Source organism: Hordeum vulgare, chromosome 6H (assembly GCF_904849725.1).
Source record: "Hordeum vulgare subsp. vulgare chromosome 6H, MorexV3_pseudomolecules_assembly, whole genome shotgun sequence".
NCBI classification, from domain to species: Eukaryota; Viridiplantae; Streptophyta; class Magnoliopsida; order Poales; family Poaceae; genus Hordeum; species Hordeum vulgare.
The window spans coordinates 378,066,576-378,138,664 of record NC_058523.1 but is presented as its reverse complement, the minus strand read 5'-3'; the positions used below and the strand labels follow the sequence as shown (position 1 = coordinate 378,138,664).

The 72,089-nt window shown below is 42.9% G+C and overlaps 1 protein-coding gene across 1 annotated transcript; it reads left to right on the top strand.

Moving 5' to 3' along the window:
* The first annotated feature begins 43,937 nt into the window (after nucleotides 1-43,937).
* LOC123401735 (phenylalanine ammonia-lyase) lies at nucleotides 43,938-47,463 on the top strand. The gene is made up of 2 exons (XM_045095591.1): nucleotides 43,938-44,392; nucleotides 45,452-47,463. Exons 1-2 carry the CDS (start codon nucleotides 44,028-44,030, stop codon nucleotides 47,199-47,201), a joined length of 2,115 nt encoding a protein of 704 aa, XP_044951526.1. The 5' UTR covers nucleotides 43,938-44,027; the 3' UTR covers nucleotides 47,202-47,463.
* The last annotated feature ends 24,626 nt before the right edge of the window (nucleotides 47,464-72,089 follow it).

The window sequence follows — 72,089 nt, the reverse complement described above, 5'->3', positions numbered from 1 at the left end:
AGAGAGAAAGCTAAATCTTGGTTTTCATCTTTACCACGTAATAGTATTGGAACTTGAGATAAGTGTAAAGATTTTCAACACTATGGTAGTAGAAAAATTAAGTAATTCATTAATTCTCAAAAGGTTTTCAACACTATGGTAGTAGAAAAGTTGCATGTTGTTGATACTTTGGCTAAAAACATGGATACAATTGCTCTTGATGTAGAAACTCTTAAAGAAGCTTTGCCTACTAAGCATAATTTTAATGATACTATTAAATCTATCCAAGTTTCTATTAATGAAAGTAAGGAGAGGACAACTAAGTTGAAAGCTAAGCGGGAATTCCTAGAAAAATCTCTTCCTCCCGGTTTTTATCGGAATCATGATGAAGATGTTAAAATGATTGGTACTTCTCCTATTGATTGTTTGTTTACTTCTCTGAATATTAATGATAAAGGGACTGGAGATGACTCAAATCTAGTAAAGGAGCATCCCGTTTGCTTGGAGGGCGATGATTTTAATGGTAAAACTGAAAACGTGGGTTTGTAGAGCTCAAAACTTTAACTAGTGATGTGCCCACTATTCTGGATTACAATGAATTTTATTTTGTTAATTGCTCTTTAGTAGAACGTATTTCTTGTCTGCAATCCCTTATTAGCTCATCCAATTCTTATGAACAAAACAAAGCTTTTAATCAACATATAGTGGAAGCTATGGTGAAAGCTTATGATGAGAAACTTGAGCTTGAGGTTTCTATTCCTAGAAAGATACATGATGAGTGGGAACCTACTATCAAAATTAATTTAAATAAAAATGAATTCAATTCTTTGTGTGACCTTGGTGCTAGTGTTTCAACTATACCTAATTTTTTATGTGATGTGCTTGGTCTCACTAATATTTAAGAATATTCCCTAAACTTGCATCTTGCGGATTCTAGCATCAAGAAACCCTTGGGTAGAATAAATGATGTGCTAATAATTGTAAAAAAAATTATGTGCCTATAGATTTCATTGTGCTTGATATTTATTGCAACCCTACTTGTCCAATTATACTTGGAAGACCCTTCCTATGAACTGACATGAAAGAGGGAAACATAAGGTTCCAATTTCCGGTAAAGAAAGGAATGGAATACTTATCTAGAAAGAGAATTAGGACACCTTATGAATCAATCATGATAGCCACTTATGGGTGGAGTTCAAAGATAATAACACTTGAAACTATGCAATATGCCTAGCTAGGGGGGTGAAACAATAGCGCTTGTTGGGAGGCAACCCAATAGTTATCTTTATTTATTTATTTTGCTTTTTTACTTTCTATTTGTTTGTGATAACATGATTATTACCTCTGTAAATATTGTATTTTTATGTTTTAATTCGTGCTTGTGCTAAGTAAATCCTTTGGGTGATTTGCATGATGGGTAGAATTGATACGGTGCAAAAATAGAAACTTTGATGTCCAGTGCAAAATTTCTCTGATTTTACTAGAACATTTTTTGAAGCTGAATTTTTTACAAACTATTTCTATACAAGTTCCTCTAGTATCCCTAATTTTTCAGAATTGTTGGAGTTACAGAAGTATAGGTTCATTACAGATTACTACAGACTGTTCCGTTTCGATCAGATTCTCTTTGTGCTTGCGTAGTTTGCTTGTTTTGAAAATACTATAAATTGTATCGGGGGGGCATAATCCATGGATAAGTTAGAATATGGTACCCTATGTTTAAATAAAATAAGAATCAACTTATAACAGCAACTGAAAGTAATTGATATGTTGCTTATACTAACGGGTGTCACGAAATTTTGTTGAGTTTTATGTGATTGACGTTTTCAAGTTTTGGGTATTATCCCGATGTATAAAGGATTGAGGAGCAGAAAAAACCTAATCTTGGGGATTCCCAAGGCACCCCAAGGTAATATTCTAGTAAGACTCAAGCGTCTAAGCTTGCGGATGCCCCGGAAGACGTCCCCTCTTTTCGTCTCAATCCATCAGTATGTCACTTGGAGCTATATTTTTATTCAACACGTGATATGAGTTTTCTTGGAGTGTCGTTTGATTTTGTTTGCTTTTACTTTCAGTATGCCAGAATCATCATTTGCAGGATACACCTATTTGAGAGAGATGCCACATTGACTCCTCAATGACTGCATTGGTTTCCATATGTCCTTACTTTTCATGTTTATTTTTCTGTTTTCGAGTGTTGACATGAAGGCAATAGAAACAAGCAAGCAAGAAAAAGGAAAAAGGAAAGAAGGTAAATAAAAAGTCAAATATTTTTGTATTTTTCTGAAAATATTTTTGAAGTGGGGGAGAGGAAAAGAAGAGGCAAATGGCAAATAATGTACTTGCAAGGACATGAGACTTTATGTGTGGGAACCTGATAGATCTTGACTTGATATTCCCCAACAACGGCGCTAGAAATCTTGACACCCCGCCGATTGCGTTGGTTTCCCTTCAAGCTTAAAGGGTGATGTAGCACAACGAAGACAACTATTTCCCTTAGTTATGAAACCAGGCTATCAATCCAGTAGGAAGATCCACAAGACTATGTAAGTAGTACCTGCACACAAATAACAAATCCTCGCAACCCAACGCGTGTAGGGGGTATCAATCCGACGTGGGTAAAATAAAACGGTAAAATGATAGATTGATAGATGCAAATAAAGTAATGGTAAATAAAATGTAGGAAGGTATTTTGGGGGTTTTGATAATATGAATCTGAAAACAAAAGGAGAAACTAAATTGGAAACGCGAATAGCAAAATAGTTCTTGCAAATAGATGATGTAAAATAGACCTGAGGGCCGTAGGTTTCCCGAGTGGCTTCTCTCTAAAAAATAGCAAATGGTGGGTAGACAAATTACTGTTGGGCAACTAATAGAAGAGCGAATAATTATGACGATATCTGAGACAATGATCATGTATATATGCATCACGTCCAAGACAAGTAGACCGACTCCTTCCAGCATCTACTACTATTACTCCACACATCGACCGCTATCCCGCATGCATCTAGTGTATTAAGTTCATGGAGAAATAGAGTAATGCTCTAAGAACGATGAAATGATTTAGACAAGAACTATTCATGTAGGAATAGACCCCATCGTTTTATCCTTAATAGCAACAATACATGCATGTCATGTCTCTTTCTATCACTGAGTTTGGGCACTGCAAGATCGAACCCATCACAAAGCATCTCTTCCCATTGCAAGATAGAAAGATCAAATTAACCAAACAAAATCGAAATATCGGAGAATAAATACGAGGCTAGAATAATCAAGCATGGATATAATTTCATAGATGTGATCATAAACTCATAGTTCATCGGAGCCCAACAAACACACCGCAAAAGAAAGAGCCACATCAAATAGATATCCAAGAGACCATTGTATTGAGAAGAAAAATGAGAGAGAAAGCCATCTAACTACTACCTATGGACCCGTAGGTATAATATGAACTACTCACGCATCATTGGAGGAGCACCAATGAGGATGATGAACCCCCCCCCATGACCGTGTTCCCCTCCGACAGGTTGCCGGAATGGGCTCTATATTGGATCTCGTGGCTTCTCAAACTTGCGGCGGCTGAAAAAAATCGCTGGCTCCTTTAGGTTTTTTGGAATAGTTGGGCATTTATAGAGCTGAGAGGCGGTGGAGGAGGTGCTCGAGGCCTCAACTACGCACCAGGGCATGCCAGGGGCACACGACGTGCTCTAGTGCCTAGTGGGCTGCCTGGGCCTCCCCTGGTTGGCTTCCTTCGTCCAAAAGTTTCCTTTTGGTCCAAAACAATCTCCAAAAAGTTGCGCGGCATTTGGACTCCATCTAGTATTGATTTTCTACGAAGGAAAAAACAAGCAAAAAACAACAACTAGCACTCGGAACTATGTCAATAGGTTAGCCACAAAAAATGATATGAAGTTGCTATAAAATGATTGTAAAACATCCAAGAATGATGATATAACAGCATGGAACAAACAAAAATTATAGATACGTTGGAGACGTATCACACATCATCACAATTTTGTAGAATACTCTATGTGCTTCACTTATATCTTTTAAGCTTAGAAGTTGCTATAGTACTTCACTTATATCTTTTTGAGCATGGTGGCGTGTAGATTTTATAGAAACATTATGCTCTCGTTCTTCACATATATTTGTTTGAGAGTTAAATAAATAGTGATGGTAATGTGCATGGGTCATAAGACTAGATAAAAAATAATGGGTATTCAGTGAGTGATAATTAAAACCATCATGTAGCACATATAGATAAATTGTGGGTTAATGATATTGATGTGGTGATATGAGAAAGTGTGAGTGCATTATTATTAATTTAGAGAGGTGTCGATATTAAGAGATGTTAAACTTCTTGTTCATCTAAAAAATTAAAAGGGCATGGTGATGATGTGTAACCATTTATATTCCTCGTTGAAATCCTAGTGTTGTTTTGAGTCGGAGTTGCGCGATGGTTAATGCCTACCAACCTTCTCCCTTGGGGCATGCGAGTAGTAGTTTGATTTGTGATAAAAACTAATAAAACTTTGCAATAAGTACATGAGTTCTTCATGACTAATGTGGCACAATGGACATACGCAATCTCACCTCCTGAAATTTGCTAGCCTCTTTGGTACCGTGCATCGCTTGTTCCCACCTTGAGGATCGGTGCAACTTTCGTCAGTGCATGCAAACCCCGTGACATGACACGTTCTATTGCACATAAACCTTTTTATATCCTCCTCAAAACAGCCACGATACCTACCTATCATGGCATGTTCAGCCATTCCGAGATATATTACCATGCAAAGGCCATATTCACTTCATATGACTAGTTCCTTCATCATCATAATGATTTGCATGATCATATAAAGCTGACATAGTATTTGTGGCAAAGCCAGCGTTCACCGTATTGTTTATACATGTCATGCTATATATTTGCACTGCCAGAGGCATTCATACATAGTCATATCATCCTATCAGTTTTCATCATATTCAGTTGTAAGTAAATAAAAGTGTGATGATCATCACTATTAAAGCATTGTCCCAGTGAGGAAATAAAAATTGGGGAGGCCAAATGAGCCCACCATAATAAAAAAAGAATGAGAGGAAAAGAGAGAAGGGACTTTGCTACTATCCTTTACCACACTTGTGCCTCAAAGTGGCACCTTGTTCATCATACAGAGAGTCTCATGTTATATCATTCATATGCTAGTGGGAATCACCTTTTCATAAACTTGGCTTGTATATTACAATGACGGGCTTCCTTAAATGCCCGAGGTCTTCGTGAGAAAGCAAATTGGATGCACACCCCACTTAACTTCATTGGAGCTTTCATACACTTATAGCTCCAGTGCTTCATTTGCATGGAAATCCCTACTCCTTGCATGGATATCTATGGATTGCATGAAGAATAAATATTTTATGCATATTGAAAAAGTACGATCCAATTGCTTGACTTGGACACCGTGGTGCTTGACATTTGTATTAATGTGGTGACGATGAAGCCATGCCTTGCTAGTATAATAAGATGACTGCGCTAAAAAAATCTTTGAGGATCGTATAGTTTGAAAGATTAATGATTTATCTGCTTATAACTATAAGTATTGATGTGTTAATATTTGTTAATTCTTTGTTTCTCAATGAACATACATACATAAGTTTACATCATGGATAGCATGTCACATCAAAAATTCTGTTTTTATCATTTACCTACTCGAGGACGAGCATGAATTAAGCTTGGGATGCTTGATACGTTTCCAATGTGACTATAATTGTTAATTGTTCCATGGTGATATATTATCATTTCAGAATACTTTTGGGGTATTTATTTACCAAATTATATTATTTTTAGCACTAACCTATTGACCCAGTGCCTAGTGCCAGTTGTCGTTTTCTGCATGTTTTTCACCTTTCAGGTTTTCCATAATAAACGAAGCCCAATTGACTAGAAACGTTTTGGCGATTTTTTTCTGGACCAAAAGAAGACCGAGGAGTATAAGAAGAAGGCTAAAGCCCGCATGAGGGGCCCACAAGCCAACACGGTGCGACCTAGGGGCGCCGTGATGGCTTGTGCCTCCCTTGTAGCCCTCCCGACTCCGTTCTTTGGCTTATAAATTCTCTTATACCCGAAAAACATCAGCGGGACTCCCGAAACACTTTTTACGCCGCCTCAAGTCTTTGTTCCAATGGGAGGCCATCTGTAGCTCCATTCTGGCACCCTGTCAGAGGTAGGATGGATCACGGAGGGCCTCTTCATCGACCTTGCTTCCCTCACAATGATGTGTGAGTAGTTCACCACAGACCTATGGGTCCATGGCCAGTACCTACATGACAATCTCTCTCTCTTTGATCTTCAATACAATGATCATCTCATCTTCGCTTTGATCCATATGATGTAATTCCTTTTGTGCGGTGCGTTTGTTGGGATTCGGTGAATTGTAGGTTTATGTTCAGATTATTCATGATAAATATTTGAGTCTCCTCTGAATACTTATATGATTCTTATGTGCATGATTATGATAGCTTCATAATTCTCTCTGATCTATTGAAATAGTTTGTCCAACTAGATTGATAGTTCTTCGGTGAGAGAGGTGTGTTGTAGTAGGTTAAACCTGGCAAATTTCTATGTCCCAGTGATAGAAGGGGATAAGATGTGTGTATGTATTGCTGCTACTAAGGATAAAGCAATGGGGTTTATTCATATTGCTTGAGTTTACTTTATCTACATCATGTCATTGTTCTCAATGCGTTACTCTGTTTTACGTAATACTCTAGATGCATGTTGGATAACGACCAATGAGTGTATTAATAGTAATAGGTGCAGGCAGGAGTTGACTTATGTGTTTATGGACGTGATGCCTACATGCACATGATCATTATCGTGAATACCGCATAACTAAACGCTTTTCTGTCAATTGCCTAACCGTAATTTATTTACCCACCGTATGCTATTTTACATGAGAGATGCCATTAGGGGAAAACTATGTCCCCCAGATCTATTCAAACCATATTGATAAAACCTTCAATACCTTGCTGCCATTTACTTGTTTTTATTTTTATCTTGCTATCTACAATTATCTACACACCTCACTCGCTTGCAAATAACAAGAGGAAGAGGATTGACAACCCTCTTGCCTGGGTTGGGTGCAAGTTGTTTGTTCTTTTGTGTCAGCCGCTAAAGATGGTTGTGGTTGATATTCCTATTGGTTCAATAAACCTTGGTTTCATAAATGAGAGAAATATTACCCACATTGTGTTGCGATAACCCGTTCCTCTTCACGGCAAACCCAACATAGATCACAAGTATCAACCACCTAAGATGAGAGGTTTTCAAGGGAGACTCGAGAGACTGAAAGACAACCCGTGCTAAATAGTGATCAATTTTTAATCTTTAAATTATGAACACACCAAATGGATGACGATGGTAGGATCTCTGAGTGTGATGATTGTACCGACGATGGGGGTATGTGCGACAACCACACTTGGACAACGATAGGATCTTCCCCGTCACCCTAAAGGAGGAGTTCAAATGTTTTATGGTATATAACTTCAGTGGCGCATATTTCTTCTTAATTAAGCGGTACGTTCTAGATTTTTTTTGCTTTAACGTGTAATCTTCATTTTTCTATAGTTCCACTAGTGCATATGTCGTGACCTTGATCCTAAGCCATACGATTCTAGCTTGTAACACATCATATCACTTTGTGGACTCACACACGGTAATCACCACGGCTGCCACGTTACCTTGGTCGGGACCGTTTGCGCCTTTTGGCTCGAGTATAGGATTATGTCGCTAGAAATCATGTGTTAGAGAACCCGGGTAGACATGATTAGTTATAGGCCCAAGTGGCACAACCATACATGAATGGGCATACATAACCCAGCAATGCAGGTGTCGGTCATCAACGTGTGTACACGAGTCATACCAAGTTACATGGACTCCATTACACCGCGTGACATTTCCCCATAGGTACAGACACAACATCAAACAAGGATACATGTCGGTCAATCAATGTATCCAGAGCAGTAGCAACCTACAAAGGCTCAGTGGAAGCACAAAGAGGCATTTGCCTGTAGAACAGGCTACCATAGACACACAACTAGGTGTGGAATCCCACACATACCAATGCATTTCAAACAGACACACAATATGCACGATATTTGGAGGTACAACATGGCATAACTACATAACTCTAAAAGACATCATTTATTTAGTAGGCTTCAAGGATCCAACATAGTATAATGTTACAAACAGGGGGTCACATGTCCCAACATTTAGAGCATACAAACATCAAGAAGAAGTTACACGTCTGGGTACAAACATCTACTAAAAGCGGTTGGAAGAGCCTCAAATGCTACAATAACCCTACCATAGGAGCCAGACCACTATCTGGGTTCCCAAACTAATCCATCAATGTCAACGTGAAGAGCAAACGTAAAATGAACAACGTCTACCTCTGCAAAATGTAAATAAGCAATAGTGAGTACGACGGTACTCAGCAAGACTTACATCAGAACTAACTACTTATGCATCATGTATCAATGAACGGGATTGCGTAGTTTACTGCAGAAATGCCAAATTTGACCTTTGGCTAACCTAGACTACAACAATGTATCATACCTCTCTCGTCTCCTTAGAAGAGACTGCACACGAGTCCAAGTATCCACCACATCAGTACACCACCATGGATCCTCTCCCGTCATCCTACAAGAAGACCATCCATAAAACTCACACTTATCTAGACCATTTTAGAGTATTTGTTAAAGTTGTCTATGAACCATGCAAGTATCCAACTAGTCCATATCCGAGGACACGGCTATTCGAATAGATAATTACCCTGCAGGGGTGTACTTCGTCACACATGCTCCCGCCACTTATCGCCATGTGCACATCATGCACCTCGGCAACCTTCAAGAGGAAGCCCAGCGAGGGAGTCGGCCAGAGATGTTAACTTACAATGACTCACGTCCATGGCAATCGCCTATCTGAGTTCGAACCGATAATGGAAGTCCGACCGAGGTTTCCAACATGGCCTCAAACGATGTGAGAAGGGCCCTAGCCGGTCCCGATTGGGCCGTTCATCCACTTCACAACCCCGGCCACACCCTATGAACGTTTTGAACTACTCTGACTCTTGGACTGAGAACATAGAAATTAATAGGTCAAGAGAGCTCGAATTACCGGAGCCCAATGTGCGGTAGTAGCTAGTCTTGGAACACCAACAAAATATCTCGGGTCCTAAGTGTGGCGTCAATGAGACAACCCACCACGTACTCCTACATGGCCTCTCATCGCCACCTTTACCAAAACAAGTTCACACGCTTAACTCTCATCAATAGGACATGTTCATTACAACTCCTCATCCAGATGGTCAGATCAACTCAACTCTAAGCATAGAAAGCATAACAGGGTAATGGCACAACATGACTCAAGCATCTACCAGGTATGCTAGGTTGCTTGTTTTAGCTATTTACTCTGACAATGACATGTCATGCAAAGGAATGGGTTCATCTACCATAACACAAGTAATAGTTGAATCATCTTTTTCTAATGCATTGAAATGAGAGCAAGAGTGAGAGAGTGGGATTGTAGCAGAATGCTCAAGGGGTATGCTTGCCTGTTGATCAAAAGAACTCGACTGTTCTTCGATGTCGTCGATAACTATGCCTCGCAAATCTATCGACATGATCCAACGAAGAACAGTTTAAGCACAACAAATGCTTCACAATGATGCATGAGAATGGCATGTTAACATGTTGCTGAAGGTACTTAATTCAACTAGTCACAAGTTAAATGGAAGTCATTTGATCCGTATAGATCAATTTGAACTCCATTCATAAGAATTTAAATGCCTTTAATGAATTTGACCTAAACAATGTTTAGAAGTTGTTCAAACATGCATGAAAATGGTTCCATCGTATTCCTTGATTTTTTTCTGATAATTTTTCATATATAATTTATTTGATTTGGAGCTATGGTTGAATTTCTATGAATTTTTGAAGTTTTTGGATATGTTTTGGAATTTACAGAATTGTTTCAGTCCAGAAATTATTTACTGCATCAGCATCACGTCACGCTTGTCTGAGCGGTCAAACACGCCCAGTCCAAGTGAAACCTGACCAATGGGGGCCACTTGACAGTCACCCGGGGCTAAACACGCGCTCACCCGCGCTAACTTGGGGTTTGATCCACCTTTGGGGCCCGCTGATAGTGACTAAGGGGCTTAATTAACACGCAATTAGCCCTAATGGCGATGCCACGTTGGTGCCCATCGGAGTCTGGACGGCGGCGACCCGCGGCGGGCTCACCGGAATCGGTCGGAATCGCACTAGGAACGGTTTCACATGTGGAGGACACTACGATGTAGCTCGTGCTCGGCCTCATCGACTAGGGCTCGTCAGGGGGCTCGAGGTCACTGAAGCAAGCGCCGACAACAAGCTTTGCGGCGGCCGGCGTCAGTTTCTATGAAAACGGGGTTGTGGTGCACCTTTTTGTGTGTAGTCTGCGGCTGCGATGAGACAGAGGTGTGGTGCATCTAGGAGGGGCAGAATAGGGAGCTCGGGTGGCCTGAGCTCACCGGAGGCGAGCTCGTGTCGGCAGCGCAGTCTCGGGTCCGGCAGGAGGAGCTAGACAAAGGACGGGGGGACCATGGGAGGAGGGGGAAACGACTCTGCGGCTCACCATGGTGCGAATGGACGTGACGGAGAGGTTAGAGGAGCTCCCTAGCCGGCAAATCAACGACCGCAAGCTTCGATTACCGACGGCGGAATCAGCGAAGGTGACATTGATGAGGAGCTTCCGGCTTCAATTCCCTCGACATGGAGGAGCAGCTCGATGAGGCGGATACTTTGTGCAGCTCGAGGGGGCTAGCAGTGGCCGCGGCTACGGCGAGCGGCGCTCACAATGGCGCTCGGGGTCGGGTGAGAGAGAGAGAGAGAGAGCGAGAGCAGCAAAGGGATAGAGACGACGGGGAGAGGGGGAATGGGATCAGCATGTTAGGGCAATCATGCTGGCGCGGTTTGGAGGGATCGCGAACCCCAGGTGGAAGCAGGAGGTGGCGAGGCAGGGTCAGCGCTTGCCACGCACGTGCGTGTTCTCCTCGCACAAGGAGGAAGAAGACCCCCCCCCTGCCCGTGGTGGTCTGGGTTGGCTTCTCTCCTAGGCTAGGTAAGCCAGGTAGGGTTTCTTCTGCCCTTTTCTTTTTTCTATTTCCTTTTCTTTTCTTTTTCTGACATTTGTTTTGGTCCAAAATAATATGAAACCATATCTAAAAATCCTAAAAATTATTATGTGATATAAATGAAATTATCCAGTGCCAGATATTAAGTTTTGGAATATTTGGATCAATATTTTATATATAGCTAATATAACCCAAAGCAAATAATTGTTTGATTAATTCAAAAGCCCAATATAAAATGTTTCTATCATTCCATATTTATTGGTTTGAATTTTACCTCATTACAATATTTATTAGAATACGAATGACATTCTGTTGGTTCACTTTGAAGAAGTTTTCATATTGCTTATGACAAAAATTTGAATGATCAGGCTTTATCACTCCTCATTTCATATTCAAAAGAAAATAAAAATGCATGCATGAATGCAATCACAACCAAGATTAAAACTAGGGCTGTGACAACTCACCCCCACTAAACAAGAATGTCTCCCCGAGATTCAAGTGTAGTCGGGAAGAGAGCGGGGTACTCTAGCCAAAGATGATCTTCACGCTCCTAGGGTGCTTCATCCTCGGAATGATTAGACCGTTGAACATTGATAAACTTGATGTTGCGGCGTCGAGTGATGCGCTCGCCTTCATCGAGAATACAAATAGGATATTCTCGATATGAAAGGTCATCTTAGAGATCAAGCGTTTCATGGTCCACTTCGCAGATAGGATCCTTAAACCAACACGTGAGTTGAGAAACGTGGAACACATCATGAACTTTGGAAAGTTGCGGGGGTAGTTCCAATAGGTAGGAAACCTCTCCTCGTTTAGCGAGAATGTGAAAAGGACCAATGTAATGAGGAGCAAATTGCCCATTGATACCGAAGCGATGGGTACCCTTTAGAGGTGAAAACTGAAGATAAGCCTTCTCGTAAACTTCATAGCTTACTTCCTTATGACGGCAGTCATATTGGCTCTTTTGTCAAGATTGGTCAATTTCCAAATTTTCACGAATGATGTGAACTTGCTCTTCTGCCTCCTCGATCATATCCGGTCCAAAGAATTGACTTTCACCAGTTTCTGACTAGTTTAATGGCATTTGGCATAGTCGTCCATACAGAACTTTGAAATGAGCTTTTCCCAGACTAGACTGGAAGCTGTTGTTATAAGAGAATTCGACGAATGAAAGGCGTTTCTCCCAATTCATTCAGAATGAGATAACACAGACTCTCAGCATATGTTCGAGAATTTTCTTATCTCTTTCTACTTGACCACTTGACTGAGGGTGATAAGCAGTGCTAAAAGAGAGATGGTTTCCCATAGCATTCTATAAACTTTCCCAAAATCGAGAGGTGAAAAGACTTCCATGATATGAATTGATTTCTAGAGGAACACCATGAAGAGAAACTATTCGAGAAATATATAGGTCTGCTAACTAACTAGCAGTTATACTCTCTCGAAATGGAAGTAAATGAGCAACTTTAGAAAGGAGATCGTTGACCAAGAAGATGGCATCATTCCCTTTCTTAGTCTTTGGAAATCTGGTGATGAAATCCATACCAACCTTATCCTATTTCTACTCAGGAATAGCCAAGGGCTGAAGAGTGCCAGCAGGCCTTTGATGCTCTGCCTTAACTCGATGACAACCATCACAGTTAGCAATGAATTGAGCGATTTCTCTATTCATTGGGGTCCACCAGAACCTCTTACGTGGGTCCTCATACATCTTAGTACTACCGGGATGAATCGTGAGAGAAGATTCATGATCTTCTTTAAGGATTAGTTCTTGAAGTTGTTGCTTCCTGGGAACTACAAAATGGTTCTCAAAGAATACAACTCATTGACCATCTACCGAGAAACGACCAACAACTCCTTTGGCAATGTTGCTCTTGATCCGGAAAATTCATGTATCCTCCTTCTGGGAAGCTATGATATGATCCTCTAGAGTCACTTTCACCACCAAGGTAGAAAGGAATCCTTGAGGAACAATGTGAAGATTAATCTTATGAAATTCCTCATGGAGAAGTGGTTGACTTTGTAGCAACATGAGGTTGTTACAATAGGATTTATGACTTAGTGCATCAGCCATGACATTGGCTTTGCCTGTGGTGTAAGATATTCCTAAATCATAATCCGTGATCAACTCGAGCCAACGTCTTTGCCTAAGATTCAAATCTGGTTGGGTGAATATATACTTGAGACGCTGGTGTTCAGTGTATAATTCGCAACGATTGCCTAGAAGGTAATGTCGCCAGGTTAACAGTGCATGAACTACAGCGGCAAGTTCCAGATCGTGTGTTGGATAATTCTCCTCATGTGGATGCAACTGTCAAGAAGCATAAGCAATCACATGACGATCTTCCATAAGAATGCATCCAACTCCTTGACGCGAGGCATCATAGTAGATAATAAAGTCCTTTGTGAAGTCCAGAGGCACAAGTAGCCGGGCAGTAGTCAGTCCTCTTTTTAACTCCTGGAAACTTTCCTCACACTATGGGGTCCACTCGAACTTCTTATCTTTCTTGAGGATTTTAGTTAGAGGTTTGGCAACTTTGGAGAAGTTCTCAACGAAGCGGCTGCAGTAGCTCGCTAAGCCAAGGAAACTCCTAACTTGCTTCACCGATTCAGGTGGAGTCCAATTAAGAACAGCCAGAACTCTCTTGGAATTGATAGTAATACCTTTCGCAGAGATTACATCACCTAGATAGGTCACTTCTAGCAACCAAAATTGACACATGGAGGATTTGGCGTAAAGGCGGTGCTCTTGAAGTTTCATCAATACCAGCCTAAGATGCTCAACATTTTCTTCTTCATTCTTCGAGTAGATCAGGATATCATCGAGGTAAACCACGACGAATTTATCCAAATACTCCATGAATATCAAGTTCATTAAGTGGGAGAAGGTGGCTGGGGCATTGGTTAAACCAAAGGACATGATGGTGTACTCATATTGGCCATAACGAGTGATGAAGGCCGTCTTAGGAATGTCCCCGTTCCTGATTTTGATTTGATGGTAACCTAATCTCAAATCCATCTTCGAAAAGACTGCAGATCCAATGAGTTGATCATATAGATCATTGATCCTGGGGAGCGGATATTTGTTCTTTACCATGACCAGATTAACCGATCGACAATCTACAACCATCCGATCCATACCACCCTTCTTCTTGACAAAGAGAACAAGACAAGCCCAAGGAGAAGAACTAGGACAGATGAAACCTTTCTTCAAAGACTCATCGAGTTAGATTTTAAGCTCAGCTAGCTCTTAAGGGGACATCTTATAGGGTCTTCTAGCAATTGGAGCAATTCTTGGAATAAGTTCTATGACAAACTCTACTTCTCTGTCAGGTGGAACACCTAGCAGTTCTTCTCGGAAGACATCTGGAAAGTCACGGACTACCGGTATGTTTTCAAGGTCTAGAAGAGGATTGGCATTGAGAGCATATATCTCGTGTTTTGAAATACCAGTTGAGACATTGACTATCTAGACACAAGGATGGGTCAATGGAACTGACCTAGAGAAAAACTCAATTTTGGCATGATGAGCTGTCATCCAGTCCATCCCCAAAATGATATTGATGTCTGAAGTCTTGAGGATATCAGGGAAGCAAGGAATACTAAACCATCGACAAGAATTTGGGTCCCTTGGCTTACTGCATTAGTCTGCCATCAAGATCCAGGAGTTAGAATTTCTAACAGGGTGGGCATATCTTCGAAAGCAATGTTATGTAAGGAGGCATAACGTTCAGAGATGAAGGAGCGGGATGATCTAGAGTCAAATAGAACTGAAGTTGGATGAGAATAGACAAGAAGCGTCTTAAGCACGACGTCAGCATCATCTTGAGCTTCTTCTGCAGATACATGGTGCACGCATCCATGAGTTAGAGCAACTAACCTTTCATTTAACTTCTTGGATGGTGGCTTGCAATGAACAACACACATTCCTGAAGGGGTGGAACATAACCACGCAGAGGACAATCCCTTGAGTAGTGTCCTGGCTGGCTACACTGGAAGAATGCTCCATAAATGGGATGTGGGTCTGGGTTGAACACTTGGTTGATGAGGTTCTTCTAGGGACCAGTTGGCACCGGCAGACGAGGTGCCACATAGGATGGCCTTGGCACATATCTTGGAGGAAGAGAAGCATTCAGAATCCATATCCTATGCTTCTGAGATATAGAAATTGAAGATGATCCAACATCACAGTTGTGCTTGCGAGATTCCTCGTAGGTCATTCTGCTTGTTTTTGCTTGGATGGCTTTGTTCACAAGAACCTCGAAACTGATGAACTCATGCAGACTGAGATCATGACGAAGCTTTGGATTAAGACCTTTCTTGAACCTAGCTTGCTTCTTGGCATCTGTGGATACTTTTTCTGGTGCATAACGCGCAAGGTATCCAAACCCACGACTATAAGCATCCACTTCCATCTTCCCTTGAGTCAGATTGCAAAACACCTCTTGCTTCTGATCTATTAGGGCATGCGCAATATGATGCTCACGAAAAACATCACAAAACTTCTCCCATGAAGTAACTTGGCATGCAGGACGCATGGCCTCGAAGTTCCCCCACCATAGGCTAGTAGAACTTTCAAGGTGATATGTGGCATATGTAACCTTGTCTCCTTCAGCCACGTTTGCATGACATAGCTTGATTATGATACTTCGGAGCCAATCATCAGCATCAAGTGGCTCAATAGAGTGGTGGAAGGTGGGCAGATTCAATTTGATGAACTCTCTGATGGATACTAGCTCATTGCACTGATGTGCTATATCTTGCTTGATAACTCCAATACACGGTTGGTGGCATGCTTGTTCCTCTCAATTTCTAGCATAACATCCACCAACAAAAGAGGTTTAGAAGGATCTTCTTCATCTATACCATCTCCATGGTTTTGACCACGACCATCAGAATTCCGGGTTACTAATGACATCCTGAAGGAAACAACCAGGGTTCAGAATTAAGGAAGAACACTGAAACTTATCAAAACCTAGGATAAGTTGAACAACATAACGGTTGTGCCAACATGAAATAAGAGGCAACCTGCAAGAGATTTGAGCAACACAACAACTCAACATCATGGGAACAAGGCTCAAACGGGAACATGGCTCACACAGAAGAACCGTCATATAAGTCTATGGATCCAGTAACTCGTGATCCTAGCAGATAGGTAAGAAGCCTAGTCCTTAATCCCCGTAGAACAGAAGAGGGTGACTCGGAATAGAGTGACTTGAGGAAAGGAGTAAAAAGAGCCTTACTTTCCCTTCCACTATCACTTCCCTCATATAACTAAAGCATTACTAGACTCAACATCGACCAATTTGGCTTGGTAATCCTACATACAGTCAAGCTCTAATACCAACGTTGTCAGGACCCCGATCCTAAGCCATACGATTCTAGCTTGTAACACATCATATCACATTGTGGGCTCACGCATGGTAATCACCATGACTGCCACCTTACCTTGGTCGAGACCGTTTGCGCCTTTTGGCTCACGTGTATGATTATGTCGCTAGCAATCATGTGTCACAGAACCCGGGTTGACATGACTAGTTATAGAACCAAGTGGCACAATCATACATGAATAGGTATATATAACCCAACAATGCAAGTGTCGGTCATCAGCGTATGTAGACGATTCGTAGCAAGCTACATGGACTCCACTACACCACGTGACATTTCCCCGTAGGGACAGACAGAGCAGCAAACAAGGATACATGGCGGTCAATCAATGTGTACGAAGCAGTAGCAAGCTACCAAGGCTAAGTGGAAGCACAAAGAGGCATTTTCTTGTACATCAGGCTACCATAGGAACACAACTATGTGTCGAATCCCACACATACAAATGCATTTGAAACATACACACAATATGCACAATATGTGTAGATAGAACATGGCATCACAACATACCTCTACAACACACCATTTATTTAGTAGGCTCCAAGGATCCAACATAGTATAATGTTACAAATAGGGGGTCACATGACCCAACATTCAGAGCATACGAACATCAAGCGGAAGTTACATGTCTGGGTACATACATCTACTAAAAGCGGCTGGAAGAGCCAGAAATGCTACGACGACCCTACCATAGGAGCCAGACCACTATCTGGGTTCCCAAGCTATTCCATCGATGTCAACGTCAAGAGGAAAATGTAAAATGAACAATGTCTACCTCTGCAAAGCAACAGTGAGTACGAAGGTACTCAGCAAGACTTACATCCGAACTAACCACTTATGCATCATGTATCAATGAACGGAAATGCGGGGCTTATTCTAGAAATGGCCGCTTTGATCTTTGGCTAACTTAGACTACAACAATGTACCATACCTCTCGCTTCTCCCTGCGAGAGAGTCCACACGAGTCCAAGTATCCACCACATCAATACACAACCATGGATCCTTGCTACTTCTTGAGCTTGTGTTAGTTTTTCCCTTGAAGAGGAAAGGGTGATGCAGCAAAGTAGAGATAAGTTTTTCCCTCAGTTTGAGAACCAAGGTATCAATCCAGTAGGAGTATCAAGATGAGGCACCAAGGCACCTGCGCAAAGACAAACAAACTTGCACCCAATGCGATAAAGGGGTTGTCAATCCCTTTACGATTACTTGCAAAGTGAGATCTAATAGTGATAATAGGTAAATATAAATAAATAAATAAAAGTGCAGCAAGGTAGTTTTGGTATTTTTGTATGTAGATCTGAATATATAATGTGTAAAATAAACCCGGGGCCCATAGTGTTCACTAGAGGCTTCTCTCATGATAGCAAGTATTACGGTGGGTGAACGAATTACTGTCGAGCAATTGATAGAATCACGCAAAGTCATGACGATATCTAAGGCAATGATCATACATATAGGCATCACGTCCGAGACAAGTAGACCAATACTTTCTACATCTACTACTATTACTCCACACATCGACCGCTATCCAGCATGCATCTACTGTATTAAGTTCATAACAAACAGAGTAACGCCTTAAACAAGATGACATGATGTAGAGGGATAAATACATGCAATATGATATAAACCCCGTATTTTTACCCTTGATCGCAACAACACGATGTGTGCCTCTCTACCCCTTCTGTCACTAGGTGAGGACACCGCTTGATATGAACCCAAAACCAAGCACTTCTCCCATTGCAAGAATTATAGATCAAGTTGGCCAAACGAAACCCATAACTCGAAGAGAATTACAAGGATACGAAATCATGCATATAAGAAATCAGAGGAGACTCAAATAATATTCATAGATAATCTGATCATAAATCCACAATTCATCGGCTCTCGACAAACAAACCGCAAAAGAAAGTTACATCGGATAGATCTCCAAGAAGATCATGGAGAACTTTGTATTGAAGATCCAAGAGAGAGAAGAAGCCATCTAGCTACTAGCTATGGACCCAAAGGTGTGTGGTGAAATACTCACGCATCATCGGAGAGGCAATGTTGTTGATGAAGAAGCCCTCCGTGTCCGAATCCCCCTCCGGCAGGGCACCAGAACGGTCCCCAGAAGGGATCTCGCGGAAATAGAAGCTTGCGGCAGCGGAAAAGTATTTTCGTGGCTCTCTCTGTTGGTTTGGGGATTTTAGGGAATTTATAGGCGAAAGAGGTAGGGCAAAGGAGGCACGTGGGGCCCATGAGCCTGCTAGGCGCCCCCATGGGGCGTGCCTTGGGGCTCGTGGCCTCCTCCGTGGCCCTCTGCCTTGGTTCTCAAGTCTTCTGGATCCCTTCTGTTATGGAAAAAATCATCCCAAAGGTTTTATTCCGTTTGGACTCCGTTTAATATTATTATCTGAAAAAGCTCAAGAACACGGAAAAAATAGAAACTCGCACTGGGCACTGAGTTAATAGGTTAGTCCCAAAAATGATATAACATAGCATATAAATGCATATAAAACATCCCAAGTTGATAATATAGTAGCATGGAACAATAAAAAATTATAGATCCCCAAGCTTAACTCCTTCTCGTCCTCGAGTAGGGAAGTGATAAATACCGAATTTTTGATGTGGAATTCTACCTAACATATTTGTTCTTTGTAACTTCTTTATTGTGGCATGAATGTTCAGATCCATAAGATTCAAAACAATAGTTTAATATTGACATGAAAACAATAATACTTCAAGCATACTAGCAAAGTAATCATGAACTTTTAAATAACAAGGCCATAGAAAGTTATCCCTACAAAATCATATAATCTGGCTATGCTCCATCATCCACACAAAACGAATTTAAATCATGCACAACCCCGGTATTGGCCAAGTAATTGTTTTCGCACTCTTACTTTTTCAAACCTTTTCAACTCTCACGCAATACATGAGCTTGAGCCATGGATATAGCACTATAGGTGGAATAGAGTGTGGTGGAGGTTGTGAGGTAAAAAGGAGGAGATGGTCACATCGACTCGGTGTATCAATGGGTCATGGAGATGCCCATCAATAGATATCAATGTGAATGAGTAGGGATTGCCATGCAACGGATGCACTAAAGCTATAAGTGTATGAAAGCTCAAAAATAGAAACTAGTGGGTGTGCACCCAACTTGCTTGCTCACGAAGACCTAGGGAAATTTTGAGGAAGCCCATCATTGGAATATACAAGCCAAGTTATATAATGAAAATTCCCACTAGTATATGAAAGTGACAAAACAAGAGACTCTCTATCATGAAGAACATGGTGCTATTTTGAAGCACAAGTGTGGAAAAATATAGTAGCATTGTCCCTTCTCTCTTTTTCTCTCATTTTTTTTGATTGGGCTCTTTGGCCTCCTTTTTTTCATTTCATTTTCCCGCTTTTTTTGGTGGGCATCTTTGGCCTCTTTTTTTATTTGGGCTTCGCTGGCCTCTTTTATTATTTCCTCACATGGGACAATACTCTAATAATGATGATCATCACACTTTTATTTACTTACAACTCGATACTTAGAACAATAATGACTCTATATGAAATGACTTCGGCAGTGTACCGGGATGTGCAATGATCTAGCTTAGCATATGATGTTGAAACATCTCGCTAGCTATCTTACGATCATGTAACGGCAATATGAAAGTGATGGCACATGTCATGAGACGGAACGGTGGAAGTTGCATGGCAATATATCTCGGAATGGCAATGAAAATGCCATAATAGGTAGGTATGGTGGCTGTTTTGAGGAAGGTATATGGTGGTTTTGTGCACCGGCGAAAGTTGCGCGACATTATAGAGGCTAGCAATGGTGGAAGGGTGAGAGTGCATCTATACCATGGACTCACATTAGTCATGAAGAACTCATATACTTATTGCGAAAGTTTTATTAGTAATCGAAGCAAAGTGCTAAACGCTTACTCCTAGGGGAAGGGTTGGTAGGAGTAAACCATCGCGCGATCCCGATCGCCACACAAAGGATGACAATCAATAAATCAATTATGCTCCAACTTCATAACATAGCGCTTCACCATACGTGCATGCTACGGGAATCACTAACCTCAACACAAGTATTTCTAGATTCACAACACCCTACTATCATAACTCTAATATTACCATATCCATATCTCAAAACTAATTGTGAGGAATCAAACTTCTCTTACTAATCAATGCACTTGAATATGAAAGTTTTTATTATGTCCTCTTCGGATGCCTATCATATTTAGGACTAATTTCATAACACACGCCAATTACCAAGTTACTTAGAGAGAGCGCTCTCAAAATGATATAAGTGAAGATCGAGAGTTTTTATTTCTACAAAATATGACACCGCCGTGCTCTACAAAGGTTTAAGTGAAGCACTAGAGAAAAATTATCTAGGTCAAAAGATATAAGTGAAGCACATGGGAGCAAAATTATCTAGCTCAAAAGATATAAGTGAAGCACATGCGAGCTAAATTGCCTAACTCAAAAGATATAAGTGAAGCTCATTGAGTATTCTAACAAATTCACGATGAGAGCACATGGGAGCAAAATTATCTAGCTCAAAAGATATAAGTGAAGCACATGCGAGCTAAATTGCCTAACTCAAAAGATATAAGTGAAGCTCATTGAGTATTCTAACAAATTCACGATGAGTGCATGTCCCTCTCAAAAGGTGTGCAGCAAGGATGATTGTGATAAAACAAAAAGCAAAGACTCCTATAATACACGATGCTCCAAGAAAAACACATATCATGTGGTAAATAAAAATATAGCTCCAAGTAACGTTACCGATGGATTGAAGACGAAAGAGGGGATGCCTTCCCGGGGCATCCCCAAGCTTAGGCTTTTTGGTATCCTTGAATTTGTCTTGGGTTACTTGGGCATCCCCAAGCTTAGGCTCTTTCCATTGTTTATTCCATTGTCCATAAGAACATCACCCAAAACATGAAAACTTCACAACACAAAACTTAAACAGAAACTCGTGATATCATTAGCATAAGAAAACAAACCACCAACTTTTTAGGTACTGTAGTAAACTTAATTTCCATTTATATTGATGTTATATTACTGTATTCTCACTTCTCCATGGCTTGTACCCCTGATACTAACCATAGTTTCATCAAAATAAGCAATCAACACAACAAAAACAGAATCTGTCAAAAACAGAACGGACTGTCGAAATCTGTATATTTCGTATACCTATGCTATCCCAAAAATTCTGAAACACTTATGACAATTAGGAAAATTTGCATATCAATCAGCATAAAAAAGAATCAACTCAAAAACTCTTTCTGGATAGGAATTAAAAATAATTTCGTGAGCACAAAGTTTCTTTCTTTTTTCAACATGATTAAACAACTCTCACCAAAACTAATCATAAAGGTTCTACTTGGCACAAACACTAACTAAAACATAAAAAACACAATCATAATGGTGTGGACAGAAAGTAAAAACCAAAAATAAATTTATTCATTGGGTTGCCTCGCAACAAGCGCTATTGTTTAACGCCCTTAGCTAGGCGTAAGGCAATAGAATCAAGTATTATCATCTTTAGTGCTCAAACCACTCATACATCATCATTACTAGGGAGTTATTTAATTTTATCAATAATTATATTCCTAGATAGGCAACAAAGATAATCATTAGTGATGATAGGTTTTTTTAAGATATCAAGATAGGTAGGGTGAACACTCAACATTTTAAGATCTTCATCTCTCTTACTAGATGGTTCACCATTGTTTTTAGGAACATAAACAAGCTTAGTGACCTTATTGTGGGAAAAATTTGGAGTGTTCTGAACAGCAGCAAAAACGGAACCCAAGTTGGTTATAACATCCTCTAGTCTGCCAATTCTAGCGGAATCATGATCTAGTTGCTTAAAATTCATGATATCATTACGGGGAGAGATAATCTTAGCAGGTGGAAAATACTTGGAAATAACGGCATCTTTACACTTGTTCCATGAATCAATACTATTTTTGGGCAAAGATGAAAACCAAGTTTTTTTCTCGATATCGTAATGAGAACGGAAATAGCTTCAATTTAATCATATCATTATCCACAACTTTCTTCTTTTGCATATCGCATAACTCAATAAAGGTAATAAGATGGGATGCGCCATCTTCACTATGAAGGCCGGAAAATTCCTCTTTCATAACAAGATTCAACAAGGCAGCATTAATTTCATATGAATCCACACTAGTGGCGGGAGCAATTGGAGTACTAATAAAATCATTCTTATTACTATTAGAGAAGTCACACAATTTAGTGTTTTCAGACATGGTGACTTAGCAAGCACACAAGCACACAAGCAAACACAAAGCAAGCAAAAGAAAGGGCAAATGAAAAAGGCAAATAAAGAAAGGCAAATATTTTTGTAAATTTTGTTTTAGAAGTGGGGGAGAGGAAAACGAGAGGCAAATGGCAAATAATGTTTTAGGAGTATCAAGATGAGGCACCAAGGCACCTGCGTAAAGACAAACAAACTTGCACCCAACGCGATAAAGGGGTTGTCAATCCCTTTACGATTACTTGAAAAGTGAGATCTGATAGTGATAATAGGTAAATATAAATAAATAAATAAAAGTGCAGCAAGGTATTTTTGGTATTTTTGTATGTAGATCTTAATATATAATGTGTAAAATAGACCCGGGGCCATAGTGTTCACTAGAGGCTTCTCTCATGATAGCAAGTATTATGGTGGGTGAACGATTTACTGTCGAGCAATTGACAGAATCGCGCAAAGTCATGACGATATCTAAGGTAATGATCATACATATAGGCATCACGTCCGAGACAAGTAGACCAATACTTTCTGCATCTACTACTATTACTCCACACATCGACCGCTATCCAGCATGCATCTAGTGTATTAAGTTCATAACAAATAGAGTAACGCCTTAAGCAAGATGACATGATGTAGAGGGATAAATTCATGCAATATGATATAAACCCCATCTTTTTGCCCTTGATGGCAAAAACACGATGCGTGCCTCGCGACCCCTTCTGTCACTAGGTGAGGACACTGCACTGTATGAACCCAAAACAAAGCACTTCTCCCATTGCAAGAATTATAGATCAAGTTGGTCAAACGAAACCCATAACTCGAAGAGAATTACAAGGATACGAAATCATGCATATAAGAAATCAGAGGAGACTCAAATAACATTCATAGATAATCTGATCATAAATCCACAATTCATCGGATCTCGAGAAACACACCACAAAAGAAAGTTACATCGGATTGATCTCCATGAAGATCATGGAAAACTTTGTATTGAAGATCCAAGAGAGAGAAGAAGCCATCTAGCTACTAGCTATGGACCCAAAGGTGTGTGGTGAACTACTCACGCATCATCGGAGAGGCAATGGCGTTGATGAAGAAGCCCTCTGTGTACGAATCCCCCTCCGGCAGGGCACCAGAACTATCCCCAGATGGGATCTCGTGGAAACAGAAGCTTGCAGTAGTGGAAAAGTATTTTCGTGGCTCTCTCTATTGGTTTGGGGATTTTAGGGAATTTATAGGCGAAAGGGGTAGGGCAAAGCAGGCACAGGGGGCCCACGAGCCTGCTAGCCCCCCCCCTGGGGCGCGCCTTGGGGCTCGTGGCCTCCTCCGTGGCCCTCTGCCTTGGTTCTCAAGTCTTCTGGATCCCTTCTGTTATGGAAAAAATCATCCCGAAGGTTTTAGTCCGTTTGGACTCTGAAAAAGATCAAAAACACGGAAAAAACAAAAACTCGCACTGGGCACTGAGTTAATAGGTTAGTACCAAAAATGATATAACATAGCATATAAAACATCCCAAGTTGATAATATAGTAGCATGGAACAATCAAAAATTATAGATACGTTGGAGACGTATCAATCCTCTCTCGTCATCCTACAAGAAGGCCATCCATAGCACTCACACTTATCTAGACCATTTTGTAGTATTCGTTAAAGTTTTCTATGAACCATGCAAATATCCAAGTAGTCCATATCCGAGGACGCGGCTATTCGAATAGATAATTACCCTGCAGGAGTGTACTTCATCACACATGTTCCCGCCACTTATCGCCATGTGCACATCATGCACCTTGGCAACCTTCAAGTGGAAACCCAGCAAGGGATTCAGCCACGGATGTTAACTTACAATGACTCACGTCCAAGGCAGTCGCCTATCTGAGTTGGAACCCATAAGGGAACTCCAGCCGAGGTTTCCAACATGGCCTCAAACGATGTGAGCACGGCCCCAAGTCAGTCCTGATTGGGTCCTTCATCCACTTCACAGGCCCGGCCATGACCTGTGGACATTTTTAACAACTCTGACTCCTAGACTCAGAACAGAGTAGTTAATAGGCTGAGTAAGATCGAATTACCGGAGCCCAATGTGTAGTAGTAGCTAGTCTTGGAACACCAACACAAGATCTCAGGTCCTAAGTGCGGTGTCCATGAGACAACCCACCATGTACTCCTGCATGGCCTCTCATTGCTACCTTTACCAAAACAGGTTCACACGCTTAACTCTCATCAATAGGACATGTTCATTCCAACTCATCATCCAGATGGTGAGACTAACTCAACTCGAAGCATAGCAAGCATAACAGAGTAATGGCACAACATGGCTCAAGCATCTACCAGGTATGTTAGGTTGCTTGTTCTCGCCATGTATTGTGACAATAACAGGTCATGCAAAGGAATAGGTTCATCAACAGTAACACAAGTAATAGTTGAATCATCTTGTCCTAATGCATTGAAATGAGAGCAAGAGCGAGAGAGTGGGATTGTATTGGAATGTTCAAGGCGGTTTGCTTGCATGTTGATAAAAAAACTCAGTTGTTCTTCGATGTTGTCGATAACTATGTCTTGCAAATCTATCAACAAGATCAAACAAGGAAAAATTTAAGCACGACAAATGCTTCACAATGATGCATGATCATGGCATGTTAACATGTTGCTGAAAGTACTTAATGCAACTAGTCACAAGTTAAATGGAAGTCATTTGATCCATATAGATCAATTTTAACTCCATTCATAAGCATTTAAATACCTTTAATGAATTTGACCTAAATAGTGTGTATAAGTTGTTCAAACATGCATGAAAATGGTTCCGTTAGATTCCTTGGATTTTTCTGATAACTTTTGATATATAATTCATTTCATTTGGAGCTATGGTTAAATTTCTATGAATTTTTGAAGTTTTGGATATTTTTGGAATTTTCTGAATTGTTTTAATCCAGAAATTATTTACTGCATCAGCATCGCGTCGGGCTAGCAACAGCGGTCAAACCCGTCCGGTCCAGGTCAAACCTGACCAGCAGGGCCACTAGTCGGTGACCTAGGGCTAAACCCGCGCTGACTAGGGGTTTGACCACCTCTGGGGCCCGCTTATAGTGACTATGGGCTTAACTAACATGGAACTAGCCCTAATGGCTATGCCACGTTGGTGCCCACCGAAGTGTGGCCGGCGGCGACCAAACCCGTGGCGGTGCTCGCCGGAGTTGGTCGAAATCGCTCCATAGGGCACGGTTTCGCGTGCGGAGGACACTGGGACGTAGCCCGTGCTTGAACTCGTCGCGTGAGGCTGGTCAGGGGGGGTCAGGGTCACCGGAGCAAGAGCCAGCGACGAGCTTTGCGGTGGCTGGAACTCGGTTTCAATGAAAACAGGGTTGTGGTGCACCTTTTCTTGTGCGATGTGCGGCTACGACGAGATAGAGGTGCGGTGCATCTAGCATGGACAGAAGAGGGATCTGGGGTGGCCTGAGCTCACCGAAGGCGAGCTCGTGGCGGCGGTGCAGTCTCTGGTCCGGCGGGAGGAGCTAGACAGAGGACGGGAGGACCATGGGAGGAGGGGAAACAACTCTGCGGCTCACCAAGGTGTGAATGGACACGACGGCGAGGTCGGAGGAGCTGCCTAGCTAGCCAATCGAAGACGGTGAGCTTTTGTTACCAGCGGCAGAATCGGCAACGGTGACGGCGATGAGGAGCTTCCGACTTCAATTCCCTCGGCATGGAGGAGCATCTCAATGAGGCAGAGACTTTGGGCAGCTCGGGGGGCTAGAAGTGGCCGGTGGCCACATCTACGACGAGTAGTGCTCGCGGTGGTGCTCGGGGACGGGCAAAAGAGAGCGAGCAACATAGGGGGAGAGACGACGGGGAGAGGGGGAATGGGATCAGCACGTCAAGGCCGTCGTGCTCGAGCGCTTTGGAGGGCTCATGACCCCCAGGTGGAAGCAGGAGGTGGCCACGCAGCGTTGGCTCTCGCTACGCACGTGCGTGCCCTCCTAGCACAAGGAGGAAGAAGACACCCCCTACAAGTCGTGTGTTAGCATGGTTTCTCTCCTGGGCCAGGTAAGGTAGGTAGGGTTTCTTTTGCCCTTCGCTTTTTCCTATTTTCTTTTCTTTTTCTGACATTTGTTTTGGTCCAAAATAATATGAAACCATTTCTAAAAATCCTAAAAATTATTATGTGATATAAATGGAATTATCGAGCGTAACATATTAATTTCTAGAATATTTGGATCAATATTTTATATATAGCAAATATAACCCAATGCAAATAGTTGTTTGATTTATTAAAAAGCCCAATATAAAATGTTTCCGTTATTCCATAATTATTGGTTGAATTTACCTCATTCCAATATTTATTAGAATACCACGGAAATTTTGTTGGTTCACTCTGAAGCAATTTTTATATTGCTTATTTGACAAAACTTTGAATGGTGAGGCTTGATCACTCCTAATTTCATATTCAAATGAAAATAAAAATGCATGCATGCATGCAATCACAACCAAGATTAAAACTAGGGCTATGACAACTCACCCCCACTAAACAAGAATCTCGCCCCGAGATTCAGGTGTAGTCGGGATGAGAGTGGGGTACTCTAGCCAAAGATTATCTTCGCGCTCCCAGGTTGCTTCATCCTCGAAATGATGAGACCACTGAACCTTGGGAAACTTGATGTTGCAACGTCGAGTGTTGCACTCACCTTCATTGAGAATACGAACATGATATTCTCGATATGAAAGGTCATCTTGGATATCAAGCGTTTCATGGTCTACTCTGCGGATAACATCCTTGAAGCAAAAGCGTGAGTTGAGAAACATTGAACACATCATGAACTTTGGAATGTTTTGGGGGTAGTTCCAATTGGTAGGCATCCTCTCATCGTTTAGCGAGAATGCGAAAAGTACCAATGTAACAAGAAGCCAATTTGCCTTTGATACCGAAGCGATGGGTACCCTTCAGAGGTGAAACCCAAAGATAAGCCTTCTCATCAACTTCATAACTTACTTCCTTATGACGACGGTCACATTGGCTCTTTTGACGAGATTCGGCAGTTTTCAAATTTTCACGAATGATGTGAACTTGCTCTTCTGCCTCCTAAATCATATACGACCCAAAAAATTGTGTTTCACCGGTTTCTGACCAGTTTAATGGCATTTAACATCTTCATCCATACAGAACTTCGAAAGGAGCTTCCGGCTTCAATTCCCTCGGCGTGGAGGAGTAGCTCGATGAGGCGGAGACTTTGGGTAGCTCGAGGGGGCTAGCAGTGGCCGGTGGCCACGGCTACGGTGAGGGACGCTCGCGATGGCGCTCGGGGCCGGGCGAGAGAGAGAGAGAAGCAGAGGGTGAGAGACGACGCAGAGAGGGGGATGGGATCAATACGTCAGGGTCGTCGTGCTAGAATGGTTTGGAGGGTTCGCGACCCCGAGCTGGAAGCAGGAGGTGGCCAGGCAGCGTTGGCTCTCGCCACGCACCTATGTGCCTTCCTCCCACGAGGAGGAAGAAGACCCCCCTGCCCGTGGTAGGCTGGGCTGGCTTCTATCTTGGGCCAGGTAAGCCAGGTAGGGTTTCTTCCGCCCTTTTATTTTTTTTATTTTGTTTTCTTTTCTTTTTCTGACATTTTTTTTGGTCCAAAATAATATGAAACCATTTCTAAAATCCTAAAAATTATTATGTGATATACATGGAATTATCCAGTGCCACATATTAAGTTTGAGAATATTCGGATCAATATTTTATATATATGAAATATAACCCAATGCAAATAATTATTTGATTAATTCAAAATCCCAATATAAAATGTTTGTGTGATTCCATAATTATTGGTTTGAATTTTACCTCATTCCAATATTTATTAGAATACGAGGGACATTTTGTTGGTTCACTTTGAAGCAATTTTTATATTGCTTATTTGACAAAATTTTGAATGATGAGGCTTGATCACTCCTCATTTCATATTCAAAAGAAAATAAAAATGCATGCATGATGCAATCACAACCAAGATTAAAACTAGGGTTGTGGCAGCGTCCCATGCTATGCAAGCCGGTATGTCCCAGATAAACTCTCTTTCGTTGACGGGAAAAGGTGGAGATGAAGAAATTTCACCTAAAGACGAATCATGGTTTTACTATTGAGGCTGAACTCTATAATGGACTAGGTCGCACGTATTTCGGTTGTTCAAAATTGAGAGCGTTATGCAAGGCTTATGGATTCGAGGAGCCTATGAAAATTACCTTTGATATTGCCATTCATCAATATGATCCAGTCATCGGTCTTCAGTATGATAAAGGCATTTGGGTGGATCTTGACATGCTCCCTATTCTACCTCCATGTGATCTTTTCAATCAAATTTGTTAAATAGTACAAATTGCTCATTTAAAAATAGTTGTTATTCACCCATGCTTACCTTGTTCATATGTAATTGATAATTTATTTCCTTTCTTCGAGACATACACACAAGATAGTAGACGAGACATACTACACTTATGGATCACATCTAACTTGGGAGGAGAATAATTTTCTTGTCTCCTTTGTTAATGATGTTCTGCCTACTAAGGACATGCATTACGGAGTTGGCCGAAATTATACATGATACATGCCACAACATTCGTGCAAACATCTTGGTAAGAGTTGCTAACTACTATTATGTAAATTACTTTGCTAATAATGCTACTATTATGTAAATTACATTGCTAACTATACTACTTATATGTTGTTCAACAGAAGATTCCAAAGTAGATTGTGCCTTCCTTAATGAATGTCAGAGGAAAATGATAATTACTTGCCCTTGGAGGGTCACTTTGAATTTTCCATAGCTGACTCAACGCAAACCACAAGAAAAACTTCAAATTGAAGCATTGAGATAAATAAAGAAGGAGTGGAAGCCACAAGTCAGAGACTGTTGGATCTCTTTGCTTCATCATGGAGACGTAGGAGTTTTTTTTGTTTTATGACATTTTACCTAGAATAGAGGAGTAGGTCCTATGAGAGAGGAGTTTTTCTAGTTTATGACATTGTGTAGTAATGGTTAACTTGGCAAGATTAAGATTATTATGAGTTGTTAGATGATTAATAGGATGATAAGTTGTTATGTGACTATGGATAATGAGTTATTATATGGCATATATTAGGCTAAAATGGATGGATGCAAGTGACCAAGTTAAAACGGATTGATGCAAGTGACCGGCCACACGTCATCGTGTGAATCCACTTCGAGTAAAGGCGGCATGCACACGCAGGCAAGCCATCAAGTCACAACGAGTAATGAAAAGAGAAGACGGTGCAAGTGCAGGCGAGTCGTCAAGTCCACAAAGTTTAATGGTGAGCGGCTAATGACCCACAAGTATATGGTATCGATCGAAGTACTTTCAATAATTAAGAGTATCGAACCCAACGAGGAGCAAAAGGAAATGATAAGTAGTTTTCAGCAAGGAATTCTCTGCAAGTGCTCTAAGTAACAGTGATATATAGTTTTGTAGCAATATAATTTGTGACAGGTGACAAGTAATAATAGTAGAAAATGTGCATCAAGGTAACCTAATCCTTTTTATCGCAAAGGAAGGCCTGAAAGTTCTCTTATATGAAGCAAGCGCTCCCAAGGAGATATGGGAATTTCTATCTAGTAATGTTCAACATATTAAGTTGATTTGCATTCGCTACTTTGTTCATTAGATAGGTGGACCGGTGCTAAGGTGTTGCTCATACTTGAACTAACAAACTACTTATGATTACCCCCCTCGCAAGCATCCATAACTATGAAAGAAGAATTAAGATAAATCTAACCATAGCATGAAACAAGTGGATCCAAATCAACCCCTTATGAAGCAACACATAAACTGGGGTTTAAGCTTCTGTTACTCTTGCAACCCATCATCTATTTGTTACTCCACAATGACTTCCCTTAGGCCCATAATATGGTGAAGTGTCATGTAGTCAACGTTCACATGGCACCACTAAGAGAAGTAACAACATCCATATCATCAAAATATCGAACGAATACCAACTTTATATGATTACTTATAACAATACTTCTCCCATGTCCTCAGGAACAATAATTACTACTCACACATCATCAACATGTTCAAGATCAGAGGTGCAATAATAATAATTAAGATCTGAACATAATATCTTCCACCAAGTAATCCAACTAGTAACCCATAGGTACCGGTCTCAGATTTTGAGACAAAGATTGAATACACATGATGCACTAGGGTTGGATATGAGATGGTGCTCATGAAGATGTTGATGAAGATTGATCCTCCCACGAAGGAGGAAGCGTTGGTGATGGCGATGGCTTCGATTTCCCCCTCCCACAGGGGAATTCCCCCAGCAGAATCTCTCTGTCGGAGAGCAAAAGGGTCTCTGCCCAGGTTTTCGTCTCGAGATGGCGGCGCTTCATCCCAAAAGATAACTTATGATTTTTTTCTAGGGTAAAACGCACCATATAGGAGATGATGGTCGCCAGAGGGCCAGCTGGGGCCCCACAAGCCATCATGGCATGGCCAGGGGGCGCCCTGTTGGCTTGTTCCGAGCTGGTGGCCCATCTCCGGTATATTTTTTCCCAGAAATTCTCAAATATTCGAGAAAAATTGTCCGTAAAGTTTTAGGCCATTTGGAGCAAGTTGATTTTTCTGCCTTTTTCTCGCTTTCCCAGTCCAAAATTCTGGTTTCCAAATATTTTCCTCTTAGTAATGTAGCTTGCATATCCAGTGAGAGAGGGCATAAGAATTGTATGATAATAATGGATAATGGGCAGGATCAACACAAATATAAATAGTAATTCAAGATGTAAAATGAACGTATCAGCGGCGCGTGCTCGCGAGGCACTTGCGCATCCGCGTCGAGTAAAGGGAGTAGGCGGGCAACAGCCAGTGCCAGCGTTTCATGCACCGACACGCATGCTTGCACTAGGACACGGACGGAGATAATGATACGTCTCCAATGTATCTATAATATTTGATGGTTCCATGCTATTATCTTGTCAACTTTGGATGTTTTGTATGCATGAATATGCTATTTTATATCTTTTTTGGGACTAACCTATTAACTTAGTGCCAAGTGCCAGTTTCTGTTTTTTCCGTGTTTTTGACCTTTTCAAAGGAGAATATTAAACGGAGTCCAAACGGAATAAACCTACGGAATGATTTTTTCCATAATAGAAGATACGTAGGGGACTTGAGAACCAAGGCAAAGGACCCCGGGGGAGGTCACAAGCCCCCTAGCCACGGCCTGGGGGCGCACCTAGCAGGCTTGTGGGCCCCCCGTGGCTCCTTTGCCCTACTTCTTCCGCCTATAAATTCTCTAAAAATCCAAAACTGCCATAGAGAGCCACGAAAATACTTTTCCGCTGCCGCAAGCTTCTGTCTCCGCAAGATCCCATCTGGGGCACGTTGTGGTGCCCTGCCGGAGGGGGGATTCGGACACGGAGGGCGTCTTCATCAACACCATTGCCTCTCCGATGACGCGTGAGTAGTTAACCACAAACCTTTGGCTCCATAGCTAGTAGCTAGATTGCTTCTTCTCTCTCTTGGATCTTCAACACAAAGTTCTCCATGATCTTCATGGAGATCTATCTGATATAATCTTCTTTTGTGGTGTGTTTGTCGATATCCGAAGAATTCTGGATTTATGATCAGATTATCTATGAATATTATTTGAGTCTCCTCTGATCTCTTATATGCATGATTTCATATCCTTGTAATTCTCTTTGAGTTGTGGGTTTCGTTTGGCCAACTTGATCTATAATTCTTGCAATGGGAGAAGTGCTTGGTTTTGGGTTCATACCGTGCGGTGTCCTCACCCAGTGATATAAGGGGTAGCGAGGCACGCATCATGTTGTTGCCATCAAGGGTAAAAATATGGGGTTTATATCTATTGCATGAATTTATCCCTCTACATCATGTCATCTTGCTTAAGGCGTTACTCTGTTTGTTATGAACTCAATACACTAGATGCATGTTGGATAGCGGTCGATGTGTGGAGTAATAGTAGTAGATGCAGACATTATCGGTCTACTTGTCTCGGACGTGATGCCTATATGTATGATCATTGCCGTAGATATCATCATGACTTTGCGCGGTTCTATCAATTGCTCGACAGTAATTCGTTCACCCACCGTAATACTTGCTATCATGAGAGAAGCCTCTAGTGAACACTATGGCCCCCGGGTCTACTTCACATCATATTTTCAGCTCTACACTTTTACTTTGTTGCACTTTCCACCTTCAGATCTAACCTTGCAATTAATCCTGAAGGGATTGACAACCCCTTTATAGCGTTGGGTGCAAGTTTTTTGTTTTTGTGCAGGTACATTGGTGACTTGTCTTGATACTCCTACTGGATTGATACCTTGGTTCTCAAACTGAGGGAAATACTTAATGCTACTGTGTTGCATCACCCTTTCCGCTTTAAGAGAAAAACCAACACAAGCTCAAGAGATAGCAAGAAGAATTTCTGGCGCCGTTGTCGGGGAGTATCAAGTCAAGAATAGTCTCCCTTCAACGTGTCAATTTTTGGCGTCGGGGACTATTCTAAGTGAAGCTTATCCAAGTAATTATCGCAAACTCATCTCTTGCATTTACTTTTTTTGCCTTTTGCCTCTCGTTTTCCTCTCCCCACTTCTGAAAAACAAAAATTTACAAAAATATTTGCCTTTTTTCCTTCGTCCTTTTATTTCGCTTGCTTTCTGTTTGCTTGTGCGGGATAGTCTACCTATCCTTATGGCTAGTCCTATCGCTTTGAATGATACTCCTGAGATCGAAGTTCTTAATTTCAAATGGAATGAGGGAGAAAACTTAAAGGATGCTTGGTATAGGATTTGCAATGCTCAGAATAGATCTACTCGTAAGCAATCTACTATCGTTCTGCTTCGGAACTTTTATGTGGGTATTTCCCCTTGGAGTAGGTATGTTCTTGACACAATCATAGGTGGAAATTTCTTGGGTAGCCATACCGTTGATTCTTAAGGCGCCTTAATAAATTTGGTAGGCTCACCCTCACTCATGGTTAATGGAACTACCTTAACTTTGGAACATGTGATGCGTAGCCTGGATATCATTGAAAATAAAGTTGCTATGATTGAACTCATTGAAAATTTGGATAAAAATATCCACAATCAAATCACTCAGTATGGATCCAAGGTGGGAATGACTTTGAAAAATTTAAAGGAGAGGGAACCCACAGTTAACGAAAAACTAGGTCATGATTCCGCTAGAGTTGGCAAACTAGAGGATGTCATAACCAACTTGGGTTCCGCTTTTGCCGCTGTTCAGAACACTCCGAATTTTGCCCACAATAAGGCCACCAAGTTTGTTTTTGTTCCTAAAAACAGTGGTGAACCATCTAGTAAGAGAGATGAAGATCTTAAAATGTTGAGTGTTCGGCCTACTTATGGTTTGAGCACCAAAGACGACGATACTTGATTCTATCGCCTTATGCCTAGCTAAGGGCGTTAAACAATAGCGCTTGTTGGGAGGCAACCCAATGAATTTATCTTTTGCTTTTTGCTTTCTGTTTTGTTGTGTGCACACCATCATAATTCTGTTATGATTGTGTTTTTTGTGTTTCTTTTTGTGTTTGATCCAAGTAAAACCTTTATGACTAGTTTTGGTGATGGTTGTTTGATCTTGCTGAAAAAGATAGAAACTTTGCGCTCACGAAATTATTTTTAATTCCTATCCAGAAAGAGATTTTGAGTTGATTATTTTTTCTTCTGGTTGATATGCCAATTTCCCTAATTGTCATAATTTTTCAGAATTTTTGAGATACCAGAAGTATACAAAGTATACAGATTGCTACAGACTGGTCTGTTTTTGACAGATTATGTTTTTGTTGTGTTGATTGCTTATTTTGATGAAACTATGGATAGTATCGGGGGTACTAGCCATGGAAAAGTGAGAATACAGTAATCTAACATCAGTCTAAATAGAAATCAAGTTTACTACAGTACCTAAAGAGTTGGTAGTTTGTTTTCTTATGCTAATGATACCACGAGTTTCTGTTTTAGTTTTGTGTTGTGAAGTTTTCAAGTTTTGGGTGATGTTCTCATGGACAATCGGATAAAGAGTGGAAAGATCTCAAGCTTGGGGATGCCCAAGGCATCCCAAGCCAAATTCAAGGACACCAAAAAGCCTAAGCTTGGGGATGCCCCGGGAAGGCATCCCCTCTTTCGTCTTCAATCCATCGGTAACGTTACTTGGAGCTATATTTTTATTCACCACATGATATGTGTTTTGCTTGGAGCGTCGCATATTATAGGAGTCTTTTCTTTTTGTTGTGTCACAATCATCCTTGCTGCGCACCTTTTTGAGAGAGACATGCACTCATCGTGAATTAGCTAGAATACTCATTGAGCTTCACTTATATCTTTTGAGTTAGGCAATTTAGCTCGCATGTGCCTCACTTATATCTTTTGAGCTAGATAACTTTGCTCTAGTGCTTCACTTAGATATTTTTAGAGCACGACGGTGTCATATTTTGAAGAAATAAAAACTCTCGATCTTCACTTATATCTTTTTGAGAGTGCTCTCTCTCAGTAACTTGGTAATTGGCTTGTGCTATGAAAGTAGTCCTAAATATGATAGGCATCCAAAGAGGATATAATAAAAACTTCCATATTCATGTGCATTGTTTAGTAAGAGAAGTTTGATTCCTAACAATTCAGTTTTGAGATATGGCTTTGGTAATATTAAAGTTATGTTAGTAGGGTGTTGTGAATCTAGAAATACTTGTGTTGAAGTTAGTGATTCCCCTAGCATGCACGTATGGTGAACCGCTATGTTAGGAAGTCAGAGCATAATCAATTTATTGGTTGTCATCCTTTGTGTGGCGGTCGGGATCACGTGATGGTTAACACCTACCAACCCTTCTCCTAGGAGTATGCATTTAGCACTTTGTTTCGCTTACTAATAAAACTTTCACAATAAGTGTATGAGTTTTTCATGACTAATGTGAGTCCATGGTATAGATGCACTTTCACCTTCCACCATTGCTAGCCTCTCTAGTGTCGTGCAACTTTCGCCGCTACACAAACCAACCATATATCTTTATCAAAACAACCACCATACCTAACTATTATGGCATTTTCATAAGCCATTCCGAGATATATTGCCATGCAACTCCCACCGTTCCTTCTCATGACTTGTGCCATCACTTTCATATTGCCATTGCATGATCGTAAGATAGCTAGCGAGATGTTTCAACGTCATACGCTAAGCTAGATCGTTGCACATCCCGGCACACTGTCGGAGGCATTTCCTATAGAGTCATCATTTCTCTAAGTATTGAGTTGTGAGTAAATAAAAGTGTGATGATCATCATTATTAGAGCATTGTCCCATGTGAGGAAATAAATAAAAAAGAGGCCAAAGTTGCCCACCAAAAAAAATGAAAAGAGGCCAAAGAGCCCAAACAAAAAAACAAAAAAATGAGAGAAAAAGAGAGAAGGGACAATGCTACTATCTTTTCCCACACTTGTGCTTCAAAATAGCACCATGTTCTTCATGATAGAGAGTCTCTTGTTTTGACACTTCCATATACTAGTGGGAATTTTCATTATATAACTTGGCTTGTATATTCCAATGATGGGCTTCCTCAAAATTTCCCTAGGTCTTCGTGAGCAAGCAAGTTGGGTGCACACCCACTAGTTCTCCTTTTGATCTTTCACACACTTATAGCTCTAAGTGCATCCATTGCATGGTAATCCCTACTCATTCACATTGATATCTATTGATGGGCATCTCCATAGCCCGTTGACACGCCGAGTCGATGTGACCATCTCCTCCTTTTTGCCTCACAACCTCCACCACACTCTATTCCACCTATAGTGTTATATCCATGGCTCACGCTCATGTATTGCATGAGAGTTGAAAAAGTTTGAGAAAGTAAGAGTGCGAAAACAATTACTTTGCCAATACCGGGGTTGTGCATGATTTAAATTCGTTGTGTGGGGATGATGGAGCATAGCGAGACTATATGATTTTGTAGGGATAACTTTCCTTGGCCTTGTTATTTCAAAAGTTCATGATTACCTTGCTAGTTTGCTTGAAGTAATACTGTTTTCATGTAAATAGTAAACTATTGTTTTGAATCTTACGGATCTGAACATTCATGTCACAAGAAAGGAGTTACGATGGACAAATATGTTAGGTAGCATTCCACATCAAAAATTCAGTCTTTATCACTTCCCTACTCGAGGACGAGCAGGAGTTAAGCTTGGGGTGCTTGATACGTCTCCAACGTATCTATAATTTTTTATGGTTCCATGCTATTATCTTGTCAACTTTCGATGTTTTGTATGCATCAATATGCTATTTTATATCTTTTTTGGGACTAACCTATTAACTCAGTGCCAAGTGTCAGTGTCTATTTTTTCTGTGTTTTTGACCTTTTTCATAGGAGAATGTTAAACGGAGTCTAAACGGAATAAAACCTGCGAAATGATTTTTTGCTTAACTAAAGATACGCAGGGGACTTGAGAACCAGGGAAAAGGACCCCGGGGGAGGTCACAAGCCCCCTAGACGCAGCCTGGGGGCGCGCCTAGCAGGCTTGTGGGCCCCCCATGGCTCCTTTGCCTACTTCTTCCGCCTATAAATTCTCTAAAAATCCAGAACTACCAGAGAGAGCCACGAAAATACTTTCCGCCGCCGCAAGCTTCTGTCTCCGCAAGATCCCATCTGGGGCACGTTCTGGTACCCTGCCGGAGGGGGGATTCGGACACAGAGGGCTTCTTCATCAACACCATTGCCTCTCCGATGATGCGAGAGTAGTTCACCACACACCTTCGGGTCCATAGCTAATATCTAGATGGCTTCTTCTCTCTCTATCCGATGTAATCTTATTTTGCGGTGTGTTTGTTGAGATCCTATGAATTGTGGATTTATGATCAAATTATCTATGAATATTATTTGAGTCTCCTCTGATCTCTTATATGCATGATTTCGTATCCTTGTAATTCTCTTCGAGTTGTGGGTTTTGTTTGGCCAACTTGATCTATAATTCTTGCAATGGGAGAAGTGCTTGGTTTTGGGTTCATACCGTGTGGTGTCCTCACCCAGTGACAGAAGGGGTAGCGAAGCGCGCATCGTGTTGTTGCCATCAAGGGTAAAAAGATGGGGTTTATATCTATTGCATGCATTTATCCCTCTACATCATGTCATCTTGCTTAAGGCGTTAATCTGTTTGTTATGAACTCAATACAGTAGATGCATGCTGGATAGCGGTCGATGTGTGGAGTAATAGTAGTAGATGCAGACAGTATCGGTCTACTTGTCTCGGACGTGATGCCTATATGTATGATCATTGCCTTAGATATCATCATGACTTTGTACGGTTCTATCAATTGCTCGACAGTAATTTGTTCACCCACCGTAATACTTGCTATCATGAGAGAAGCCTCTAGTGAACACTATGGCTTCCGGGTCTACTTCACATCATATTTTCAGCTCCACATTTCTACTTTGTTGCACTTTCCACCTTCAGATCTCACCATGCAATTAATCGTGAAGGGATTGACAACCCCTTTATAGCGTTGGGTGCAAGTTTGTTTGTTTTTGCGCAGGTACATTGGTGACTTGTCTTGATACTCCTACTGGATTTATACCTTGGTTCTCAAACTGAGGGAAATACTTACTGCTACTATGCTGCATCACCCTTTCCTCTTCAAGGGAAAAACCAACGCAAGCTCAAGAGGTAGCAGATAACAAGCATACACCGGCCACGTATACCGGGCGTACACATGTCACTTATGGTGTACGAAGGAAAAAAGGGCGTGTGCGGGCGTACATAGGCCACCTACGACGCGCTCGGCGCTCCCCGATAGAGTATTTTTAGATAATGTCCATCTTATCCTTTCTTATGAAAGGGTACATGGAGATCTAGGCCATGAATGTGTTTAAGAGCATCTCCAACCGTTTGCCCCCCCCAGCGCACCCGGCGAAGTGCGTTGGGCATTGATACGTCTCCAACGTATCTATATTTTTTGATTGTTCCATGCTATTATATTATCAACTTGGGATGTTTTATATGTATTTATATGTTATTTTATATCATTTTTGGGACTAACCTATTAACTCAGTGCCCAGTGTCGGTTTCTGTTTTTTCTGTGTTTTTGACCTTTTTCAGATAAGAATATTAAACGGAGTCCAAACGGAATAAAACCTTCGGGATGATTTTTTCCATAACAGAAGGGATCCAAAAGACTTGAGAAGCAAGGCAGGGGTCCTCGTGGGAGGTCACGAGCCCCCTAGGCGCGCCCCAGGGGGGCGCACCTAGGAGGCTCGTGGGCCCCCCGTGCCTCCTTTCCCCTACCTCTTTCGCCTATAAATTCCATAAAATCCTCAAACCAACATGGAGAGCCACAAAAATACTTTTCCGCCACCGCAAGCTTCTGTTTCCGCGAGATACCATCTGGGGACCGTTCTGGTGCCCGGCCGGAGGGGGATTTGGACACGGAGGGCTTCTTCATCAACACCATTGCCTCTCCGATGATGCGTGAGTAGTTCGCCACAGACCTTCGGGTCCATAGCTAGTAGCTAGATGGCTTCTTCTCTCTCTTGGATCTTCAATACAAAGTTCTCCATGATCTTCATGGAGATCTATCCGATGTAACTTTCTTTTGCGGTGTGTTTGTCGAGATCCGATGAATTGTGGATTTATGATCAGATTATCTATGAATATTATTTGAGTCTCCTCTGATTTTGTATCCTTGTAATTCTCTTCGAGTTATGGCTTTTGTTTGGCCAACTTGATCTATAATTCTTGCAATGGGAGAAGTGCTTGGTTTTGGGTTCATACGGTGTGGTGTCCTCACCTAGTGACAGAAGGGGCAGCGAGGCACGCATCGTGTTGTTGCCATCAAGGGTAAAAATATGGGGTTTATATCATATTGCATGAATTTATCCCTCTACATCATGTCATGTTGCTTAAGGCGTTACTCTGTTGTTATGAACTTAATGCACTAGATGCATGCTGGATAGCGGTCGATGTGTGGAGTAATAGTAGTAGATGCAGAAAGTATAGGTCTACTTGTCTCGGACATGATGCCTATATGTATGATCATTGCCTTAGATATCGTCATGACTTTGCGCGATTCTATCAATTGCTCGACACTAATTCGTTCACCCACCGTAATACTTGCTATCATGAGAGAAGCCTCTAGTGAACACTATGGGCCCCGGGTCTATTTTACACATTATATATTCAGATCTACATACAAAAATACCTAAAATACCTTGCTGCACTTTTATTTATTTATTTATATTTACCTATTATCACTATCAGATCTCACTTTGCAAGTAATCGTAAAGGGATTGACAATCCCTTTATCGCGTTGGGTGCAAGTTTGTTTGTCTTTATGCAGGTGCCTTGGTGCCTCATCTTGATACTCCTACTCGATTGATACCTTGGTTCTCAAACTAAGGGAAATACTTATCTCTACTTTGCTGCATCATCCTTTCCTCTTCAAGGAAAAACCAACGCAAGCTCAAGAAGTAGCACGCATTTGCACCAACGCTTTTTTCGGCCCGGGGGGATTAAGTTTCCATGCGCCCCTAGGTTTCGAACCCCAACGCACAAAAATTGAAAGTTGTCTTTCCCACTACAAAAAAACGAGACAATTTCGGCTACCATCATGCCATAGGTCGGGATCAACATGCCACAGGGTGGGCGATCGAACATAACCAAAGTCCGGTGATCAAAAGGGTAGGAACCATAGACGTAGAACTCAAACGACAGGCTCCTCCGCTGTTGGGCTAGGGGAGGTCGGTGTCGTCGTCGGTGTTGTGGGCACAACTTCAGTGCTCGACGTCATGGGATAGTGCTCGACATCGTGGTAGTGGTCGCCGCCGGTTCCGGCATCTGGTTCAAGATGAGGCCGCGCTCCGCCATGTACCACGCCTTCACCTACTCATCCATTGTCGACACGTCTGCGCCCCTGAGGCATGCCGGTTCGGTGTTCTTCTTCTTCACAGTGATGTTGGTCCTGAGAAGGTCGAGCTTGGCGTCGTGCTTCGTCATCAGCGTCGACCACCTCGCCTCCAATTTCTCCTCCCTCTTGGCGGCGTTGCTCTTGCCGTTGGCGATGCACCGTTCTATAGACGATTGCAGCCGTTTGGCAGCGGGTGCCGCGTCTCTCGCCGTCTTGGCTCTTTTGGTGCCATCGGGACACCCTTCTGCCGCTCATGAGGTAGGCGCGTCCGGGTTGTAGACGTTGTCCCTGGCCTTGGCGAGACTGAGCCGACACTCCGTCCATTTCTTGCATGACTCGTTCCTGGTGAACACATGAAGGAACTTGAAGTCCCGGTCACTGTTGTCCCGACGAAACATGTCGAACATCCGAACCATTCGCACAGACGAAGAACAAGTGTCGGTGAAGTAGATGGCTAGGCTAGGCCGGCAAGCGATGGGCATATCTTACGCTCAAAGTTGGTGTTGAAGCCGTCGAGCGCGACGCCATCGATGTACTCAGCTAAGAGCGCATACCCCCACAGTGGAGTCGAGAAGTTGGTCGATAATGCGACGCTCTGCTGGCTCCCTCATGCGCCTTGCGGGTACTGGCTGCCCTGTTGATGGTGATTGGTGAGGCAGAAGGTTCGCCATCCCTGCCGCGCGAGACGCCTCCTCCTGCTCCGCCGCCTCGTCCCTATATCTCTTCATGTTGAGCCTGTTCCACCGATCGACGGTGACCGCCTCCCGTTGATCAACGTCGGCCTTCCACTTCGCGTTTGTCAAGCTCGCGGCCTTTCCATCGGTGCCATCGGCTTCCTCTTCTTTGGCTGGGCGGAATCGGTGGCTTCGCGAGGGGACGCATACTACTTCAGCGGCATGGCGGGCGAATCTGGGCAGAATGGCGGGAGTGGCAGGGGAGAAGAGCGTAGATAATAGGAAAATGAAGGGAAACGGTGGGAAACTTGGCCGGTGTCGCCGACAATGCGGGCCCATGTGCCTTTTTGCTTCACCCGGTGCCCCTCAGGCGCCCCCCGGGATGCTGGGTTCCTCTTGGGTTCACCGGTTGTAATTTTGGTCCAAACCGGCAAAAAAAAACGAAGATATGGGGACGCGCGTGCGACCTTTTTTGGGAGCCGGTGTTAAAAATGGCACCCTGGTGGGGCCGTTGGGGGCGCGGCTGGAGATCTCTAAGAGCAACTCCAACGCGCTGACCCATTTCGTCCACCCGCGTCCGATTGGGTCGCGGCGGACATAAAAGTTGGCCCAACGCGCCGATTCAAACGGACGCGTGTCCATTTTTTGTCCGCTCGCGACCCATTCTGGGCGCAAAATTGGGCGTCATTTGCGTCACCTTGGACACGGAACGGACACGCGCCTCGCCCGCATGCTCCTTCCTGTGGCCCGTTAGTCAACGTCACAGTCTCTCCTTCGTATCCCCTTCCCTCCACTCGCCACCCGCAAGCACACAAACCCTAGGCTGGCGACCCCAATTTCCCTCGACCACCCTAGCTCTCCAGCAGCAAATCTATCGGCGGGGTGCCCCCTTCATCCCGGTGCGGGAGGCCTATTGGTAGATCTACGACGGCGGTGGGATTTGGCATCATCCTGCTCGCGGGATTTGGCGAATCCGGCCACCGACGGGCTGCAATTGCGATGGATTGGCTGGGTGCCGGTCCACCAGATCTGGGCAATCCCTCGGTGCCACATGGAGACGCTCAATCCGCCTCTAGCCGCTCGGGTCTGGCCCGCCGCAGGTTCACCGGCAAGGTCATGTCCGACCGTTGCCCTGGCTCGACGATGGCCCAAAAGCTTGGCGGCAAACCTTTGTCGTTCATAAAAGTGCGATGACTACTCGCCGCAGGTCATCCAACGCGTTTCTTGGACATCGGAACATCCCGGTTGGGCATTCGTGAAGTGCAAAAATGATGGGATATGATTTTTCTTCGGCCTTTTGCTCTTTGATGATTCGATGCAATTTCGGTAGCTTATTATTTGCTCAATATTGTGTGTAGAATGGATGCAATTTTTGGTATTGGAAAGAAAGAATACATCGATCTATTGATCTCACAAAATTTCCTAAATGTTCGTGCACTTTTATCTTGAATTGAAGGTACAGATAAGACTAAAGAAGACACCAAGGAGGAAGCACCGTCTAATGCTTTAGCATCAAAGAAGAAAGACGCTGTGCTTAAGTATCCACACATCAACAACGAAGTCATAGAGAAGAAACGTAGTCCAACTAGTAGGAGCAGTTAAGGAAGTTGGACATCTTTTAAAATGTCTAATTATGATTCTTGTTTTCTTTGGTTATATCCGTAGCGAAGAATTGGTAAAAAAATGTATGTATTAAATAGCATTTAATAAAATAGAAATAACGTTCAAATTCGAAGCAAAATGGATGATGGTCGGCCGCGGGGACGAAAAATGAATCAGCGCGTTGAATGCACGGCCAATCCATTTACAAAAAAAGGGCGGACATGCTAACCTAAATGGTTAAAAGATGGACAAAGCACGCGTCGGTTTGTGTCGCGTGGTTGAAATTGATGTAAGAGGTTGTATTGAAGAAGAAGAAGTGCTCAAAAGAATAGACTTGATTTTCCTTTCTGGGTTGGTGAGGCTGTTTCTCCCTTCCTTTTCCCTGCTCTTCGCTCCCACCTTTAGCTTTCTCCGCGGTAGAAACAAATAATGATTTTTTTCAGGACGTGCGTATGGAAGAAGAAAGATAAAATTAATTTTATGATAATTATAATATAAGTGACAAAAAAAGGTAACATAGATATGTATTTGTAGCTGTTCCCCGATCCTAGGCTTTCTCTCTTAATCTTCTCTGTAGGAGTATTTAGTAGTATAACCGTGGTGTTCCCTTCTCCTGGACCAGTCGACCTCGTAGTGCCTACGATGTTTATCTGGCAGTAAATTGCAGATTTTCAGTCATTACATTGAGCTAAACAAAAGAAGTTTTAGTATGAGTAATTGGGAGTAGGGGGTGATTAAGCATTAAAACGGGAGATATTTAAATCAGCAAAGTAGAAAATTAGCAAAACTTTGGCAGATCCACCGTATCAGTCACCAACCAACCCACTAGGCAAGGCAGTAGCACTGCTGCAGAGAGGAGCTGGATGGATGGATAGGGGTCCTCGCCCACCTAAACCCGCCTACCTCGCCACCCCGGCGCTATTTAAGCTGGCCACTCCGCCCCCGTTTCCCTCCAAGAAGAGCACATCACCATCTCCTCCGGCTCTTCTTCGACTCCCCTGCTCCTCTTCGCAGTTTGCCGGCCACCACCACCACCCACCGAGAAAATGGCAGGCAACGGAGCCATCGTCGAGAAGGACCCGCTCAACTGGGGCGCGGCGGCGGCCGAGCTCACCGGCAGCCACCTCGACGAGGTGAAGCGGATGGTGGCGCAGTTCCGCGAGCCAGTGGTGAAGATCGAGGGCGCCAGCCTCCGCGTCGGCCAGGTGGCGGCCGTGGCCCAGGCCAAGGACGCGTCGGGCGTCTCCGTGGAGCTCGACGAGGAGGCGCGGCCCCGCGTCAAGGCCAGCAGCGAGTGGATCCTCAGCTGCCTCGCCGGCGGGGGCGACATCTACGGCGTCACCACCGGCTTCGGCGGCACCTCCCACCGCCGCACCAAGGACGGGCCCGCCCTCCAGGTGGAGCTCCTCAGGTAACCAATTCAACACCAAACCTGTACTGTAGTGTTTATTTTCTTCTGCAACTTTGATCATTCAGCATCCAGATCACGCATGTTTGCTCGCTCCATGCGTTGCGCCCATCCGTCAGTGAGAGCAGTAGGAAACTTTTCGTGTTCCATCATGGTAGTGCTAGACTAACTTTTGCCTAGCTGTAGCCTCCTGAGGTTCATGTGCCATGGAAAGGAGCCTGGCAAAAATGGAAACAAAATACCACAGTAAATACGCCTCTCATCATGGTAGTGGCCAGAACCGTTACCTCATGCAGGTGTGTGCATCAGCACATCCTGATGGAGAAGGGAAAATAGACAGATCATACGCATTTAAAGTTGAGGCGTTAAACTGCGTGCCATGCTTGCTGCATAGATCGACGGTGACAAGTCGATGGAAGCAAACAGGACGCAGAGACGCACGCAGCAGTAGCAGCGAAAAGGAAAGAAATTAAGCAAGAGGCGGATCTAGTTAAGCGGATGTGGGCCGTGCCGGGGCTTCATCTGTCGGTTGGTTCGCGTCGCGTTCCCGCCACGCGAGGCCCGGAACACGCACAAGCACATGCATGACAGATGACACTCATGCGTACCCGATCAACGAGTCACGCGTAGGACACCTGCGCCTGTGCCGGTCGGGTTTAGTTTACATGCTCAGCGAAAATGTGCCAAGGAGAAGTCCGAGAACAAGATGAACATGATTATAGGCTGCGTAACACACCAAGATTTGCTCAGCTGACATTGAAGTTTTGTGTATTGCAAAGGAAAAGCTAGAAAAATGTTTAGATATTCATTGTATATGCAGTGCAGATCTGGTCATCTGACACTCATCCACATATCCAAACTGACACAAAAATAATTGTTTACTACTTCTGCGTTGTCTGAGCATCACGCTCTGACTTTCAGCTCTAACAGAGGGCATGATCCAGCGACTGTCTCTACGGCTACGTACTTGTATCTCCGTCATTGTGTTGGTAACTTGGTAGTACTATCTGTTACTTGACCTGCAACTAACCAACCATGTGCACGTCCTTGTCTTCCGTACAGGCATCTGAACGCTGGAATCTTCGGCCCCGGCGCCGATGGCCACTCGCTGCCGGCGGAGGTGTCCCGTGCGGCCATGCTCGTGCGCATCAACACCCTCCTCCAGGGCTACTCCGGCATCCGCTTCGAGATCCTCGAGGCCATCACCAAGCTCATCAACACCGGCGTCAGCCCCTGCCTCCCGCTCCGGGGCACCATCACCGCCTCCGGCGACCTTGTGCCACTGTCCTACATCGCCGGCCTCATTACCGGACGCCCCAACGCGCAGGCCACCACTGTTGACGGAAAGAAGGTGGACGCCGCTGAGGCATTCAAGGCCGCTGGCATCGAGGGCGGCTTCTTCAAGCTCAACCCCAAGGAGGGTCTTGCCATTGTCAACGGCACGTCCGTTGGCTCGGCGCTTGCGGCCACGGTGCTGTTCGACTGCAACGTCCTCGCTGTTCTCTCCGAGGTCCTGTCCGCCGTCTTCTGCGAGGTGATGAACGGCAAGCCCGAGTTCACCGACCACCTCACCCACAAGCTCAAGCACCATCCCGGCTCCATCGAGGCTGCGGCCATCATGGAGCACATCCTGGCCGGCAGCGCCTTCATGGGCCATGCCAAGAAGGTCAACGAGATTGACACGCAGCTCAAGCCCAAGCAAGACAGGTACGCGCTCCGCACGTCGCCGCAGTGGCTCGGCCCCCAGATCGAGGTCATCCGGTCTGCCACCAAGTCCATCGAGCGCGAGGTCAACTCCGTCAACGACAACCCAGTCATTGACGTCCACCGTGGCAAGGCACTCCATGGCGGCAACTTCCAGGGCACACCCATCGGTGTGTCCATGGACAACACCCGTCTCGCCATCGCCAACATTGGCAAGCTCATGTTCGCGCAGTTCTCGGAGCTCGTCAACGAGTTCTACAACAACGGGCTGACCTCCAACCTGGCAGGCAGCCGCAACCCCAGCTTGGACTACGGCTTCAAGGGCACCGAGATCGCCATGGCTTCCTACTGCTCTGAGCTCCAGTACCTTGCCAACCCGGTGACCAACCATGTCCAGAGTGCGGAGCAGCACAACCAGGACGTGAACTCTCTCGGCCTCGTCTCGGCCAGGAAGACCGCCGAGGCTGTGGACATCCTGAAGCTCATGTCCTCCACATACATGGTGGCGCTGTGCCAGGCCATCGACCTCCGCCACCTTGAGGAGAACATCAAGACCTCCGTGAAGAACTGCGTGACGCAGGTGTCGAAGAAGGTGCTGACCATGAACCCTACCGGCGACCTCTCCAGCGCGCGCTTCAGCGAGAAGAGCCTCATCACCGCCATCGACCGCGAGGCCGTGTTCAGCTACGCCGACGACGCATGCAGCGCCAACTACCCACTGATGCAGAAGCTGCGCGCCGTGCTCGTGGACCACGCCCTGACCGCCGGCCCCGGCGAGGCCGAGAGCGAGGCCACGGTGTTCTCCAAGATCAACAAGTTCGAGGAGGAGCTGCGGTCGGCCCTGCCGCGGGAGATCGAGGCCGCCCGCGTGGCCTTCGAGAACGGCACGGCGCCCATCCCCAACCTGATCAAGGAGAGCAGGTCGTTCCCGCTGTACCGCTTCGTCCGCGAGGAGCTCGGCTGCGTGTACCTCACCGGCGAGAAGCTGCTGTCCCCCGGCGAGGAATGCACCAAGGTCTTCCTCGGCATCAGCCAGAACAAGCTCATCGACCCCATGCTCGAGTGCCTCAAGGAGTGGAACGGCGAGCCCCTGCCCATCAACGTCTGAAGGATCGTCCGTGCCACCGTGGAGGAGAGGAGGAGGCTTCCAAAGTACATCCAAAAATAAGACGCTTAATCCGTTCGTGCATGTTCTTACTTCAGTTCCTGTCGCTTTTGCCTTTACTTGTTCGTGCGTTGGTGTTGATCGACGTGTGTTGTTAATTGTGTAGCTGCTCAGCCATGGCGGACCCGCAGCTTTACCTACAGATATTGTCGTTGTATTTTGGGGTGAATTATGCTAATACTACGTGGCTTCTTTTTTGCTTGTATTACTGTCTTTGCAAAATGTTTTGCTTTTACTATAATACAATATATATACATACTACATTCGTCTGGGTGAATCTTTGGTGCTTATGATTGCAGCAGAGATGTAGCTTTTCAGATTGCCTTTCTCCACACTGTTGGCTGCGAATCTAGTTTGTCACTCTCATTTCAGCCATCAGATGACTTCCATTTCACCCATCCTTAGCTAGTGAAGCTTCTAAATCAGTTGAGAGCACTTAACAGTACTAGCATCCCTTCGATTTGTTCAAAACAAGACACCTGGCTAGACTGATACATCCATATATGTAGATGCAAGACTTGTCTTCTGGATGTCGGTGTGAGCCCGTGACTTACTCTTTTATTTTATTTTTTATTTATTGAGATCGACTGTGACTTGCTAGCTGATTTTAAATTTGAAAAATATTTCAGTCATAACTGAGATCACTGAATTTTTCAGTTCTCATTTCGGCCAAAGGACCTAAATTTTCCACTTGAATTTGGTTAAGACTCCACCTAGTATTTTGAAATTCCAAATAATAATTTTAGAGTTACTTGAATTTGGTCCATACCCCACCTAGTATTTTGAAATTCCAAATAATAATTTTAGAATTACTTGAATTTGTCTGTACTAGCGTCATCGCTGAAATATTTTGACCAAAAGGCAATGGTTTTGATTAAATTAAGCTGGAGTAATTGCTAGTACACAGTTAAGTATGACAAAAGGCCCTTTGCACAAGTTGCACTGATGATGATTATCGCCATTAGTGGGCAAGCACAAATGCGCAAATGGATTGCAAAGCCAATCGCCCATGGGTTCGCCACTCCTACCTACCACATGCGACAACAGCATGACATGAAAGAATTGTAGTTGGCTAGCTGCCGTGCTGGTACTTAGAAAAAAAATGCCCAATTCGCTTTCAAGCTTCGCTCTCCCTCCCGGGTCTGAAATTGAAGGCAGCCACTTAGCTCGACATGATCTGCATCCCTTATCCGGTCATCACTGCTATGTCGGTCCTGTAATTTTGGCCTGCAATTGAAGTCCGACTTCAGTTTGGTTGGTTGAGGAGCGAGTGATGCCTGACCTGCATATGAGACTTCAGTGACGCACAAGCGATGTGCTGCTCTTCCAATCCGCTATTAATGTTCGGTCCCTATGCAGATTTTTCTTTTTTAATGGATGTGTGCATCACCTGATGCAGATCTATTTCAGTTCACCTAATACTGTATGTGTTAAGAGTTTCAGTGACATATAGTGGTTGGTCGTGCATTCATGTTCTCATCCGCTAACTGTTACTAGTAAGTATATTGGACCGAGCGAAAACTTTTCTCCTCAAATTATAGTGTGATGGCAACTCAACAGATCTGGACAACTTTGCTGTTTACCTACCACGGTTGCTACCCGGCACCAAACAAGTTGTCCAATGGGCAAATCAGGGGGAACACAAATAAACAGCATAGTACAAAGGCGTGTGAATGGATCATGTTTTTGGATTAGACATTATCGTATAAATATATATATTTTCATAATTAATTGATGACTTATTCTAATTGAACGGCCCCGACCAACCTTAGGTTGTTCATTCAGCGAGAATTAGTGAGATGCCAGTGCTGGGTCCCAAGAAATCTGAAAACAACACAATTTTACAATATGCAATATACCTACCACAGCTTGCTTGCAGACAATAACAAGAGCTACTAGTCAGTGAATAAACTGAAACAAGATATCGATGACATGCTGCCTGAGGTTGCCCCAATAGTATGATCTCTTCTTCTGACCGAGTATTGAGGCAGACAGTTCCAGCTAAGCTTAAATGACAGAATGATAACATTGTTAGAAACATAATTGAAGACTTTCATAAGTAACATTATAATTCTTATAAGGATTTGTTCTAATATAATACTTATATATGCAACAGGGAGGTGAGGTGATTAACCTGTCAAAGTCTTGGTCAGTAGATGATGGAAGGTGCATATAAGTCGCACACTCAAAGACAGCTAATGCAACATGTAGAGCATTATCTAGAGGCCCCCTGTTTTGAATCATTGAACTGAAAAAACAAGTGTAAGACTGAAGGTAGGAATGTCATGTTCATCCATTCACTGGATTCCTACGACCAAGTAGTGTAATCCGAGCATCTCCAACAGCCGCATAAAAATTTCGTCCGTAATAAAATTTTAGCATGCAACTATAGCATTTTTATTACGTGTGGATCAACATTGCTTTTTTCAGATACCAAAAAACGCGTGTCCAAAAGACACGCGGTGCAAATTATGAAGCGCGCGCGATCCGTCTTAAATTTGCAGCCTGAAAGCCAGTGCATCCAACATTTACAACGCGCTGACGCTTTTTATGCGCGTCCAATTTTATAGTGTCTGCTGAAGGACCGTTTTTTTACCTCCGGCACACAAAACACCAGGTCTTTTTTGTGTGTCTGTTGAAGATGTTCTATAGAAAAACGGCCATTTCAACCAGAAAAAAATTAAAGATAAATTGTCTGTACAATAATGATTCGCTCTACGAGCCAATTGAGAAGCTAGAACATGTATAGGCTCTGTTTCCTATCTGTTCGACCGACTAAATTGAAAAGCAATATTGCATCTTGTAAACCTGCATGTCAGTGGCATACCAGTATACCACTACTTGCATCTGTGTGCGAGTTGAGCACATAGATTGAATACCTCTAATACAAAACACTTTCATTGACTTTAGATCAATTGTTATAAGGCTTCTAAAAAGATCATGCTACTCTGTAAGAGAGAGATATAGAAACAACATTTGTTGTTCGTGATGTGTATCATGCTGCGCATGTTTAAATTAGGTGCATCATGTGTCACCAATTAGTACCATGTGCAGCTAACCAGCCATCTCGGTTGTTAGCTAGCACTAGCACCATATGCATCATATTCCTTTATCTTGCCGCAAAGCTGCATCTAATCCCCAATTAATAACATTAAGCAGCAGAGGATAGACCTACTTTTGCATCTCAAACAAAATAAAATTACATCGAGATTCATGGACCATGGGACGATCACTTTTGTCAGAACGATGTCACCACTCCTGTACCGAAGCCGACCTGACCTTGTTAATGAAAGACGAGAAGTCTTGTGCACATGCCCCTAAAGACCAACGCCCCGGAGTTGTAGCCGTCGCCGTTGAATCATTGAACGATTTGAAAAACCCGACACCAAATCTCGTCATTGTATACGCATGGCGAAAAAGCCAAACCACATCGCCCCAACAAACTGGTAGAAATATATGTCGGCGTTTTGTCTAATCCGTCCCAATGGATGAACTTTTATCGTTTGGTGAACTGCACTGCTAATATTGATCCCAAGAAAAAAAACCTAAATTGGGACGACGATAGGACATTTTACTATCTTTCGCAATATTTCTGATCATGACTCAACCACTAGAAAAGTAGCTACTTTTTGGGTACGAACAATTAAGAAACCTTTTCCCTCACTTAGCTGCATCAGAAACTAAATCACAAGCATCAGATAAAAAAACGAGCCGTTCTAGAGAGATTTATAATATGAGTAACTTTACGCTTTGTTGAAATGTAAGGGGATATTTTCTTACAATTTAATCATGATCAATTGCTTTGTTGATTGTCTCATGTCTCTTGATTAGTTGGTATTTATCCCCTCAATATCGTAAGTTTCTTACTTCCAAATAAAATATTTACCTGTTACTAATAAAATAGGAAAAGATTTACCATCATCCAACGGATTGCACCGGTCGCGTCCGCCACCTCCCGTGCATGGCACATGTCTTTCATTAAACGCCTTTGTACAACATAGTCCATGTTTCCGAAATATATATCATGTTGCAATAGTCTATAATGAGATTATGTTATGCAACAAAACTTGTACAATAAGTTTTGCCGTAACAAGATCTGAGTTGCAAAAAAAATCGCAACAAAACCTCAATTGCATTTTTTTAATGTAACAAAATAGGTGTTGCAAAAAAAATCTGCAACATAACCTATATTGCAGAAATAATTCCGTAACAAAATCTATGTTACATTAATAGAGACGTGCTCGGTTCGTTCGATCCGACGAATCTGACGGCTCACGACAAAAGACCAACCGACGGACGCGTAACACTTCTCAATAAATAATTTAAAAGTTTCGCCTACATTCTTCACTAAATCCCTTCTTTTACTCCCATAGTATCTAAGAGGTACCAGATTCTCTTTCGGGTAGGCCCTGAAAGGAGAAAAAAGGCTGAAATACCAAGGGACCACTAGGAACTTAGTTTCTGTTTGGGTATGCGGCCTTGGATTGCTCAGGTGGATTGTAGTTCGGAAGACTGACCTGAAGAAGCGCCGCCATCAGTCTGAGAGCTGCATTTGCAAGAACTAAAACCCTACGTATCTACTAACAGGAGCTGAGGCAACAGGATTCCTCTTCCGCCACCGGCTGCTCACACAGAGGAGAGGCGAATCCATGGGCTCGCCATAAAGACCGAGAGGAGGATTTTTTTTTTATAAATGTTTATATACGGTGCGCCGGTGCAACTTTCAGCCGACCATCCTTTTCGTGCGTACAATACGCGTATCATGCTAGCTTCCATGTCACGCTGGCCTTACAGTTCCACCCAAACTGCTCTCCCACGTCTCACACTCCTACGATGTGGGCCCATGCGACTGTCTTTTTTTCTCCCGTAGTTATCTCTTGCCTTATTTGTTACCTTTCTTCTACCTCCAGCCACATTAAGTTCTACTCTCCTAACAAAATGTTGCATTCAGCTGAGAAAAATGCTGCAACTGAGTAAAAAGTGGAACCGACGAATAAAAAAGCTGGAAACAAAAGACGATGGATTTTCGCGTAGTGAGATTTACTGAAACCAGCAGAGTGAGTGCCACAACTGTGTAGAAAATATGTTGCAACCACGGAGGACGGTGGACAAGAGTTTTGTTGGAAGTACCGACGTAAGCTGGAGCCGGTAGCAGTTTTTGCTGCAACCAGCAATCGCAAAAGCTACAACCGGCAATCACAAAGGCTACAACCAATGATCGATTTTGCTTCAATGACAATGGGGTGGCAGCACCGACGAGCTCTTTTTTCTGCAACCGGCAATCACAAAGGCTACAATCGATGATCGATTTTGCTTCAATGACAACAGGGTGGCAGGACCGACGAGGTTTTTTTTGCTACATCCATCATGCCGGAGCTGAGACCGGCGACGATGACGAGATGATTTTTGCTGCAACCATGGGCACAAGAGCTGGAACCATAGTCCAGCGGAGCTGCAATGTCGGTCCGGTGGAGCTGCATGGTCACCAGGGCCACCATCGATTTTGGCTACAATCGGTGTCAAAATATGCTACAACTAGTGTCTAAATTTGCTACAATTGGTGTTTGCATGTTTTGCTACATTGCACAAGCCAGCATCACGAATTTTTGCTACAATTGGTGTCATGTCGTACTACAACCAGTCTTTCGAATTGCTACAACCGGCTCTGAAAAAAAATCTTCAACTGGATATGAGGTAGCTGGAGCTCAGCCACCGCGCCGCAAAAAGCTGCAACCGACAACGACGAGAGGAGTTTTTTTGTTACAACTATTTTTTTTGCTACTATCAACAATTTTTTTGCTACCTCCATTGATGGACTCTCACAATGCTTCACGGGGACGTTAGCGACGGGCGCCGTGACGAGCGAGGACAACTATGCAGCTTGGAGCAACGGGTGGCTCAATGCTGCGACCGGAGGCAACAAAGCACGACGCCACACATCCTAGGAGGTGCGTGAGATGCATCACGAAAGGTACACCATGATGACCGCAGTCGAGTTGCAACGACCTTGGCCGGTGTGTTAGGCAAGCTCGGACAATTTATCCAACAAGCTCGAGTCAGGCCGGATTTTTGTAGGAACGGACAAGAAAGATAAGGAGGTCCGGCCATGGACGGACGACGTATTTCTATGTTTAATTGTAACATTGACTAATATGGAGAGGCGGTGAAGTGAGATGGAATCTAATCGTATGGCTACTGAAGAATTAATCATGCTGCTACGGTGCAACCAGCCTAAATTTGGACCGACGCACCGACGCGTATGAGTGCCTTTTTTTCCTAGCCACCGAAAGGGAAAAGAAAAACACAAACTAACTATTTTTTATCGGTTCTGTGACTGCTTGTATATTAAATTTTTGCTTTTTGCGGAATTGTGTATTAAGTTGGAGTAACAGCAAAACTAGTCTGTTAACAAATGGAGGATGTTGAAAGGTACTCCCTCTGTTTTAAAATACTGTTTTTGAACTAAAATCACGATAAATCATAGGGAGGGGGTAATCCTTTTTTTTTAAAAACAGGTCAATTATTTTAAAATAGAGGGAGTAGCCCGCAGGAAGTGAATTACAAAACGAAGCAGTTAATCAGGCTACCTGCAGGATGATTAGGCATCGGAGGTAGTTTTCATAGCTGGGACAAAACTATCGATGCCTAATCATCCCGAAAGTAATCAAAGCAATAAATCTCAATGCTTTAAAGCTCCCATCAATCACAAGGTTGTTGCTTTGGTTGCTTCTTGAGTTGGCTAAACCAAACCAGGAGCCATGCGTTGCTTTCACCCACCAAACAAGAACAACTCTTTGTCCATGCATGAGCCCACTCCATTGAGGACCGGTTAGCGTCAGATGAGGTGCGCATCTCCCTTTCCCTTTCCCCTCCGGTGAGCAGGGTTGGTGAGAGAAAGAGAGATCGATCTCGTGGTTGACCTGAAGCTTAGCTAGATGGCTATTGCTTAACTGGCTAGTACTGAAAGTTGGTTCCAACAACTGCACTACTAGCACTGCCAGTGAGGTAGTAGCACCACGCAGCCCATTGTTCAGCTAAACCGGTCGTGCCGGCATGCGTGCTCTCTTCCCACCAAACATTCAGATAAGGTCGCAGATGTATTCTACGGGAGCAGAAAAGTCTTGACACCCTCCTTTGTCGAAAGAAAAAGGAAAGAAAAGAGTCTTGATGCCCATCCACTTCCACATTCTCCCTTGGAAACTCCAACTTCCTTCACCCACGCTTCTAATTTAGTGTTTTGGCTATCGAGAAGTCGCATAATCTCATCTCAACTATATAATTTGTTTTCTGGCACCTCCAGTCTTGAGTTTATGGACTTTATTTATCAATGGTGATTGGCTTGGAGAAAAGGCTATTGGTTGCATGTAGGAGGCCTGAGAATGGTAGGTGAGAAAATCAAGTGAAGAAAAACGGCGACAACTTTCTGATCCCAAGCTGGGTGCAGCCGAAGGTAATAGATATAGAACACGCACAATGATACTATGGAAAAAAAATTCATTTTAAACCTTGAACTGGTAGGGCTTCGACGAATCGAATCCTGAACTCGAAATCTCTGTCGTTTGTACCCTAAACTCTTAGATCCCGGTCTAAATCAAACCTTGATAGCGCTTTCCAAACGGGGATTGCCGACGTGGCAGGGATTGCGGGGATGGGTCGTTTCCACGCGCGACTTGGTTGATAAAAGTGGGCTGACCCAGTTTGGCCCTGTCATTTCCCCTCGTTCTCTCCCTGTCCCCTGCTATTCCTCCTCCTCTTGCGACGGCAATGGCGACCAACGGTTGATCGGTGGCGCAGCGACTATTGTGACGACTCGAGGACGCGTCCACGAAGCAGGTAATGATCTCGATGACCTCCTTCCCTGCTAATAGTAGTTCTTGGTTGTTGTCGCATTAGTGTTAGGGTTTTGAGGCACGAATTTGGGGACGATATTGGTGGCAGAAAAGGTTCAATTTTTGTGAAGAGGAATAGGTTCATATGCTTGATTTTGACCGCATTGTGTGTTTATTTCAGTTTAATCATGGACCCGACTGAGATTTTGAACGTTCGATTTCATATTGGAGGGGAGTTCGTCCACATTGGTCCAAATTTGGACTATGTTGGGGGAGAAGAAGCAATGTCAGAGATTGAGAGGGATAAACTGTCTCTGCAGGAAGTGAAAGGTTTTTTGCAAGATCATACTCAACTGAAGGAACCGATGAAGTTCTATTTTCTGCTTCCTGGGAAAGAGCTTATCAATGGATTGGGGTTCCTCAATGATGATAGTGGTTGTGTTAAGATGGCTGATTATATTTGTGTTGGAGGAGGTGCAGATGTGTATGTGGAGTATCATGGAGAGGAAGATAATGACAACAACAGTGGGAGTGACTATGAGGATGAAATTATAGAGGAGAGTGGTGATGAACCTGATGCAGTGATAACTACTGTTGAACTTGCTGAATTTGATACTGATGTGCTCGTTCCAGATGAAACTGGTGTGATCACACAGAGGCTTTGCAGTCCTATGAAGCAGAAAAGGGTGAGCTGTTGTGAAGCAGAATTACCAGCAATTGAAGGTCCTTTTTCTCAGGTTTTGAATCCTACTCAAGTTGCATGTGCCTCTGCTTCTGAAACTTTAGCCGAACATGTTGATAAAGATAATTCAAACTCTGATTCAGACAGTGATAGTGAATACATAGGTCACACTGATGACAGTGGGGAGGATTCAGAAGTTGTGGAACTCAGGAGACATGCTATGAAGTTTAAGAAAAGGATGAGGACACTAGAAGATGGATTGCAAAAGATGCAACAGGTCCAGGGCCAACTGATCTAATAACCAACTTGGAAGAACAAATTGGAAGAGAAGAAATGGACTGGAATTATGATTCATGTGATGAATACTACAACTATGATGAAGATTCAGATGGTCATATAAGGAAGAGGAAGACTACATTCCCAAGATACAACCGTAAAAGCGAAGTACCACATTTTGCTTTGACAATGGTTTTTAGAAGCAAGAACCAGTTGTGGAAAGCTCTCAAAAGATATGGACAAGTCACAAAGAGGAGCATCCTATTTATGAAATCTGAGTGTGACAGAGTAAGATCAAAATGTGGATGGCATGGCTGCCCATGGCTTCTATATGCAGCAAAGAGATCAACAACTTCAAGGTTTCAAGTGATAACATTCAATGATGATCACCAATGTGCACAAAATAGATGCAACAAACTGGTTACTACAAAGGTGATTGCACAGAGGCATGAGCACTTCATATTGGCAAATCCTATGTGAAAAATTGATAGCATGAAAGCAATTGTTCTGCAAGATATGTTTGCTGATGTCTCCACTTCAAAGTGCAAGCATGCAAAGAAAATTGTGATGGACAAACTACTATGTGGGATGAGTAATGAATACACCAGAGTGTTTGATTACCAACTTGAGCTGCTAAGAAGCAACCCTGGAAGCACAATAGTTGTTTGCATGGATCCCACAAATATGGAGGAAAGTGTTTTCCAAAGCTTATATGTCTACTTTAATGCATTGAAACAAGGATTCAAGGCTAGTTGTAGAAAGGTAATAGGCCTTGATGGTTGTTTCTTCAAAGGTGCAGTGAAGGGTGAGGTCTTGTGTGCCATATGCAGAGATGCCAAGAATCAAATGTATCTCTTGCATGGGCTGTAGTTGAGCATGAAACAAATATAACCTGGTAGTGGTTTGTTGGGCTGCTCATTAAGGACTTGCAAATTAACAATAATGGTGTTGGTTGGGTTATAATTTCTGATCAACAAAAGGGCCTAATAAACACAGTGAAGGATTACGTGCCTGAAGCAGAGCATAGAATGTGTGCTAGGCACATTTATGCTAATTGGAGGAAGAAACATAGAGATCATGAGTGGCAGAAGAAATTTTGGGCAATTGCCAAGGCTTCAAATAGGCAAGATTTTAACTACTACAAGGCCAAGCTTGCACAAGTTACACCCGAGGGGGCAAATGATATCATGAGAACTAAGGGGGCAAATTGGAACACCTTTCTTCCAATTTGAGCTTCAGGCACAACCACAAATGGAGTGACATCTTCAAACCAAGAATCATTCCCTCTGCCTCTCAGCCTACACACTTCATCTCGCGCATCTCCAATCAGATCACTCAAAAACTTTGGCAATGCATCATCATGCCATTCAACAAATCCACAACCACCATGATGTTCATTTGTAGTAACAGAAACGAATTAGTGGGGAGGAGAACAAATGAAGAGAAACAACATCAAAATCAAACTCACCATAGCATCGACGCATGCGTAGTACCTCCTGCCTGGGTTAGGAATGCTCCAGGAGATCCATCTTGGTGCCTTCCGACGAGGATTGCACCAAAAAAGCTTCTCCGGCTCGTAAGCCATCGGGTTCCCCCTATAGGGCATCGGCTGTTGGGGAACGTTGCATGGGAAACAAAAAATTTCCTACGCACACGAAGACCTATCATGGTGATGTCCATCTACGAGTGGAGATTTGGATCTACGTACCCTTGTAGATCGCACAGAAGGAAGCGTTAAGAAACGCGGTTAATGTAGTGGAACGTCTTCACGTCCCTCGAACCGTCCCACGAACCATCCCGCGATCCGTCCCACGATTCGTTCTGATCTAGCGCCGAACGGACGACACGTCCGCGTTCAGCACACATACAGCTCGACGATGATCTCGGCCTTCTTGATCCAGCAAGCAAGACGGAGAAGTAGATGAGTTCTCTGGCAGCATGACGGCGCCCCGGTGGTGGTTATGATCTACTCCTGCAGGGCTCCGCCCGACCTCTGCAGAAATCCGATCTAGAGGTTGAACTATGTGGTCTAGGGTTGAGTTGCACGTGGCAAAGTTGTGTCTCAAAAAGCCCTAAACCACCAATATATATAGGAGGAGGGGAGGGGCTAGCCTTGGGGCTCAAGGCCCTCAAGGGTGCGTCGGCCAAGTGGGAGGAGTTGGACTCCAACCCCAATTCGATTTGGTGGGGAAGGAGTCCACTCCTTCCTTCCCACCTCCCTCTTTCCTTTTTCTTTTTATTTTCTTTTGGTACTTTCTTTATGTGGCGCCATAGCGCTCTTGGGCTGACTCCACCGGCCCACTAAGGACTTGTGGCGCCAGGGCCTTGGGCTCACTCTTGGGTGGGTGGACCCCTGCCGGTGAACACCTGGAATCCATTCGTCACTCCGGGCACACTACCGGTAATGCCCGAAACTTTCCGGTGACCAAATGAAACCATCCTATATATCAATCTTCGTTTCCGGACCATTCCAGAAACCCTCGTGACGTCCGTTATCTCATCCGGGACTCCGAACAACATTAGGTAACCACACATATAACTCAACTATACTAAAACATCATCGAACCTTAAGTGTGCAGACCCTGCGGGTTCGAGAACTATGTAGACATGACCCGAGACACTCCTCGGTAAATATCCAATAGCGGGACCTGGATGCCCATATTGGACCCTACATATTCTACGAACATCTTATCGGTTGAACCTCTGTGCCAAGGATTCATATAATTCCGTATGTCATTCCCTTTGTCCTTCGGTATGTTACTTGCCTGAGATTTGATTGTCGGCATCCGCATACCTATTTCAATCTCGTTACCGGCAAGTCTCTTTACTCGTTCCGTAATACAAGATCCCGTGACTTACACTTAGTCACATTTCTTGCAAGGCTTGTTTGCAATGTTGTATTACCGAGTGGGCCCCGAGATACCTCTCCGTCACACAGAGTGACAAATCCCAGTCTTGATCCATACTAACTCAACGGACACCTTCGAAGATACCTGTAGAGCACCTTTATAGTCACCCAGTTACGTTGCGACGTTTGATACACACAAGGTATTCCTCCGGTGACAGTGAGTTATATGATCTCATGGTCATAGGGATAAATACTTGACAGGCATAAAACAATAGCAATAAAACGACACAATCAATATGCTACGTTCATAGTTTGGGTCTTGTCCATCACATGATTCTCATAATAATGTGATCCCGTTATCAAATGACAACACTTGTCTATGGTTAGGAAACTTTGACCATCTTTGATAAACGAGCTAGTCAACTAGAGGCTTACTAGGGACAGTGTTTTGTCTATGTATCCACACATGTATTTGAGTTTCCAATCAATACAATTATAGCATGGATAATAAAAGATTATCACGAACAAAGAAATATAATAATAACTAATTTATTATTGCCTCTAGGGCATATTTCCAACAGTCTCCCACTTGCACTAGAGTCAATAATCTAGTTCACATCACCATGTGATTTTAACGAATCCTACACCCATGTAGTTCTGGGGTTTGATCACGTCTTGCTCGTGAGAGAGGTTTTAGTCAACGGTTCTAAATCTTTCAGATCCATGTGTGCTTTACAAATCTTTGTGTCATCTTATAGATGCTGCTACTATGTGCTATCCGGAAATACTCCAAATATCTACTCTACTATACGAATCCGTTTTACTACTCATAGTTATTCGGATTAGTGTTAAAGCTTGCATCTACGTAACCCTTTATGGCGAACTCTTTAACCACCCCCATAATCGAGAAAAATTCCTTAGTCCATTAGTTACTAAGGATAACTTTGACCGTTGTTCAGTGATTCAATCATGTATCACTCTCTGGACCTCTTAACAGACTTGTGTCAAGGCACACATCAGGTGCGGCACACAGCATGACATACTTTAGAGTCTATGGCTAAGGCATAGGAGACGACCTTCGTCCTTTCTCTTTCTTCTGCCGTGGTCGGGATTTTGAGTCTTACTCAAATTCACACCTTACAACACAGCCAAGAACTCCTTTTTTGCTGATCTATTTTGAACTCCTTCAAAAACTTGTCAAGCATGCATTTTAATTGAATGTTCTATTAAGCGTTTTGATCTATCTCTATAGATCTTGATGCTCAATGTTCAAGTAGCTCTATCCAGGTTTTCCTTTGAAAAACTCCTTTCAAACAACCCTTTATGCTTAACAGAAATTCTACATTACTTCCGATCTACAATATGTCAGCCACATATACTTATCAGAAATTCTATAGTGCTCCCACTCACTTCTTTGGAAATACAAGTTTCTCATAAACCTTGTACAAACCCAAAAGCTTTGATGATCTCATCAAAGCGTATATTCCAACTCCGAGATGTTTGCACCAGTCCATAGAAGGATCGCTGGAGCTTGCGTACTTGTTAGCATCCTTAGGATTGACAAAACCTTCTGGTTGTGTCACATACAACCTTGCCTCAAGGAAACCGTCGAGGAAACAATGTTTTGACATCCTGTGTGCAATATTTCACAAACAATGCAGCAATTGCTAACATAATTCCAACAAATTTTTAGCATCGCTACGAGTGAGAAAGTCTCATCATAGTCAACTCTTTGAACTTGTCGGAAACATCTTTGCGATAAGTCGAGCTTTTCATAATGGTGACTTTTCACCATCATCGTCTGTCTTTATTTTAAAGATCCATCTTTACTTAATAGTCCTATGACCATCAAGTAGTTCTTCCAAAGTCTACACTTTGTCTTCATACATGGATCCTCTCTCGGATTTCATGGCCTCCAGCCATTTGTCGGAATCTGGGCCCACCATCGCTTCTCCATAGCTCGTAGGTTCATTGTTGTTCAACAACATGACCTCCAAGACATGGTTACCATACCACTCTGTAGTAGTATGCGACCTTGTCGACCTATGAGGTTTGTAGTAACTTGATCCGAAGCTTAAGTATCACCATCATCAGTTTCCACTTAAATTGGTATAGGCGCCACAAGAACATCTTCCTGCTCCCTCCTACACACTGGTTGAAGTGACGGTTCACTAACCTCATCAAGTACCACCACCCTCCCACTCAATTCTTTCGAGAGAAACCTTTCCTCGAGAAAGGACCCGTTTCTAGAAACAAGCACTTTGCTTCCGGATCTAAGATAGCACATGTGTACAACTGTTTTGGATATCCTATGAAGATGCATTTATCCGCTTTGGGTTCGAGCTTATCAGACTGAAACTTTTTCACATAAGTGTCGCAGCCCCAAACTTTTAAGAAACGACAGCTTAGGTTTCTCCAAACCATAATCTATACTATGTCATCTCATCGGAAATACGCGGTGCCCTATTTAAAGTGAATGTGGTTGTCTCTAATGCATAACCCATAAATGATAGTGGCAATTCGATAAGAGACATCATAGTTTGCACCATATCAAATAGGGTGCGGCTATGACGTTTATACACATCATCAAACTATGGTGTTCTAGGTGGCGTGAATTGTGAAACAATTTCCACATTGTCTTAACTGTGCACCAAAAACTCACAACTCAGATATTCATCTCTATGATCATATCATAGACAGTTTATCCTCTTGTCACGACAATCTTCACTCTGAAGTAGCTTTGAACTTTTCAACATTTCGGACTTGTGATTCATCAAGTAAATACTCCTGTATGCACTCAAATCGTCAGCGAAGTAAGAACATAACGATATCCATTGCGTGCCTCAGCACTCATTGGACTGCACACATCAAAATGTATTAATTCCAACAAGTTACTTTCTTGTTCCATGTTGTATGATTTGCATGTCTCAAGTGATTCAAAATCAAGTGAGTCCAAACGATCCATCTGCATGGAGTTTCTTCATGCGTTTATACCAACAGGTATTGTTTGCATGTCTCAAACGTTTCAAAAATGAGTGAGTAAAAAGATCCATCAGCATGGAGCTTCTTCATGCATTTTACACCGACATGACTCAAGCGACAGTGCCACAAGTAAGTGGTACTATCATTATTACTTTGTATCTTTTGGCACCAATATTATGAACATGTGTAACACTACGATCGAGATTCAATAAACCATTGAAGGTAATTATTCAAGCAATAGAATAACCGTTATTCTCTTTAAATGAATAATCGTATTGCAATAAAACGATCCAATCATGTCCATGCTCAACGCAAACACCAAATAACAATTATTTAGGTTTAACACCAATCCCGATGGTAGAGGGACCGTGCGATGTTTGATCACATCAACCTTGGAAACACTTCGAACACTTATCGTCACCTCGCCTTTAGGTAGTCTCCGTTTATTCCGTAGCTTTTATTTTGAGTTACTAATCACTTAGCAATCGAACTGGTATCTAATACCCTCATGCTACTAGGAGTACTAGTAAAGTACACATCAATATCATGTATATCAAATATACTTCTGTTGACTTAGCCAGCCTTCTCATCTACCAAGTATCTAGGGTAGCTCCACCTCAGTGACCGTTCCCCTCATAACAAAAGCACTTAGTCTTGGGTTTGGGTTCAATCTTAGGTTTCTTCATTACAACAACAACTGGTTTGCCGTTTCATGAAGTAGCCCTTCTAGCCCTTGCCCTTCTTGAAACTAGTGGTTTTACTAACCATAAACAATTGATGCTCCTTCTTGATTTCTACTTTCGCAGTGTCAATCATTGCGAATTGCTCAAGGATCATCATATCTATCCTTGATATGTTATAGTTCATCACGAAGCTCTAGCAGCTTGATACGTCCATTTTGCATGATATTTTCATGTTGATATTTATCGCTTCTTTGGCTGTTATTTCACTCCACGGTACTATTCTTATGCCTTTTCTCTCTTATTTTGCAAGGTTTACATGAAGAGGGAGAATACCGACAAATGGAATTCTGGCCTGAAAGTGGAGAAAAGTTGAGATACCTATTCTGCGCAACTTCAAACGCTGTAAAAATCAATGAGGAATGTTTTCCTGATTTATCAAAAATACTGGGCCGAAGAAGTGCCAGAGTGGCACCAGGGGGTGCCCACAAGCATGCACGGCGCGACCACCCCTCCAGGGTGCGCCATGGGTCTTGTGGACAGCCCACTAGCCCACTTGCTCCCCTCTTTTGCTATATGGAGGGTTTCGTCTAGAAAAAATCAGGGAGGACCTTTTTCGTGGTTTCGCCGCCGCCACAAGGCGGAACTTGAGCAGAACCAATCTAGAGCTCCGGCAGGACGATCCTGCCGGGGAAACTTCCCTCCCGGAGGGGGAAATCGTCGCCATCGTCATCACCAACACTCCTCTCATCGGAGGGGACTCGTCACCATCAACATCTTCATTAGCACCATCTCATCTCCAAACCCTAGTTCATCACTTGTAACCAATCTCCGTCTCGCGACTCCGATTGGTACTTGTAAGGTTGCTAGTAGTGTTGATTACTCTTTGTAGTTGATGCTAGTTGGATTATTTGATGGAAGAGTTTATGTTCAGATCCTTGATGCTACTCATGACCTCTCTGATCATGAGTATGATTATGCTTTGTGAGTAGTTACTTTTGTTCCTGAGGACATGGGATAAGTCATGCTAATAGTAGTCATGTGAATTTGGTATTCGTTCGGTAATTTGATATGTTGTATGTTGTTTTTCTTCTAGTGGTGTTATGTGAACGTCGACTACATAACACTTCACCATTATTTGGGCCTAGAGGGAGGCATTGGGAAGTAGTAAGTAGATGATGGGTTGCTAGAGTGACAGAAGCTTAAACCCTAGTTTATGCGTTGCTTCGTAAGGGGCTGATTTGGATCCACTAGTTTAATGCTATGGTTAGACTTTGTCTTAATTCTTCTTTCGTAGTTGCGGATGCTTGCGAGAGGGGTTAATCATAAGTGGGATGCTTTTCCAAGTAAGGGCAGTACCCAAGCGCCGGTCCACCCACAGATCAAACTATCAAAGTAACAAACGCGAATCATATGAACATGATGAAACTAGCATGACAGAAATTCCCGTGTGTCCTCGGGAGCATTTTTCCTCCTATAAGACTTCATCCAGGCTTGTCCCTTGCTACAAAAGGGATCGGGCCACTTTGCTGCACCATTGCTACTTTTGTACTTGTTGCTCGCTACGAATCATCTCACCACACAATCACTTGTTACCGATAATTTCAGTGCGTGCAGATTTTACCTTGCTGAAAACCACTTGTCAGATCCTTCTGCTCCTTGTTGGGTTTGACACTCTTACTTATCAAAAGGACTATGATTGATCCCCTATTCTTGTGGGTTACCAAGACTCTTTTCTGGCGCCGTTGCCGGGGAGTGAAGCGCCTTTGGTAAGTGGAACTTGGTAAGGAAACATTCATATAGTGTGCTGAAATTTATTGTCACTTGTCACTATGGATACTAATCCTTTGAGGGGCTTGTTCGGGGTATCTTCACCTCGAACGGAAGCACAAATAGTCTCTCCTCAACCTGCTGCACCTACTGAAAATATTTTCTTTGAATTTCCTTCGGGTATGCTTGAGAAACTGCTGGCTAATCCTTTTACAGGAGATGGAACATCACATCCAGACTTGCATCTAATCTATGTAGATGAAGTTTGTGGTTTATTTAAGCTTGCAGGTTTGCCCGAGGATGAGGTCAAGAAGAAGTCTTTCCTTTATCTTTGAAGGATAAGGCGTTGACATGGTATAGGCTATGGGATGACACTGGATCATGGGACTACAATCGGTTGAAATTGGAATTTTATCAAAAGTTTCATCCTATGCATTTAGTACATCGTGACCGAAATTATATTTATAATTTTTGGCCTCGTGACAGAGAAAGCATCGCTCAAGCTTGGGGGAGGCTTAAATCAATGCTATATTCATGCCCCAATCATGAGCTCTCGAGAGAAATTATCATTCAGAACTTCTATGCTCGGCTTTCTCATGATGATCGCACCATGCTTGACTCTTCTTGTACCGGTTCTTTTATGAAGAGAGATATTGACTTCAAATGGAATTTATTGGAGAGAATTAATCGCAACTCTTAAGATTGGGAGCTTGAAGAAGGTAAGGAGTCAGGTATGAATTTCACGTTTGATTGCGTTAAATCCTTTGTTGAGACAAATACCTTTAGTGACTTTAGCGCTAAGTATGGACTTGACTCTGAGATAGTAGCTTCATTGTGTGAATCTTTTGCTGCTCATATTGATCTCCCCAAAGAGAAGTGGTTTAAATATCATCCTCCTTTAGAAGTCAATGTAGTTAAACCCACTCCAGTTGAAGAGAAAGTCATTGCCTATAGTGATCCTGTTGTTCCCAGTGCTTATATTGAGAAACCACCTTTCCCTGTTAGGATAAAGGATCATTATAAAGCTTCAACTATGATACATAGAGGCTATATTAGAACACCTACACCCCCAGAGAAAATTAGAGTTGAACCTAGCATTGCTATTATCAAAGATCTTCTGTCTGAAGAAGTTGAGGGACATAATATTCACTTCTGTGAAGATGCTGCTAGAATTGCTAAACCTCGCGTTAGAGACAAACATAGGCATGTTGTTGGCATGCCTGTGGTTTCTGTTAAGATAGGAGATCATTGTTATCATGGCTTATGTGAAGTGGTGCTAGTGTTAGTGCAATACCTCAATCCTTATATGATGAAATCAAAGATGAGATTGCACCTGTTGAGATAGAACCTATTGATGTCACTATTCTGCTTGCCAATAGAGATACTATCTGCCCTGTGGGAATTGTTAGGGATGTTGAAGTCTTGTGTGGTAAAACGAAGTATCCTGTTCTTGCTACCGCACAAGATAGCTTTTGTCCCATCATATTGATTGTGAGAAGCAAACTGTCACTGTTGGCTTTGAAGGTGTGTCACATGAGTTCAATTTCTCTAAGTTTGGTAGACAACCTCATGAAAAGGAGTTGCCTAGCAGGGATGAAACTATTGCCTTAGCTTCCATTGCCATGCCTCCTACTGATCCCTTAGAGCAATACTTGCTTGAGCATGAAAATGATATGCATATGGATGAAAGGGATGAGATAGATAGAGTTGTCTTAGAACAATATCCTATCCTTAAGAATAACTTGCGTGTTGAACTGCTTGGGGATCCACCCCCACCAAAGGGTGATCCTGTGTTCGAGCTTAAACAGTTGCCTGATACTCTTAAGTATGCCTATCTTGATGAAAAGGAGATATATCCTGTTACTATTAGTGCTAGCCTCTCAGAGCATGAAGAAATTAAGTTACTAAAAACTCTGAGGAAGCACCGTGCTGCTATTGGATATACTCTTGATGATCTTAAGGGCATTAGTCCTACTCTTTGTCAGCACAAGATTAAAACTGATCCTGATTTCAAACCAGTTGCTGATCATCAAAGGAGATTGAATCCTAAGATGAAAGAGGTAGTAAGAAAAGAAATACTAAAGCTCCTGGAAGCAGGTATCATTTATCCTGTTGCTGACAGCGATTGGGTGAGTCCGGTGCATTGCGTCCCTAAAAAGGGAGGCATTACCGTTGTCCCTAATGATAAGGATGAGTTGATCCCACAGAGGAGTATCACTGGCTATAGGATGGTGATCGATTTTAGGAAATTGAATAAAGCCACTAGGAAAGATCATTACTCTTTGCCTTTTATCGACCAAATGCTAGAAAGAATGTCCAAACACATACACTTTTGCTTTCTAGACGGTTATTCTGGTTTCTCCCAAATACCAGTTGCACAATCTGATCAGGAGAAAACCACTTTCACCTGCCCTTTCGGTACCTTTGCTTATAGACGTATGCCTTTTGGCTTATGTAATGCACCTGCCACCTTTCAAATATGTATGATGGCTATATTATCTGGCTTTTGTGAAAGGATTGTTGAGGTTTTCATGGATGACTTCTCCGTTTACGGGTCTTCCTTTGACGATTGCCTCAGCAACCTTGACCGAGTGTTATAGAGATGTAAAGAAACCAATCTTTTCTTGAATTGGGAGAAGTGCCACTTTATGGTTAATGAAGGCATCGTCTTAGGACATAAAATTTCTGAAAGAGGTATTGAAGTCGATATGGCTAAGGTTGATGCAATCGAGAAAATGCCATACCCCACAGATATCAAAGGGATAAGAAGTTTCCTTGGTCATGCTGGTTTCTATAGAAGGTTCATCAAAGACTTCTCTAAGATTTCTAGGCCTCTTACCAATCTCTTGCAAAAGGATATTCCTTTTGTCTTTGACGATGATTGTGAGGAAGCCTTCGAAATACTTAAGAGGGCTTTGATAACTTCACCTATTGTTCAACCACGTGATTGGAACTTGCCTTTTGAGATCATGTGTGACGCTAGTGATTATGTTGTTGGTGTTGTTCTAGGGCAAAGAGTCGATAAGAAGTTGAATGTTATTCACTACGCTAGTAAAACTCTAGACAGTGCCCAAAGAAACTATGCCACTAGGGAGAAGGAATTTTTAGCAGTCGTGTTTGCATGTGAAAAGTTGAGGTCTTACATAGTTGATTTCGAAGTCACTATTCACACTGATCATGCTCCTATTAAGTACCTCATGGAGAAGAAGGACGCTAAACCTATACTTATCAGATGGGTTCTCTTGCTACAAGAGTTTGATTTGCATGTTGTTGACAGAAAGGGTGCTGATAACCCCGTAGCAGATAACTTGTCTAGGTTGGAGAACATTCTTGATGACCCACAACCTATTGATGATAGCTTTCCCGATGAGCAATTGAATGTCATCAATGCTTCACGTAGTGCACCGTGGTATGCTGATTATGCAAACTATATCGTTGCCAAATACATACCACCTAGTTTCACGTACCAGCAAAAGAAGAAATTCTTCTTTGACTTGAGACATTACTTTTGGGATGATCCTCACCTTTATAAGGAAGGAGTAGATGGTGTTATTAGACGTTGTGTACCTGAACATGAACAGGGACATATCCTACAGAAGTGCCACTCCGAGGCCTACGGAGGACACCATGCGGGAGATAGAACTGCACACAAGGTATTGCAATCAGGTTTCTATTGGCCCACTCTCTTTAAGGATGCCCGTAAGTTTGTCTTGTCTTGTGACGAATGTCAAAGAATAGGTAATATTAGCAAACGTCAGGAAATGCCTATGAACTATTCACTTGTCATTGAACCATTTGATGTTTGGGGCTTTGATTATATGGGACCTTTTCCAAAATCCAATGGGTATACTCACATCCTAGTTGTTGTTGATTACGTCACTAAGTGGGTAGAAGCTATCCCACTAGTAGTGCTGATCACAACACTTCTATCAAGATGCTGAAAGAAGTCATCTTCCCTAGATTTGGAGTCCCTAGATATCTAATGACCGACGGTGGTTCACACTTCATTCATGGTGCTTTTTGTAAAACGCTTCCTAAGTACGATGTCAACCATCGAATTGCGTCTCCCTATCACCCTCAGTCCAGTGGTCAAGTAGAGCTAAACAATAGAGAGATTAAACTGATTTTGCAAAAGACTGTCAACAGGTCTAGAAAGAATTGGTCTAAGAAGCTCGATGATGCACTGTGGGCTTATAGAACTGCCTATAAGAATCCCATGGGCATGTCTCCGTACAAAATGGTGTATGGGAAAGCATGTCACTTACCTCTTGAGCTTGAGCATAAAGCTTATTAGGCAATCAAAGAGCTCAACTTTGATTTCAAACTTTCCGGTGATAAGAGGTTATTTGACATTAGCTCGCTTGATGAGTGGAGAACTTAGGCATATGAGAATGCCAAGCTGTTCAAAGAGAAGGTTAAGAGGTGGCATGATAAGAGGATACAAAAGCGTGAGTTCAATGTAGGTGATTACGTCTTGCTATATAACTCTCGTTTAAGATTCTTTGCACGCAAGCTTCTATCTAAATGGGAAGGTCCCTATGTTGTCGAGGAAGTATATCGTTCCGGTGCTATCAAGATCAAGAACACGGAAGGTAATTGTCCGAGAGTGGTAAATCGGCAGAGAATCAAGCATTATATCTCACGTACTCCCATAAATGTTGAAAGCAATATCATCAATACCATAACTCCGGAAGAATACCTAAGGGATATTTATCAGCCTGTTTCAGACTCCGAAAACGAAGAGGTATGTGTTTCGGTAAGAAAACAGAGTCCAAAACTTTTCCAGTAGGAAATTTTCTCCGTTTTGGAATTTTTGAAAAAATACAAAAATTGGAAGTAGTCCGGAGAGTGCGCGAGGAGGCGACAAGACTGCACAGCGTGGGCCCACCTCGTGGGCGCGCCGTGGGGGCTTATGGCCACCTCGTGCGCCTCCCGGACTCTGTTTTCGTGCGGGGTACTCCTGGTCTGGAAAAAATCATTATATATACTTCCGTTTGGTCTGACCCCTGCATCACGCAGATCTCTTCTGTTTTCGTTTCGAGCCTGTTTTCTGCCGCAGATCTAGGTCAGGATGTCTTCTCAAGATTCAGAGGGGGAGAGCTATGTGGCTGATTACCTTGCTAACCGCAAGGTCTATGGGGACTTTGATCCATATAGCCGGACCACTGATGAGGAAGAAGACTATGATCCCAAGGGGAAGGAACAAACAAGTTCCGATGAAGAGGAGGCTCCTCTACCTCAACCTGGGCACACGCATGTGGAGTTCAAGAAGTCGAGCCTCCCTGGCTCAAGGAAGAAGCCTAAGACCTTGTTTATCCCTTCTCGTTTCTTGCAGGAGAGTAAGCAGGAATAATGCCAAAGGGTGTTGAAGCTTGAAGAGGAAAATGATGATCTGAGGGAGCAAAATTTTATGCTCAAGTGGAAATTAAACAAGCTCAAGACCTCTTCAACAACTCCTCCACCATCACCACCAAAGGAAGACAACTGAGCATTGGTATGGGCAATCCCCTCAGCTTTTGCCAAGCTTGGGGGAGTTGCCCCGGTATCGTATCACCATCACATCTTTTTCCTTTACCTTTGTTTTAGTTTTCCTTTTCAGTTTTCTTTCTTTTTCTCTAGTAGTTTAAAAGTCTTAGTGTTTTAGTCTTGAGTTTTGCTTTGTGTCACCCCCGATGTATTCTTGCTCGTGAGCCATATAATAAAGAGTGTCTTAGTTGAAGAGATTTGCCTCTTGCCATGATCAAAAGAGTGAGAATAGAACAAAAGCATGAAAAATCATGTAATGATCTTATGGGAAGTGATGGCTTCACATATAAAAATAATGAGGATTGAAACTTGTTGAGGGTAGGAAAACGTAGACCTTGTTCATTGTTGCAATTAATAGGAAGTGATAAAGAAGGAGAGGTTCACATATAAATATATCATCTCTAACACCATCTATGATTGTGAACACTCACCAAACTATTGCATGCCTAGAAGTAGATGTTGGACAAGTAAGACAACGTAATGAATTGTGTTTGCTTGGCTCTGAACAATGTTATATGATTAGAGATCCCTTAGCATGTGACGATTGCTTCCACCTCATATTAGCCAAAACCTCCCACACTAAGTAGAGATACTACTTGGGCATCCATAAACCTTCAACCCAGTTTTACCATGAGTGTCCACCGTATCTACCTATGGATTGAATAAGACCCCTCAAGTAAGTTGTCATCGGTGCAAGCAATAAAAATTGCTCTCTAATATGTATGATCTATTAGTGTGTGGAAAATAAGCTTTATACGAACCTATGATGAGGAAGACATAAAAGCGATAGACTGCATAATAAAGTTCCTTATCACAAGAGGCAATATAAAGTGATGTTCCTCCGCACTAAGAGGACACACATCCAAACCTCAAAAGCGCATGACAACCTCTGCTTCCCTCTGCGAAGGGCCTATCTTGTACCTTTACTTTTTGCCCTTGAAAGAGTCATGGTGATCTTCACCAATTCCTTATCTCGCCTTTATCTTGGCTAACTTCATATGCTTGGGAAAGATCTATATTCATATGTCAACTTGGAGGTAGTCATTCATGAATTATTATTGTTGACATTACCCTTGAGGTAAGCAGTTGGGAGGCAAAACTATAAGCCCCTATATTTCTCTGTGTCCAGCTGAAACTTTGATCTCATGAGTACCACGTGAGTTGTAGCAATTGTAGAGAACAAAAGAATGATTGAGTATGTGGATTTGCTTTACAAGCTCTTATTTGACTCTTTCTGATGTTGTGATAAATTGCAATTGCTTCAATGACTAAAGGCTATCGGTTGTTACTTCTCGGTAAGGTTCTTGATCCATGCTTTACTTTGTGAAGGAATTATCACTTTAGCATGAGAGATTATATGTTGGTATTGCTGTTGTGATCTTGATCATGATGCATGCATGTTCGTATCTTGTTTTTTCTACACCTCTCTCCCTAAACATGTGGACATATTTATTGAGCTCGGCTTTCGCTTGAGGACAAGCGAGGTCTAAGCTTGGGGGAGTTGATACGTCCATTTTGCATCATGTTTTCATGTTGATATTTATCGCTTCTTTGGCTGTTATTTCACTTCAGGGAACTATTCTTATGCCTTTTCTCTCTTATTTTGCAAGGTTTACATGAAGAGGGAGAATACCGGCAACTGGAATTCTGGCCTGAAAGTGGAGCAAAGTTGAGATACCTATTCTGCGCAACTCCAAACGACGTAAAAAGCAACGAGGAATTTTTTCCCGATTTATCAAAAATACTGGGCCGAAGAAGTGCCAGAGGGGCACCAGGGGGTGCCCACAAGCCTGCACGGCGCGACCAGCCCCCAGGCTGCGGCATGGGCGCTTGTGGGCAGCCCACTTGCTCCCCTCTTTTGCTATATGGAGGGTTTCGTCCAGAAAAAAAATCAGGGAGGAGCTTTTTCGTGGTTTAACCGCCGCCATGAGGCGGAACTTGAGCAGAACCAATCTAGAGCTTCGGCAGGACGATCCTGCCGGGGAAACTTCCCTCCCGGAGGGGGAAATCGTCGCGATCATCATCAGTAACACTCCTCTCATTGGAGGGGACTCGTCACCATCAACATCTTCATCAACACCATCTCATCTCCAAACCCTAGTTCATCACTTGTAACCAATCTCCGTCTCACGACTCCGATTGGTACTTGTAAGGTTGCTAGTAGTGTTGATTACTCCTTGTAGTTGATGCTAGTTGGATTATTTGGTGGAAGAGTTTATGTTCAGATCCTTGATTCTA

Coding starts and splice junctions, on each gene's coding strand:
- LOC123401735 (XM_045095591.1), top strand. CDS start 44,028: ATGGCAGGCAACGGAGCCATCGTCGAGAAGGACCCGCTCAACTGGGGC. Junction 44,393..45,451: donor CTCCAGGTGGAGCTCCTCAG/GTAACCAATTCA, acceptor TCTTCCGTACAG/GCATCTGAACGCTGGAATCT.